At 40.6% G+C, this 72,089-nt stretch overlaps 4 protein-coding genes across 4 annotated transcripts; 3 read left to right on the top strand and 1 right to left on the bottom strand.

The window, feature by feature from the left end:
* Nucleotides 1-21,558: 21,558 nt before the first annotated feature.
* Nucleotides 21,559-27,448, bottom strand: pctp (phosphatidylcholine transfer protein). Its single transcript, XM_073494596.1, has 6 exons — nucleotides 27,261-27,448; nucleotides 26,257-26,374; nucleotides 24,980-25,059; nucleotides 24,698-24,869; nucleotides 23,751-23,818; nucleotides 21,559-22,359 (listed from the first exon to the last, which is right to left on the bottom strand). The coding sequence occupies exons 1-6, from the start codon at nucleotides 27,387-27,389 to the stop codon at nucleotides 22,285-22,287; spliced, it is 642 nt and encodes a 213-aa protein (XP_073350697.1). The 5' UTR covers nucleotides 27,390-27,448; the 3' UTR covers nucleotides 21,559-22,284.
* A 2,813-nt stretch (nucleotides 27,449-30,261) lies between these two features.
* tmem100a (transmembrane protein 100a) lies at nucleotides 30,262-34,783 on the top strand. Its single transcript, XM_073494873.1, has 2 exons — nucleotides 30,262-30,472; nucleotides 33,522-34,783. The coding sequence occupies exon 2, from the start codon at nucleotides 33,614-33,616 to the stop codon at nucleotides 34,019-34,021; it is 408 nt and encodes a 135-aa protein (XP_073350974.1). The 5' UTR covers nucleotides 30,262-30,472; nucleotides 33,522-33,613; the 3' UTR covers nucleotides 34,022-34,783.
* A 22,663-nt stretch (nucleotides 34,784-57,446) lies between these two features.
* Nucleotides 57,447-57,749, top strand: LOC141019033 (small integral membrane protein 36-like). Its single transcript, XM_073493794.1, has one exon. The coding sequence runs from the start codon at nucleotides 57,447-57,449 to the stop codon at nucleotides 57,747-57,749; it is 303 nt and encodes a 100-aa protein (XP_073349895.1).
* An 8,282-nt stretch (nucleotides 57,750-66,031) lies between these two features.
* Nucleotides 66,032-70,938, top strand: mmd (monocyte to macrophage differentiation-associated). Its single transcript, XM_073494255.1, is given in 8 exon segments — nucleotides 66,032-66,152; nucleotides 67,539-67,620; nucleotides 67,719-67,879; nucleotides 69,037-69,111; nucleotides 69,207-69,308; nucleotides 70,118-70,187; nucleotides 70,638-70,710; nucleotides 70,713-70,938. Coding segments are annotated over 8 exon segments (717 nt in total). The 5' UTR covers nucleotides 66,032-66,126; the 3' UTR covers nucleotides 70,841-70,938.
* Nucleotides 70,939-72,089: the final 1,151 nt, after the last annotated feature.

Here is a 72,089-nt window from a genome sequence, read left to right as displayed (position 1 = left end):
GAAACGCAGAACCAAGGACCGCAATGACTTTGCTGAATACTATGTGATGCATTTATGTGAAGAAACACGCCTTTTATTTATATAGTTGACCCTCGGTTGAAGTAAGACTGAGAAACACAATCAATCAAGCTTCAACAGGCCCGTTCTTGTGATATTAGATTTCCTTTCTTTATTAGACATAATGATATTCAATGTAAATCTTCTTTTAAGTAACATTTCATTTATTGCACGTGAGAAGAAAGACGATACCAGTGAGCATGTCCAACTACCAGGAGCCATCTGATGAAGTTAAACGATACCTGAGCCTCATATTTTAGGAAATTAAGTGCTACAAAGATAATCTCTATCATTAATCTGTAATTCAATATTCATGAATTGTGTTTTAGGATTAAAGACGCATTACAATTAGTCCTGCAGGGCCTTGAACGCCTCCTTGTGTTTGTAACGTTGGAATTAATGATTGTTTTTAATTGTTTATTAAGCAATAAGCGAAAAGATATTTAATTTACGCTCATAGAAAACAGAACATCTTCACGCTTGATTAATATCCTGTGAGTTGACTAATCAATTAATGGACTAATTGTTTCCACACTGGGTGAAAACCACAGAGGAAGGTGCTGCAGGGAGTCGTTCCCTGCGTCTCATCTCAGAGCAGATAAATGTCGTGTCTTTGAGGGGAAATCTAGATTGATAGATGGTCTGCCGTGTTGTGAGACGGCAATTTGGCGTGGAATGGCGGACTGTCGCCGAGGTCCAGTGATCAAAGCGGTCGCAGGGGTCAGCGGGACAGTTCACAGCCTTCACACTCAGACCAGCCCTCCTTCACAATCACTGCATGTTTCTCCATCTTCTCCCCCTGCCGTGTGAACTCTGCAGCTCTGACTTCTTCTGGCTGCGCACGAAACCTCTTTTTTCTGGAAACCATTTGGATTCGTCTGATCGAGCCGTTAAAAGCACTTCAGACACATTTAAACATTTATTTAATAACCCTCCATAACGCAGATGAACAGATGATGAAATCAAAGTCAAACGCAGGTGTAACAATATAAAATATGTCTTCAGAGGAGAGGTTATAATTGTTGCCATGTGCTGTACATTAATGTGCACTTAAAGGGTAATTCCACCAATTGTCCACATTAAAGTGTGTTGACATGTTTTGAGGAGTTCTGCTCAATGTGTGAAAAAAAAGTAGTATAAAGTTTTGTGGCTCCGGAGGAAGCTGCATGTAATCTGATAAATTGCCCTCCAGTGAGGTCACTCAGTGGCTAAGTTGCATTGTGGGTAATGTAGGCGGCAGGTTTAAAAAAAGGACGAAGAATGTGTGGGATAAAAAAAAGGTGATGTCTCTGTGTCGATTATTGTATTTAAACTTTCCGTAATGGGTCCACTGCCCAGAATTTCGACTGCTTGTCAGAACCTGGTGCCTACATTACCCACAATGCAACAGAGTGACATTTATCAGATTACATGCAGCTTCCTCTGGAGCTACAGAAGGCTTTAGACTACTTCTTCTCATATGCAGTCGTACTCCCTCAGACCTGTTACACTTTAATGTACTTGAGTACAACTTTGAGGTACTTCTACTTAACTTGAGTATTTCCATTTTCTGCTACTTTATACTTATGCTGTACTCTTCACTACATTTTTGAGGTAAACATTGTACTTTTCCCTTCACAACATTTATTTAATAACTTTAGTTACTAGTTCCTTTGCAGATCACATGCTGCATCAGAGCCAAAGTTGCACATTTTTAAATTTATTTATTTTATCAGCAATCTGATTAAAAAACAAATAATAATAATAAAAATAAAAAATAATCACAAAAATGCTAATGATGCTAACGACCTACCAAGTTGATAATTGGTCGACCCCGTATACATACATGTAAATATATGTATTATTACTTTTGCTTGTACTTTTGATACTTAAGTACATTTGATATCAGATACTTTAGGACTTTTAATTAATATTTTAACACAGTATCATTATTTTTACTTTTTGGGTACTTTATACAACACTAAAAATTGTCGGAGTCACCCTTTAAAATGTCCTCTTGTCTGCCTACAACTACATTATAGTGTGTAATATATTAAACACACATGCTAATTATTAGATGAAATAGTTGCAATTTTGTTTCCATCTTGGTGCTAAATAATCATTTCTGACATGTTTATTTACTTTCTTGAGCTCACCTGTTTATTTAACAGTCGGGTCAGCAACACTTTATAATAACATTCATTAATAAATGGTTAAATTTATAGTTAATTAAATGTAGTTAGTAGTTATTTGACTGGTAACAAATAATTATATTTTTTATAAATCATTTATAAAGCGACTGTAAAGGTTTATAAACATCAGCTGCAACTTTGTTCACAATGAAATGCTTTATAAACTATTTATATTTTACTTAATAAAGTTATTAACATGACTGAAATATTCTTAGGTAATCAGTTACAGTATATCACAGAGCATTTTCAACTTATTCAGTTTTACAGTGTTTGTTAACAGTCAAATAACTTCTAACTAAATTGAATTAACCATAAATCTGTGATTTAATAAAGGTGTTATTATTAAGTGTTACTGTCGGGTCACACAGTGTCATGAGTCTCTGCAGGCGGTGCTCTAATATCACTGCTCGGTCCAGAGTGTTTTTCCCAGAGAGACCTACCTCACACTTGGTATTTACAGCTACAATAAAAACTTTAATGAACTGGATGCTCATCAAATCACTACAGCAGCAGCAGGACAGATATTTTCCTCTTTTAAACTATCGATTATTCCCTTTTTTTTCTCCTTATTGTTAGTTAAGCCCTCGTCATTGACCTGGCAGAGGGAGGTTGTTCAGTAGCTCCGTCAGATACGAGCTCTTCGGGGGGATCAAAGAAATTCTCGGCCAGCATGGTGCTGTTTGACTGTGAAAACTCAACGCTGTGCCCCCGACGAGGAGGGATTCACTGTGAGATAGAGACGAGGAGAGGATCAGTGGCCTGCCCGGCTGAGGGAGGAGGGAGGTGGAGGGGGTTGAAAGCAAACAGCCTACTGCCAGTGTGATATATGTTTAAGCCCACTGGGTGCACAGCAGAGACACCCAGCTTAAGATCTTTAACTCGTCTCAGCAACCGGGATGGTCGATCCCTGCCGACTCCGTGACTCAGGCCGGTGCTTTATTAAAGAATAACACAAGCTGTGCTTAAATGCCCATATGAAGGCAAAGACCAGAGCATCGTCCTCTCTCTTTAAATATGTGTTTAAATTTATTTTAAAATAAACGCTCGAGACGTTTGAGACCCTCTGAATCAATAAGAAGAAACTTTACTCTCGCTGCATTCCTCACCGGCTCTGAAAGGGTTAAATTATGTAACTGCTGCTGAGGGCTTTTATTGCTAAAAATGTGCAAGTAATACTTCTAAAAAACTATTTTTAGACGGGAAGAGAATGTGCCCGCTGAGTTAACATTAGCATATTATTCAAGTGCAGCGAATGACAAATCATGTACAGAGATATTCGATTAGTTTGAGTTATTATTTTACTACATGTGAATACTTTCTGGTTTCTTTCCTCCTCCATGACAGAAAAGTGAATATATTTCGAGTTGTGGACAAAACAAGACATTTGAGGGCTTCATGTTGAGTTTTGGGAAACACTGATCGACTTTTTATGACATTTTATTGACCAACAACTAATCGATTAATCGCGAAACTAATCGACAATGGAATTCAGCTTCAGCCCTGGTAGTTTTATAATCACAAAATCTGTATATTTTCAAACTGTTTCTAGATGAAATAACAATGAATGTGTTTTTTTGTTTGTCTGAATTTAAAACTCAACCACTGACTTTATAAAAAACGCAGAAAAAAGCCTCCAGGTCTGAAAACTGAAGCCCAGCAGGGGGCGACTCCATTGTTTTCACAAGGAAGTCAGCTTGTATGTACGCTTACGACAAAATGACCCGACTTCTCACTTGATTTATGACCTCGGTAATCAGTTTCCTCGTGAGTTTATGGTCTTAATCTCTAGTTTCAATAAAGCAGGGTATGATTTGGGGCGTGGCTACCCTGGTGTGTCCTCAGTCTCAGTCAGATCTAATCATGATATCCTCCACAGCTCCACCCCTTTCGTCCTAATATCGTCACTTCTGGCTCCAAAAATCCAAGATGGCAGCGGCTGTGATGCCAAACTCGAGGCTTCAACCATGAGGTGACATCACACTGATGCTAAAAATCATGCTAAAATCCAATATTGGCCACATTATTTGCAGCATTGTACCCAGAAATATATCAGCTACCGCAGTACAGACAGTGTGGGGGGAACAAATAATGAGTACAAGGCAACACGCACACCACTTTCCTTTTTATGGTGCAAGGAATCAACGTCAACTTTCTTTAAATAAAATCAATGCCGAGGTAAAAATGTGCATGTCCTGCATGCGGAGTGATATTATTAACATTTTATGGCGTCGTAAGTAAGAAATAGCTTCTTCAGGAGGGATGAAAGGTAATTTAAAGAAGTCAATTTTCATTATTCCAGCGCTTCTCAAACTTTTTCACGTCAAGGATCCTTAAACTGACACGAATTAGACCACAGACACCCAAACTCATGACTAAAACAGTCACACATACAGTCAGTGTTAGCTTTTGGCTGGACCCCACTCTGAGAACCACTGCGACATATTACTGCTACGTCTAAGAAAACCATTAAAGTTAAACGGGCGTATTATTCAAATGCTTGTGGTGAAGTTCTGCTAAATGTAGAATTAGTGGGTTTTGCATGACATTGTGCATCTGTCGTGATCATACCAACTTTTTTTTATGGTGTCATAACTGAGAAATTGCCTTTTCCAGATAAAATACAAATTAAAAGCTCAGGAAAGTGAAAACAAAACGTCCGTGGAGGTTTCGGTAAATGTGTAATTTATGATTTATGTCTTCGTGCATACAAAGTGATATTTATTCGGATTGTTTCAGCTTGTTGCGATGCCATAAGAGATGAGGATGACCACACAAAAAAAAGGCTCATTCAGCTGTCAAGCAGGATTATTATCTTTTGGTCACTATTGGACTAAATTCCTCCAGAACTTCACAATAGTTCGATGTCATTTTAACGTCCTGCGGTCGCTCGTTGTGTAATCTGATGGAGAAACTGGAGAGTTTTAAATTGACTGGAACCACGATGATGCGTCTTTATGATCGATATGACATCAATCCACCATCATCAGCTCCATCTGGTTTTACGTTCAGCACCGACGTCGCTCCGCTCAATCCGGCCGCTCCGCCCCGATTCTCAACTGTGCCGTGAAATCCATCATACCGTCAATGAACATTTATTGCTCCAATTCAGCTTCCCAGACACTGAAGTATGAAAATAGTGGCTCGGAGACAGGAGGCCCGGTTCCCCTCGACCCTGAGACTGACTCACAGTTGCAATTTTTTTTCTCTTTTAAACATGAGTCAGACGCCAGCTGAGGTCTGCGAGTACAGACGGGGGCCACTGCTATTTGCCATGCTGTAACAATTAATTAGGAATCACTCGAATTACCTGAGCGGGTCCGGAGACGGTCAACCGAGAAGCTCCCGCAGAGAAAGAAGAGCAACTCAGACCACCCAGATCCCTTCACAGGAGGAGCACTGAGATCTTTAAAATAATAGGAAATAAAATTCAAGTATTGTGTAGATTAAGGCAAAGCATGCAGCTCAAAAAGCCTAAAATATTAAATAGAAAGAAATCAGATGATGGCATGAAATCTAAAGATAAAAAAGGTGCTTCGAGATGATTTTCTGAATAATTGGAGCAGTTGTCAGCGCTGACGGTGGCCTGATGGAGCAAAAAGGTTAAAAAAAAAAAAGATCATATATTTGAGACTTTATACAAACTTCCGTTCTTCCCTGTGGACTCGATCTTCAGGCCTTTAGGTGAACAGCAGCGATGTAGGCTGAGTTATGACGGACGAAGCTTGACAGACATCCTGTACTTCCTCCACACAGCTGATTTATTTAACATAATAGTAATAGTAATATATTTCACAGGATTCTCTGCAGCAACAAACAGGCTGATGTGGCGAGGACAGACGGGGAAGTGTTGAAGGTGAGAGCTGAGGAGTGTGTGGTCGGGTTTGTTTTTATTGCCTTTCTGATTCTGCTCGGCGGGGAGTCCGGTTCTGCTGCCTGATACCTCCTGCACTGTGCTTTCCTTTCTTTAACATGGGGAGGAAGAAGTCAGCACCACTGGTAGAGTTTAACACTCTGGTGGTCATTAAGATAAATAGAAAACGTATGTATGTATACGTCCGTAAATATTTAGCTACTTTCCAGTTATTTTGGAATGAATGTTAGAAAAAGTCGGACTATTGTGTTAGTCCAACTTACACCGGGCTAAATCGAATTTCTCAACGATCCCAGATAATGCGGTTGGAAGTCGATGTACTCAGTCGGACCTGAACTGGCCTCGGTGCCGGGCATCGACCCGGAAGTCGTCCGCGACATAAATCCGTAGCAGGAAGACGGGAAAACAAAAAGAAGACGACGACAACATGGCGAGTGCTAGAGCAAAGAAATACACATTTTTGGATAAATTGAAAAGTCATCCATGTTTCCACCGTTTGCTGTGCAGCCCGTTTGCCACTTCTGGTGCTTGAATACCGGGACAATGGCTTTTCTCCCTCTTTTTTACTACAATACTCGAGGGATGCCTCCAGAAACAACGCTACAGAGCTACCTACGGTATGGCGTCATAGCCTGAAGTACTGGGCCACTGACCCAGCTGCCGTAAGAGTGAGAATCGGTCGATTAAAAACAAATCTGAGGTGTTTTTACTCTTTGGTTTTCATGCCACTTTCTACTTTACCCTAATTTTGACGGCACAACTTTTCTTTCACATCTAAATATTTCTTTCAGCTGAAGTTCCTCTGACAGTGATGTCAGTCCGTGGCAGTGGATTATAGGAGGGTGGCTCTGGTGGAGGAGCTGAGGTGTTGGTGTTTTGGACGAGGCTGTGGGGAGCTGACAGTGAATGATGTGCTGCCGGTCATTCAGACACTCTGAGATTGGCGTCTCCAAAGGCTTACAGAGCAGAAGAGACACACTGGGGTCAGACTAAACAAAGCCTCTGTCCACCGCAGCCTCTCCGGGGACTACAAAGGGCAAAAGCTGCTCCTCTCAATCCACTTTGAGTCCAGAGCGACGCTCAGAGCGGAGCGGCAGGTAAACCACTTAAAGAGTTCAGATTATACGGTAACGCGTATAATCAGAGCCGTATATTCTACTGAGGAAATGACGAACGCCCCGTCACTTCAAAGATTTACTTATCTGTCACATCGGTGCTTGTTTTAAATCAACATTACAGCTCGTTACGGTAATAGAGGCATAAAAAAGATGGATAAATAGAATAACAAAAGGAAATGGGAAAGGAAATGGTTTCCTGACTCTGTTTTTGGGAAACATTCCTAAATATTGAGTCTTCTGACCGAACGTGAAAGGATTGAAGTTTGTCTCCATTTACTGCTTAAAACAAACTGATCGATCAGCTTCATCATTTAATTAACATGCTAACAGATTCTCTGGTTCCAGCGTCTCACATGTTGTCTCTGTTTTAATAATGTGGAGTTTTGGGACTGTTGTCGAACAAAACAGACGAGTTTTCACTTTTTTCCAGATGAGTTACTGTCGAATTAACAGATAAAAATCTAAGAAATTAATTCAACTGGCAATATGCAAGTTTTTTTTTGTTTGTTTTAATGTGTCATTATGAAGTAAATGTTGATTGCACAGTGTAATGGCGGAGGAATAACGGCACCATCTGTGTTTAGATTAGCTGTAAACGTCGCTTTCACGATGCAAATGGTCTGCTTCCGGGCACGACAAAACTCCCAGGAAACAAAAAAAAGAAAGCCGACTGGCGTTCCAGTACAAATGCTGGAAAATAAGACTCCAGATGACATCGAAAGACCAAAGACCAACTGGCCGGAAATGGACACCATCCAACGGTGCAGGACAGGAAGCTACGTCAGCCCTGAGACATAGAGACATCGTGGGGCATGTCCAGCAGGGAAGAGGAGGCTTTGGCCTGGTGGCAGGTGAACCGACTTGGCGCCACAGGCCACGGCATCAGAGCGCAGGAAGTTGGTGGTTGAGTGCAAGGGCAGTCTCTCTGGCTAAACAAGGGCATTGGATGCGGTGAAGAACGTGATAATTACTGTCTGGTCTGAGAGCCAGAAAGATAGCGGTAACTCAAAATCAACAGAGTGAAGAAATGTACGTGTGGAGATAAAGGGTCTGGTTTTGATACATCATGCAACAGTGATTATATCACTTCAGAAACTCAACTCTCCATCCAGATTTCCTTTAAAACAAGCTCATATTTTAGATTGAGTCATCCCGTGCTTCTTGTCCAGATCGGTATTCAAAAGGTCAAGCATTTTCCTCTCATAATATTTACACAGCTCAGCCTGCTAGCGAGTGTGTGTACATATCCTTAATTTTGAAGCGTGTGTGCGCCACTGACAGTTCAGAGCTGCGCAGCTAAAACAAACTACAACATGTGGACTCATCCCACGTAAGAACCGTGGCACCAGACTCATCCAGACGGGCCTGAATGTCAAGCTCTGTGAGAATCCCGAGTCTGCCTGCTCGGATTCCTGTCAGTGTTTGCGGGGACGGCTTAATAACCGTCGAATTAAACTCATTACAAACACAAAGTTAACGGCGGCAGAAGCTGAGAGACGTGCCAAGCGGAGGGAAGCAGCCCTGAGAGTCTGGACCTCGTCCTATCTCCTGATTCCCAAAACACGCTAACACAATAACCCCATTTTAATTGAGGTTGATTGAATAATTTATGTACACAAGCTTTACTTTGTGAACCCTGTTTTGTTTGTGGATGCAGGAGGGTTTCGGTGCGTCGCAGAGCCGACGTGAAGTCGATAAAGAAACGACATGTGCAGATAGGACTCAACTGTATCGCCGTGCAGCGTGCGGTGCAGTCGCTTACGATGCATTTTTCCAGGGAAAAAAGTCAAAAGAGAGGCAGAGTTTCTGTTGCCATGGCTGCAGCCGTGAAACACTTTCAATTCCTGCCGGTGTGTGCATGTGTGTGTGCGTGTGTGTGTGCGCGTGTGTGTGTGGATTCAAGGGCGAAGCCGTAATGAGCAGTGGCATTAATGATACTGCAAGATGTGCTCCACAGCCACGGCCCAGATTACTGCAGCTAACTGGGTTTTGTAATGGGGGCAGTTTTTCAGGCACGCGTCTGAAAAAAGAGCCGACGAAGATGCAGGATTCAATCAAATGTGAGTGCGTTACTGGAGAGCGAGGGGAGAGGATGAGCAGTCATTACTGCTCATTACTGCTGCTGGATGGAGAGACCAGGTCAAGGAGAGCTTCATATTTCACTTTTCTGTGAAACTGTTTTTTTTTAAAGCCAAGAAGAAGAAGAAGAAGTGAGCTCAGTTGGTCTTCCAGCAGGTTAAGAACATAAACACAGAGAGCTGGAACAATCCAGTTAATCACCAGCTGTTTTGATAATCCATCGATCTTTTCAGTTTGTGATGGATTTGCTGCTTTCCTTTGTCATTTAAGACGGCAAATGAAGAGCATACGGCCTCTTAGACTACGATCTTCATTCGAATCATCTGAAATTGATTGATAAAATCTTGAGATCGATCTTTCAGTAGATGCTTTTCCCTGTATCAGGCTGTCCTCAACACTGACGGTTAAATGTTCAATAAAAAACTATGCTGAGTCCCTCACACACGACACAGGGACAGGGACTTCCTGGTGCATTCAAGTGCAAATCATAAACTCAAAAACATGTGCTCAAATGACCACGAAGGTTGTTTAAAACGGGACCGTCACCTGGATACAATGTTAGCTGTTAACGTTTCTACAAAGCAAAGATGCATCCAGGATTTTAAATGTCATTGGCTACGTATCATATCGACATCCACGTTACATGTTTACTACCTGACTTTCACATCCAGAGGTTTTGGCGTTTGTAAGTGTGAACCTGCTGGATATTTTTAACGAGGGAACACAGCGTCTCGACGATTGTAAGCGTGACATTAGTGGATATTTTTGACGAGGGAACACGGCGTCTCAACGATTGTAAGCGTGACATTAGTGGATATTTTTGACGAGGGAACACGGCGTCTCGACGATTGTAAGCGTGACATTAGTGGATATTTTTGACGAGGGAACACGGCGTCTCGACGATTGTAAGCGTGACATTAGTGGATATTTTTATGGAGATCTCAGGACGGTTTCCAGCTGTTTGTGGCTACCCAAATCAGATATGTTTCACAGGAAATCGGGTAAACTTCAACTGTGTTTGTGGGAATAAAACCAGGTGTTTTTAAGGAGACCTCAGGACATTTTCAGCTGTGTTTTGCGTATTTTTGAGCCAAAACATGTTTCTCAATCGTAACAAAGTGTTTTTTATTCCTAAACCAAACCAGACCATAAAAGCCTAAAATGTCTGTGGCTTTGCAGAGAGGCCGACGACTCAGTCGCTTGAATAAATGTTAGCTGTCACTACTTTTCTAGTTCTTTCGTTGCATTGCAGTATTTCTCTCCGAATCTCCTTCACATCCAAGCAAAATGTGTACGGTAACTGAAATATCCGTAAATTAAATCAAGATTGTATCAAGTCAGAAATTGAATCTGTGCCTTGTGAATCTGGATGAAATCAATTTTGGGAAAAATCCGCTGGCTGGACAACAGAAGCAATTTTGGCTCCTGCAGATTGCGACGACCATTTTTCACTCGATCGAATAATCAATTTGAATCGTGGAGACAATCTGCAGATTAATCGATGGTGAAAAACAATAGTTTGTCGCAGCTGCACGGATCTGCAGCCTGAAATTCTGACATTTCACTTTCTGCTATTTATGGATGAAGCAGTGCATTGTGGGTTTTTCAGAAGCCAAAATTAAAAAGGGGAAAAGCACATGAATCATATCTATTACCAGTGATTAGACAGTGTGGAGCGAACAACAGTGGAATGATAATAACAGTAATATTGTCACAGCCATTGTGTGTCCTCCCCCGACTCCCACTCTGTTTGTGAAAGGCGACGGTATGAGGGTGAGCGGCCTTTGATTCTGGGAATCAGTAAATCAGTCTGCAGGCTACAATGAGACATCTCATTTGAGCTATTTGTGTATTTTGGGTTTATTGGTCCCAAAATGCCCCCTATCCATCTCTGACCAACACAGCATTGTTTTTACTAGGGAATACACTGTTGAGAAGTTTATAGAAGAGCACTTAAGTTCACAGACGGGTTTACTGCTGGCTCCGTGCGCTTGGTGTGAAATAACAAACATTTCTCTTAAAAACTGTTTCACTGCTCCCATAGAAAGTGCGAGGTTACTGGAGCGCCCAAACAGCCGAGGAGACACAGAGATTCGTATCTGCAACACATCTCGTCAAGGAGTTTTTTTCTTCACACGTAACTGCAGCTCGCTGTCATTCTTGCTTAATTTGATAATTAGGGTGTAAAATGCAGCATGCAACAAACCACAGACTGAACTGCTACCCGAGGCATTTAAAGAAAATTAGGCCGGAAAATTATGTTATCAACGCGGGATTATATGTGTGACGGTGAGAGGTACAGTAAGACTGTAGAAGATTTTAAAAAGGATGATGCTTCACTGAGCAGCTGTTTTATGAAAAAGCAAATGAGCTCAGAAGAAACAGTCCAAGTTATGGACCAAGCCACAGAAACTCCGGTTTTGTTGTCTTTTCCTGGTTTTAAAGGCTACTTTACAGTAAAGTGATTATATTTTCTGAACTTACCAGACTCTTTATATCCACATTACTGGTGATTATTGATCAGAAATCTCATTGTGTTAATATTTTGTGAGAGAACCAATGTGGTCTGAAAAATACCACGAGTAATACCGAGCCCCAGAACACTGATGAAGGATAATCCACATGCAGTGTTTCAGTGTTATGCCAGACATTTCTGAGACAATCTGGGGATCTCAACCCTGAATAACTTTACAGCAGCATTTCAACGGAAAGTGGACTGCAAAATCAAAAATACATGTTTTACTTAACATATGTAGGTTTGAGTTCCTGAACCTTCATCGTCACAGGTTGGATAGCGTTAGGAGAACATTGATGTTTGGGTCAAATTACATACGTTACCTCTGTGACTTCAGTTACAAACGTGCCTGCATTAGTCAAGTAAGGTAACAATGTTTTCTCGCTGACAGCCGCCTGCTAAATGAAAGTCCTGTGCTTGTTTGACCCAACCGTCCATCTGGACCTCCTCCCTACATTTCCTCACTTCCTCCTTTGCAGCTGTAATAATTAAGACAGGCACTAGAGGTCGCTGCCTAACAAGAAATATAAATATGGGTCATAACAAGCTGCTTTCAGAGTCAAAATATTTTTGCAGTTTTGTATGCAGAGTATGTTTTTGTATGTATTTCTGATTTAGGGTTGAACTGTCCCTTTAAATGAGACATATTACCCTCATTCTCAAGTTTGTAATTTTATTTTGGGTTACTTCTAGAATAGGTTTACATGCTTCAATGCTCAAAAAACACATCAGTTTTCTCATACTGTCCAGTGCAGCAGCACTTCTCTGTTTTAGCTCCTGTCTCTTTAAGGCCCCGCCCCCCTCCTCTGATTGGTCAGTTTGCACACGCCTGACCCAGAACCGCTTACAGAACATTAGCAGCTGCGCTAGATCAATTCTTACCTGCCAAATAAATGCAAATGTGTGACACGGTGATGTAGTGTGATGTCACAAAGTCAGAGAATTAAAGGCGGGACTACTGACGAGGCGTTTGAGGAGCAGTGTTTTCTGTGGGAGAGAGGAGCTTGACCTTCTTAACTTTCAAGATCTTCGACATGCACAAGAACAAATATAAAACACTGAAGGAAAGGAAAAAAAACGAAAAAGCATAACAGGTCTCCTTTAAGTTTAACTGCTCCTACCAACGTCTACTGCTGCTACCATGACGACGACGGGAAAGACACATCAATCACACAACTAATTGTTGGATAAACATAAGCAGCTACAAAGAGAAAACTGCTCATACGCCCACGATGTCTGACTGTATAATGACATAAAAACAAAATTACAATTTAGTGTGATTATTGGGCCATATTTTAAAGCCAGCCATCTTAAAGTTGTGGTTGTATTAAAAACAAGACACTGTGGCAGACAGCCAGACAGATTAAAACAGCTGAGCACCATTTGATCCACAAACAAAACCATACATCACTCATCAGAATCATTTGAGATGTTGTAAATTATAAAAAAAGATGTTGTATACAGTGGCATTAAATATGTAATTATCAGCAGAGCTCCGTGTGGACTCTGTGTTTACGTTATTGATGCTCCCACACAGTTTAAGTTAATGGGCGGTGTTTTCCTGATGTTCAACATTTAATGTGATTCACTGCATGATTATCCTGGCCAAAGGATATTTACGATAACATTATTGCGATATCTACGCGGACTAGTCGGTATAGTGTCTCGCTCTCATTCCGTCATCTCGTCGAACACGATTTTGTGCAGGACTAGTGTCGTAGAAGCTAGCTAGTTATTTCTTCTGCTTTATTTCCATTTTATGGCATCCAGCGCTATCCGAGAACAAAAAGAAACTGAGATTACTTAGGAGGCGCTGGATTACTTTAGACAATGATTAATAACATGATATTAATATTTCATTTTTAAATATCGCGGTTATTGTCAATATCATGGCGATAACATCTAACAATAGAACAATAACATTTCAACACCCTCTAGTGTTTACAGGTTTATGTATATATGTATATAAAAAACTGTATATATGTATGTTCTATGTTTGTTTTTCAAAACATTTTGTCATGCAACCCTGTGTTGTATAATGACAAATAAATCAACTTCATGTCTTGATATTGACGTTACATTGGTGATGTACGTAACTAACCTAAACCAACATCTTTTCCTAAACCTAACCAAGTAGTTTTATTGCCTAAACCCAAACAGACTGAGGCTGTACAATGAAGGTCCGGTAATTTTATGTAAAGGGTTTTACTTTGGTGTAAGAATTAAACCTGCCCACTAAACTTTTCTGATTATGCAAAAGCTGTTCTTATAAATCACAAAAAAAAAAAAAACGCTTGTCATGAGAAACACAACAGGAGTCACAGGTCATCTTCAAAGAGAAAACCCTCACGTTGTTTGACTGCAGGTCAAATACTCGGCTGCTGTTTCTCGAGGTGTATAACTTTGATTTAGTCTAATCTAAATAATCACTGAAGGTAAAGCTGCGCTCCAAGGAAAGCACTCAGATGGTGCCAGCGCAAATCATGCTATTTATCATTCCTCGCTAAACATGTCTCTGCATTACAAGCATTTCTAACCAACACCCTTATTTTCTGGATGCTTTACACCCTCTGTCATTTAACTATGACAATTAGCATATCAGCACGTACTTTGGTTTTATGTGTTTGGTCGGCAAAAAAAAAAAAAAATCATCTGCGAGAGAGGTAGTGATTTAATTTGAGGTGTGAGATGAATCGGCTCAGGAGACGATCAGAAGTCAGACACACATGAGGGAGAAAATACACAGAGTTTCTCATGATTGTGTTTGATGTTAAAACATATTTAGGACAAGTTTTGCTGCTCCAAGTTCCTCCTCTGGGGAGGAAATGATGCGTGCTGCTCTTTATCATCAGACGACAGCTCCTCTTCTTCATTTTTTAGTAAGTCAATGAGCGAAAAACTGACCAAGCTGAGAGAGAAAGCACAGATTCCTACTCTCAGCATCCAAAAAGAAATGCTTCACCTACTTTATGTTCAGCCGCTCATGCTGCTTTGTTTCAAGCTGCTTGGCTGACTGCAGGTCTGGCCTGCTGATTGCAGTGATAGACATGGAGGAATCTGGCGCTGGCTGCCAGAAACCACAGAAGAAAAAGGAGAGGACCCCGAGTCTGCCGTCGGTCTGTGCCGGTAGGGAGAGGTAAACACAAGTAGTCCCTCCTTGGTATGCGGGGCTTATGTTGGCCCGGAGAGGAGCTGCGACTCAGAGGAGGTGCCAGTCTGTGGTCTGCTCGGCAGAAAACACAATTATTTTTAATGAACGCAGGAAAACAAACAGCTGGCATTAACCGTGCAGCCCATGAGCATTACTGTTACGCAATCAAATCCATGCAAGCACAGACAGGCAGCAGAGTTCAGTCTTTTTTAAATTTAGACATGCATTCACTGTAAGTGTACTGTAAAGAGGTGCTCGTCTTAATTGCAGCGTATCTGCCACGCTATGTTTCGCTTTGCATTCTGCGTTTTTTTCTCAAAAACCTTCTATAAATACGACATAGCGTGAGGAACCAACAGCACAGACCAGGATGTGAATGTCAACAGTATTCAGATGGGATATTTTTTAGGATTATAGCAAAATTATTAAAAAATGCTGTAGTGAAAGAAGATGAAAGTAATCACAGATATGGAGCGATGTATTTCAATGAACGAAAATAGAAACTTTCATATTTTAAACAACATTTGTGTCCATTCATGTACAGATTTCAGAGTTTTCGAGGAGAACTTGAATGCGCGGTGAAGTTCCTGTGCTGTCTCACCTGGAAGATCATCTCAGCATAGTTTGGGTGCAAACATTTATCGATCAGGGTGGCAGACAGCCTTCAGAAATGTACTCACATCCATCAGAAGAGGCACATATTGAGATATCGATCTCAGGGTTTTTATAAATCGATACTGGATCATTACAAAGAAAACAGATTTTTAGCAAAAGAAAAATTTCTGTAGTCGTGCAAAATTGTTACAGGTGATCACAATGTCATACTTTGAGGAGAGACACCTCCCCCACCCTTTTCTAAAGTCATCGGCACAATTAATTTCAGTTTGTAAGAGTAACGTACGTCCTCATTTAGTCAGCTAATCTGAAAAGCCATCTTGGTTTCTCAGTTTTGGCCCCTCTGTCCACATCATGCAGATGTTTTACACATGCGAGAACTGAACTTTCTGAAAATGAGGAAAACTGAGATTTTAGAAAACAGTCAAAAACATCAGCTATTTGACAGCGTTTCTTGTTGTGGCTTTACGACCTGAGATCAAACCACTAACACACATAAAAGTATGTCAATGAGAACAACTAGACTGTGTTTGACTGTATTAAAGCACATTATAAAAGGTGAACAAAGAACAAGTAAGTTTTGTTATTCGCCATCCTAGAGAGAACAAAGAAGACGAGATTTAACCGTCTGACAGAGCCCATTTTGGCTCCATGTTATTTTTGCTCGTTCTCTAACAGTTAAAAAGTGAAAAGCGTACATTATCTTTAATTCCACTGTGATCTAAAAGTGTCCAGTATAAATAGCCTCAGTCTACCAGTGATTGCAGGTGAGTAGCTAAGACAATATTGTGTGCTCGTAAAAAGAGGCCATTCATTTGTCAGGTGCAAAATACTGGAAATGTGGGAGAGTCTCTGCCTGGAATGACGACGGAAAAAACCTCAGAGACAAAGATCTGATCTGAGAGGTTTGAGGTTTGTCTGTTTTCCAAGTGACTAAAGGCTTTGAGATGTACGTACAGGTGTAAACGACAGCTGGATATTTAGTAAAGTCATCAACTTCTTAGTTTTTTATGTTGGGAGAATGTAAAGAAGTTGTGTTTAAGTGGTTTCACCCTGTTGTCGTTTCCTAAGTGCACACATAGATCATATCTAAATTACACCGCCTGAAGACAACTCCCTGTTTTATAGGAAACCACTCATCTGAATAACCGCTCCGTACAGTTTGATGAATTCTCTTCGCCGAGGTTGAATTGCCTCCAAATGTTTCGGCGTTTTGATTCAGTCGACCGACGACCGGCGAGAGAAATACAGCTGTGCTGATGTGTGTTCGCCTGAAGATGAATGTTAAGACAGACACCAGAAACATTATCAACTGGTATCCATCCAAGTTTCAACACACAGGCGGAGTGTACTAATTGCTTTCTCCCCCTTTTTCTTTTAAAAGGCAGCAGTGGTGCTACAGAGTTACAATACTGAAGAAGTCAGACAAAATCAACAAAAAATAATGTAACATGAAGTACAGACGGACAGAAAGCAAGCGGGGTTGGTGGTAACACGGGTTAGACGATGGAGTGAAGTAGCTTATTTACAGTGAGGAAGAGAACTCAGGGGTTTTCCTGATTTATTGCAATGATGGAGGAGAAGTCGGTGTCTCTGCCATGTTCAGGGTGTCTTCATAAGTTTTATTATCTTTACAGGCTAAAGCGTGGACAGTCAAGACCGTCTTGGGACTTTATTTCCGAAAAACTCTGTATGGTAGTGAACGAAGAGACGTTTCTAATTGTGCCCTGAACTACACATATGATGTTTGTCAACTTAAAAGATCATTCTTCAAGTAAAGAAAGTCATAGATTGTGTTTTCATAAAATCTGTCTCACATACTAAAGAGCATGTTTGTAAGAGGTTTTGGATGCAGCCACTGGCATCAACCAAAGCTCCGGTTTTCTCCAACCAGCTGATTAATTACGTGAAGTTGTCGATGCCTCACTTAAAGTTTCATCATCCGTGAAGGGTTTAACTTCCAGGCTATTAAAACACGCCACATTTTTCAGCTTTTAGACATATGTTGTGTTTGACCTGGAGATTTCTCCGATTAGACGTGTTGCCAGTTTTGCAGTTTACAGCACAAATATTCAGCGAGTGTTGTACGTTATTCTGTCAGTACCCTTAAATGTACCCAACTATAGCGCTGTTAACCTGGTGTGAACAATCATCTCCCCCGTCTCTATGACCACAGGCTTTCCACCCAGCCTCCAAGTGCCGTTCTGAACAGCTTTTGCCTTCAGATGTGGTCTCAGGGACCGACAATAACAAAATATTACATTATCTGTGCAAAACAAATTGTACCTTACTGCTTGCCATGTGAACTGATGCACTTTTACACCCTGACAGTTGTGGTTTGGCTGCAGGAATGTCAGCCATTAGAGTGTCCTGACATTACAGGAAATAACTGCATTTTCTTTCATTCTGTGATGCAGGAAAAAAAAAAATGAAATTCAAGCCCTGAAATTGGTGCCTCCAGTTTCCCCTCTCTGTAAAAACCGACTCACATTAAATCTGCATGCATAATGGAGCAGAGGGCCCTCCACCAAAAAATGGAGCTGATTAGCGCAGCAGAGTGAACAAAAACAACACACACACGCCACATAAAAAACCTACTCCGGGTCAAGAAATCCCTCCACCAATATCTCTAATAGTAATCTATTAAAAATCACACACAAAAAAAAAAGCGAGTTGAAAAATCGGTTTCCAAGCAGAGCCATTATTTTGTTACCTCTGGCAGACAGCGAGGCACCTGGGAAATCTGAGCTGACGTTAAGGGGGGAGCAGCAGTCCAGCAGAAAAACTAGATCACTTTCTTAAGCTAATTAGCCCTGTATATTACCAATCAAAAGAGCCTCGCTCTGAAACACAACGGCCGGCCAAGAAATATATTTGTCTTCCATTTGTGAAAGACTGGCAGTGGAAAGACTCCAGCTCTGAATATTATTCACCCAAGACATTCCAGGAGGATAAAACGCTGCGTTAAAGTGGATCTGAGCGTCTGATTTTTGTCACTGCTGCCGCTGTTATTCCCAAACAAACGGAGATGAGAGCTTTGTTGAAACTACATCTCACTTTTTTTCAGATCAAATCAGTCACATGTAACATCACCACCGCCGGGAGTGAAACTTGTTTGTCGACATTTCTCTAAAAACTTTGCCAGACAATTTTTCTGTCGGTCTGTCAACTCGCTGTTCGACACATATTACATTTGAAATCAAACTTAAGATTTTCTGCTCGGGTTGCTGACAAAGTGAGTCCGAGCAATGTTTTTTTAGCTTTGTTTGCCATCATGGCGACATGGAAGAGGAAGCCTGTAATTTATGCACAGAGAGTATGTTATTTATACTCGAGTAAAAGTACTGATACCACGTAGTACTTCTTCCACCTCTGTTTCCAGTATATCAGTAGGCCTGTAAGTCAGTTAGAGCTGGCCTGCAGTTGTGATACCAGTGTTTTAACCCTTCAGAAAAATACATATTGAAATCTTAGGACAAACAAATATACCGTGATGAATACCGTCACCGTGCATGCTTCACATTTTAGGTCACACCACCCAGCCTGACGTTGAGGCTGATGTTGACAGTGCACTGAGGAGGTTGAGGTTGGTGCAGCTCTTCATACAGAGCAGTAGATTGTTCTCAGTCGATGCACAACTTCAACCAGCAGAGGGCGTAAAAACATCAGAGATCTGTCTGAGCTGTCAGCTGGTTACAGTTTAGAGTACTTTATTCAGAGTACTCTTGTATTATATTCCTATTTATATAAAGACAAATACTTCATTTGAGACAAACCTCACAGTAATACAGCCTGAGACAGATGTTCATACTCCCTAAAACTAAATGATCTCCCTCTAAATATCCAAATTAATCTGTTTGTATAATAAATGTGTGGGTTATATAAACAGTTTTAATAAAAACACACTGAAGGCTACAGCAGATCCCGACCGATATGTCGGTGGGCCGATATTATCAGGCGATGTTGGCCTATCAGAGACATATTGGTATCAGCGTTGTCGATATCGGCCAATATGTACGTAAAACACCCTGCCTCCATTACATATTTTGGTCACAAGTGATCATATTTGAGAGATCGCTGCAAAAAATGTGTGTATCTCTGCCGATAAACCGATAGCGACATTTTTTACTCGGTACCAGCCCCAGAAACTGTATCGGTCGTGGCTCTGTGCTGCAGCTCAGTACACAATGAAATATTATCATATTTTTAAGAAATCATATAGAATACAGATGTTTCACAATGTGACATGTTAGTTTTTCATGTGCAGTAAAATACTTGGCCTTGTCTTCATCACCCTCATTATTCTGGACCATGTACCGACATCGATCTTCATCTCTAACTGGGTGTTATAATCCATCGTCAAGCTTTTTACATCCTCACGAAACACGCTAACCATAAAACTGCAAATGAAGCTCGCTGAACAGCTGCCGTTCATCTGTTCTGCTTGTCCTGCCTGGAAATGTTCTTCATCTTTAACAATAATGCCACTGAAGGGCTTTTCTGCTTTCCATTTTCTTGTTCCTGTGCTCTTAAGTCGGGAATTGGAAAAAGACAAAGTTTCTTTCCTTTTCACTTTCAACTTCATAAACAAATCACGAAGTTACCACAAAACTGTTTAATCTGGAAATAAGCAATAAGTAATCAAGGACACAGTAACAGATATTTGGTCCAGATGAACATTTGCAGGCAAAATTATTGTATTTCTATTTTCTGCTACTTTATACTTTCAATCCAATATATTCTGGAGGCATATATTCTGCTTTTTAGGGGGAATAATACATAACAGCCCACCAAAACCATCACTACACCAGCAGCTGAGTGACCTCACAGGAAACTACGACCATCTTCTTCCCTCAGGAAACATCTGGGCCAACACTTCAGTCCCACGACTGATCAGCAGAGAGAGGAAAAAAAGAAACGGGGAAGTGGTGGAGGGTGTGTCACAGGGTGGAGGTGGAGGAGGTGGTGTCGGCGGGGACAAAGGTTCCTGTCCTGGTTTCACTTTGAACTCTGTGGTCGAGGAGTAATCAGGAGGATTATAGGGCCGACGAGGAAGTGACCCTGTAATTCATTGTTTCCACTGAGGACTCCTCTGAGGCAGAACGACGTCGGATACAGTGTTTTATTCAAAATCATCCAATCATCATCATGATTTTAGTTTTACATTCTCATCTACTGCAAGTAGTCAATTAATTGATCATCAGCATTGTTGTAAGGCCCCCACACAGCAGATAAATAATAAAGATGTTTTCTGCATCCATTTACATTCAAGTGTTTCAGTAAAATGTTCACGTTGAATATTCAGTGTTTCTATAAGATGTGTTTTGTGCTGAAGAAGTTATTTTGATGTCAATAAATATGTTGTTGTCTATTAAAGGTCCTATTTGTAAGAAAAGTTTATTTTTGAGTCTAATTCCCAACACGTGAGTTCTTACAAAAAGGACCCTTAATGCTAGTAAGCATTCATTATTGTTTCTAATAATGTGTCGGTCCCGTTTTCATCAGTGAGGTCAGGACTAAAAACAAACATCTCCTTCTTTAATGCAACAGCATCCAGCTGCAGCCTCCAAAATCATCACCAACACGTCTCTGAAATGGTTTTAATTATAATTTTCATGAAGGATTTACTGGAACACAAGTCAGTCCCTCCAGGATTTTGCAAGCGTATTGTTTTTGGATTGTTTGGGCCTTAAATGCCAAATTTCATCACGTTGCAACATTTTTAGGCATTTATTTTGAAGTGAAATTGCAGGAGCAAGAACAAATTGCAAAAGAATAGTTGCAACAGTCTTCAGCTGTAATGTTTGTTGGAAAATGTGAGACGTTCATGTCATGTCCACATCTTCACAACCTGGAAGTACGACTCAACTTTTATTGATTGGTTGAAGATGCGTTAATTTAACTTCCTGAAGGGATTGACTAACAAACTGGCAACTAAGTGTGTCATAGATGTGAGAAAACAGTCAGTTTAACGTACCAAATTTCAAATAATACTTTATTCATTTCAATAACACAGCAGTATTACACAGTAATAGGCTTTTCATGACCAGATAAAACCACATTCACTTGTATGGACTGGAGCACTGTACAGTATTAGTTCAGTTACTGTACCTTTGATCATATGCACCCACAATAAATCAGCATAGAGCGTCATAACACTACGATTGCATAAGTAATGACATCATGGGGGGAAAAAAATCAGGCAACATTCATTTAACAGAAAAGATTTGTCATTTTCACTTCATTATAACAAATGAGTGAAGTCCCGTGAATTAAAAGAGACAATGAGAAGAGTCCAGTGTGACCAAACAGAATAAATCAGTTTATAAAGTATAAATAAAGTGATGAAATCCTTTGCCCCGAAGTAGCGACACAGCACATCTGAGAATCATGTTTAAACTCTAAACAAATCTTTAGAAAATATTCTATGAAAGCTCCTGAATCCTGGAGGAGGTGGAGCGTACAGTGATTGCACAGAAAACACAACACAGTATTTAGTTAATACAGTACAATGGAACAGGATTGATTCAACACCAGCCGATTATTGAGGGATGGCTGGTCATGCACGTCATGCCTGAGTAAACAGCATGCTACAGCGACGGGTAGCAGCCCCCCACCAGAACAGAAAAGTCTAATTTGATCGTCAGAAAACCTCCCAAAACTAAAACCGAGCCCTTGTGCGCGAGCCGTCGTCCCGTCAGTCGCGTTCACTTCTTCTGGCAGTAGCTGCTGTAGTTGCTGCAGGCCTTCTGCATGTCTGTCAAGAACCCTGGGACGCCACTCTGCACAGGAAAAAACACACAAAGAGCGTCTATCAGCAAAGCGTCATGAACACATGTGCCCTGGAAGACCCACCCAGGAGGGGCAAGGCGAGGAGAGCAGCCGCTGACATCACCCCGCAACACATCTGCTAACAATAATGATGAAAAACCATGAAACAGGCGAGGGGACGGAGCCGAGGCCCGAGAGTGAACCCTTTAAACGCTCTCTTTAAAGACCTCATCACAGATCCGTTTAAGTAGGTTAACAGTGAACATGTGCACATTTCGAAGACGGATTCTTCTTGACTTTCACTTGTGAATGAAAGTTAAGTAAATATAAATCTTACTGACGTTTCACTTTCTCTTTTTAGGCTTTGTTGAATGTACAGTTTCCATTAAAAGGCTTTTTTGTTGTTTTTTGTTTGTGCAACTTTACATTTCTTTGGGTTCAATTTTAAATTGTTCGAAAACGTTGTAAAAATGCCGTGTTTATGGTCTTATGGCTTAAAAATAACAGATATTTTTGGCACAAACAAGGCTGGAAAATGTTCTGACATCTCATCTAAAACATCCAGTTTTGTTGCCACAGACCCGGCTGAAAATGTTGCCACATCTCGTCAACAGCATCTTGTTTTGTAGCCACTAACATGGCTGGAAATGCCCCAAGGTCTTATCAAAGTAGCCAGTTTTGTCACCACAAACATGATTGGAAAACGTCCCGACGTCTCAACAAAAATTCAGTCTTTTCGTCACCAATACAGTTGGGAATTTCCCCGACGTCTGGTTAAAAACATCTGGTTTGGTTGCCAGGAACATGGCTGCAAGTTTCCCAGCATCTCGTCAAAATGGAGCTGAGACGCAGGTGATGCACCGTTTTTGTTGAAAGAACAAGGAAGAAGAAATGTTAGTGTTTTCATGTGGTTTGTGGATACAGTATAAGACTCACATATGTCATGTATCAATACAAAACCACCTCCTCAATGTTTTTCACCCCTGTGCTGTTTTTTTTTTTTTTTTTCTTTTCCTTGTGCAGCTGAGGAAGTGTAATCCCCACAGGCAGCCATTCAAATCACATAAATCCCCTTCTTTGTTGGGAAATGTCTCCAGATGAAGCTGCTTTACAGAAACTAAAACCGTTTCTTTCCACTGTACATCGTGCACAAGTTACAAGGGAGATTTGCTGCTAACTATATTATTCATTTAAGTCCAAAACATGAGAATAAAATAGTCTTACATCTGCTTCTTTTATGTTTAAATGAAACCTCGATTCAATGCAGTCATGTTACTATCCTTCACATGTGACCCAGGTGTAGCTGTTAAGTGAGGCCACTGCCCCTTAATCTACTTAATGGATTATTATTCAGGTTTAAGAGGGTAAATATTTGATGCTGTTATTGTTTTCACGCACTCACCTTAGCTGCCCAGTTCACCAGCCAGGTAGGAATCATGCCACCAGGGTTGTCAAAGTAATTCAGGAAAACTGAAACAAAGCACACGTTCATGCCTGATATTAGGGCTTCATCTAATGAGCTTGTCTTTAATTAATCAGTTGATAGTTTGACCAAAGAAATGATAAAAAGAAAAGGTCTGAAATGTATTTTTTACAGGTTTCCAGAGCTCAAGATGACATTTGAAAACTGTGTCAATTGTCCAAAACAGCAGTCCAGACCAGAACAGAGGTCTGGACGATGACGACAATATGATTACGATTTCAAGAAAATTTTAATGAGGCTTTGTTGGATTTGATTTGAAAATGCAGAGAAACAGGTCTGAGGATGCTTCTCTCACACTTAAATGGTAATAAACGTGACAAACTGCATTTCTAGTCATTGATATATCTACCTGAAGCGAAAGTTCAGATGATACAAGTACAAGATGAAAGTCACACCAAACTCCATTCATAAAAACATTAGTTTAAGGGCCTTGTTTTCCTTTGGCAGTGGACTGCAAACCAAAATAATCACCTTTCAATTAAAATGAATTAAAAACTACTGCCTTGACGTGTGGGATGTAAAGTATGCCGAGTTAAAGAATGGATCATTCAGATTTCATAAATGTTTTCAACCAGGTTTAAAGAGGTATATAGCTGTGCCCAAGGGAGAGGCAAAATTAAATCGCCCGATTTGTAAATGGAGTTTGGAATTTGGAGCTCTCGTTCATTTTCCAGATATTTCCCAATGTTAGCTGCCAGGACATGACTGCTGATGTGTGTAACACTAAAGATAACAATTTCACATACTTTCTGTAAATGTTAGGAAATCTGCAATGATTGATTTTCTGCCGAGCTCATAATTTCAGCACTGCTTGACATTCACTCAGATTGGAGATGGTATCATAATCTCCCCTCATCATGTGCTACCTCTGGTTCCACAGGCTCCGTCGCTCTCCAAGGCGACGCTCTGCTTGTAGTCTTTGACCCGCAGCACGCCGCTCTTCTCTGCACACGCCGTCTCCGGAGAGCTTCTGGCGAGGATCACCCAGATCTTCCTGCCGTCCACGTCCAGGTCTTTCCGCTCCCTCACGTACACGTACTGAGAGTTGAGCTGTTAGGGAAAAATATGCTCTCCGATACACCCTGAAGGGAAAAACTCTGACTGTTCACGTGCTTGACTAGTTGTATTTGTGCCGGCCAGAAGGATACGTCTCTGTTTGACAGAGGAAAAGGGTATTTTACTTCCCAGTAGATCGCATTCTGTCCGTCGAAGTCCTTCTCATAGAGCTCTGAATAAAACAAATAACTTAAAACATTAAAGAGAAAAACATCAGCTGCAGGTGGACGGATACACGATACACAATGCACTTAACATGATAGTGGTTTCTATTAGGGCTGGGCAACACATGGATATATGGTCATTGTGATATTTTAAATGTCTTTTCCTGGTTTTAAAGGCTAAATTACAGTTAAGCGATGTCATTTTCTTTACTTAACAAACTGTCCTACTTGTTCTCATCATGTCTTTACCCACTCAGTCATTACATCCACATTACTGATGATAATTTATCATATTTCTCATTGTGTTAACATTTTGTAAGAGTACCACACAATATTGTGGCAACATTTATATCAACGTATATGGTCATAAAAACTGTGATATTAAGATATTTTCAAAATATCAAGACATATATACATGTTATATGGTGTGAAAAATAGTCATATCACCCAGTCCTTGTTTCTATGGTAAGGAAAGGTGGTAAGGAAAGGAAAGGTAAGGAAATGGTGAGGACATTGAAATTGTCTTTAATAAAGACAATTGATAAAGTTTGACTAAAGAAATAATAAAAAAAAAAAGATCTAAAATGTATTTTCAAAGGTTTCCAGAGCTCAAGCTTGCAAACTGCATCAATTGTCCAACCAATACTCCAAAACCAGAACAGTGAAATTGTCTTCAACAAAAACAATTAATAAAGTTTGACCAAAGAAATGTGTGAAATAACTGTGGCCTCCCATTAGGCTAATGCTTTTTCAACAAATACTAATAAATACTAATACTAATAAAGTTTCTCTTGATCCAAACAGATTTAAGAAACTGTATTCCACCTAATGTCTACCATTTAAAACACAACTTAAACACTTACCATCACATACAACACTGCATGTTACCATCACAGACAATAAGACTGCACCAAAAACACACACACTACTTGAACTATGAGTAAAACCACACATGCTGCATCTAAAATGTATGTGATTCAAGCTGGACTTTTGTTTTAAAAACTAGACGAGGCAGCTACAATACAACATGTGGCTACAGACTAGAGAAACAGCATGTTACCTGCAGGTTACTGTAGAGGTGCATGAAGATAAGGATGACATTTCAAAAAGGTTAATGTGAATATGAAGATGTGTTCTTGATCAGGAGAGACGAGAGAAAAATGATTTTGGATGGCAACTACGTTGACAGTGTGAACCTCCTTTACCTTTTGCATATGAATCCCAGTGTTTCCGATACTTCAAGTCCATGTAGACATCTGCGCACAGCTCTGCAGTGCAGGTGTCGAGCACACCAAAGACTTTGTACTCATAAAGTCCAGTTTCCTGAAAAAACAGCACATGAAAGTTCTCTCGTCCAAATGCAGACTTCACGCCACACCCACAGTGTGTAACTAATCCCAAACCACACAACTCTGATTAGAGCCAGTCTGCGTACGACCACAATGAGGAAGTGTGTTGGATTTTATTCAAGAGTGCAGAAACATGTGTAAAGACTCTAATCTCACACTGAAATGTAAATAAACGAGGCACACTGCATTCATAATAACTGATTTTGTGGCTGAATGTGTGCCTAAATGAGGAGAAAGTACAGCCACACCAAACTCCATTCACAAAAACATACATTTAAGGTTGCCTTGTTTTCCATATAGCAGTGAACAGCAAACCTAAATAATTCGAGAGAATTCATGCATTCACTTTGTTTTATCTTGCATACATGAAGTTATGGATTACAATTTAATTTTATGTAGTTTGACTTGCTTAATTTCTGCTCACCTTTCGTTCTAAATGAATTACAAAGTACTTAATAAATGTGTGAGATGTACGCCGAATTTAAGAGTGGATCATTCTGATTTCATTAATGTATTCATCTTGGTTGGACGAGGTGTATAGCTGGGCCCAAAGCATAAGCGAAATAAAAATGACAGATTTATAAATGGAGTTTGGCGGCAGGTTTCTGTGCCAACAGCTCTCGCTTGATTTCCGGATATTCCCCATGTTGGCCGCTAGGACAACACTGCCGATGCATCTACTAATGTTTATAATACGTTAATTACATTAAATATAATAATCTCACGTCAGTTCTGTAAAGATAATCGATGATGATACCGACGCTACAGGCGTCAAACGGATCCTGACTGATTAATTCAGCCAGTCAGGCAGCAGCCGTGTTTCCGGCGGTGAAATCACTAGTTTGATTTATTTTTTGTACCTGATCTAAGAGCCGGTAGATTTTGACTCCCATCGTCTCGGTGAAGAGCTCCCATCCTCCCTCCAGCTGCGGCTCGTCCAGCTCCCTCCACGCGTCCTGAAACTCCTCATCCGTGAACTGCAGCGACATGACGGCTCCTCTGCTGCAGCTGTCGCACACACCGGGCTTCCGCTCTCACCTTTCACAATAAAAGGGTTAATGGGCGAGGCGTGCACACGTTGCTGTATTTCTTTACAGAAAACAGTCCGAGAAGGGAAGTAGTATTATATTTAGTCAAGTAGTTTAGGTTACAGTACAGTTTGGAGTATGGCTGCCTTACTTCAGAAATCAGATATACTTTATTATTATATGTTATTATGTGCTAATATAGTATATATGTTATGTTATTATATTATGTTATATATACTTGAGTATTTCTTTAGCTCCACTACATTTATATTTGTGTAGTTATTACTACTTCTTTTTGACATTTTGAATGTTTTAGAAAGAAATATTACATTATTTTATTAAAAACGTGATACATTGTTACAAATAAAACTACCTAAAAATGAATAAAGTTGTTCAAACAGGCTCCACATCAACAAAATACTACAATGTAATGATGCTAACATATTTATTTATAATAATATTCCAATAATATAATTATTAGACTAGTATTTTAAAATGTTTTTTTAACACTCACATGGGCCTGTTTTACTTTTATTGTATTGTATTTTATATTGTATTGTATTTAAGTGAAGGTTTCAATGAATGACTTGTGTTGGAGTACTTTTACAGGCTGGTATTGTTACTTTAATTAAGTACAGGGTCGACATACATAGATGTTATTCTTTAAAGACTTTTTTAGATTTCTCTCTACTTCAGGCTTTTAAAATAAGATAGTCTTAGTTGCAGGTGATTCAGACCTGAGGAGCTCAAACTGTGGCAATGAATCATATTTTACAATTGTGTCATCATATGTTTTGTATTTGTTAATATGTTTTTATGACTGTTTTAATTAATTAATTGGAGAGAGGTGATATAATTTACTTTAAACTGAATACCCAACATCACACCGGGGAAGAAAAATAGAAGAAACATGTTTAACATTTTAGAGAAAATGACTTTCCGTCAAACTTTTTCCACGACTGATTTTCTGGCTTCAGTCTGGATTTAAACGCTGACCTAACACTGTGTGAGACTCTCTCAGGGATCACTGTTGTTGTCATGATTACGTAAATGTCCCACAGCAGCCATCAATTCATGGTGTAACATGCACACACCTGTTGTACACACTGTAAAAACATTTACACAGCAGGTATCCCTCCCTTCTGCTCAGGGATTTTCTCTCTGTTACATAACACTGATTATCTCACACTAACAAATGTGAGCTGGGATTTCTGGTCGTCGTCTCCTTTTCAAATCACCGTGAAACATTTTTTAATATTCAGGATAATAACATGTTCAGCTGTCAGCTGGAGTCTGAACCCTGCCCTCTATAAACAGTCACAGAGTAGCACCAGACACCTGCAGGACGAGTTCATCATTTTATCAACAAGTCATAAACATCACGAACCAAAGACTTAATGTCAAAGGATTTATTTATCTAATCTTAAGTGGATCAGTAAGAAATGATGGATGTGGCTGTGTTAGGTGGTGTATTTTGTGTTTCTGCACTTCTTGCCACACAGTGTTTATATCACTTATAGGTTACAGCACAAATCACTGTTGGCTATATATTAGATTAAATATGGGTTTAAATTATTTACATCCTTAGATAAATTGTCTTTACCTAAGGTACTTTTTTTCTCATCATAATAGAGCTCAACAAAACATAACATAACATAACAAAACACAACATAACCCAATATAACACAACATAACATAACATAACAAAAAACAGAACAGAACAACATAACACAATATAACATAACACAATATAACACAACATAACAAAACACAACATAACACATATAACACAATATAACATAACATAACATAACATAACAAAACACAGCATAACACAATATAACACAATATAACATAACATAACATAACAAAAAACATAACAGAACAACATAACACAATATAACACAACATAACAAAACACAACATAACACATATAACATAACATAACAAAACACAACATAACATAATTTAACACAACATAACATAACACAATATAACACAACATAACATAACAAAACACAAAACAATATAACATAACATAATATAACAAAACATAACATAGAACAACATAATACAACGTAACATAACATAACATAACATAATTTAATACAACACAACACAACATAATTTGAAACAACACAACATAACATAACAAAAAAACATAACATAGAACAACATAACATAACACAACACAACATAACATAACATAATTAAACACAACACAACACAACATAACAAAAAACATAACATAGAACAACATAACATAACACAACACAACATAACATAACATAATTAAACACAACACAACACAACATAACAAAAAACATAACATAGAACAACATAACATAACACAACCGAACATAACATAATTTAACACAACGTAACATAACATAATTTAACACAACGTAATGTAACATAACATTATGTTATGTTGCGTTGTGTTAAATTATGTTATTAACATAACATAATTTAACACAACACAATATAACATAACATAACTGAATATAATATAAAATACAATAACACTCTGAAGTGATTTCTATGACGTAAACAGGTCCCTCTCCACTCATCATGATTACAGTTTGTTCTTTTACATTTTGAGCTCCAGTGTCAACCCATCCAACCGGAAACAAACTGACTGATTACAAAATAAAAGCACGGTGGAACAAACCCTGGTACTGAAGCGAGATTTCTTTTGAAATACACCGGAAATCGCATGTTTCCCGACGGTTTGGAGCCTCACGGTCCCGTCATCGATACTTGAAATAGTTGCAGTGAATGGGGATGGCAGTCAGACAGCAGCTCTGAACCTGAGGACTTTACAGGGGGGACGTTCCTCATGAATGGGAGTCAGATTCCAGGCCGGAGAGAGACGCTGCCTGCCTGTCTGTCTGTCTGTCTGTCTGTCTGTTTGTTTGTTTGTTTGTTTGTTGTCGGAGGAAAAACAACACTGCAACTTTACATCAGATGAACGTGAGTGAATATTTCATGAGACGAGTTTGAGCGCACGGAGGCTGTGGAGCGACATGGAAAACTGCTGTGAGGTAACTGAACTCTCTTGTGTCTGCACGGAGCTTTGTCCTGCAGATCCACCAACATCAAGTTTACACTCATTTAGACAGGCTCCACATAGAGTTAAATATATGGAGATGGTGCAGATTAATTTGTATTTTTATTAACTTGTGCCTGATCTACAATTACAGCAGCTTAAACAAAGACTGTATGTGCAGCCTGCCTGTTAAAGAGTGTATACAACACATTATTGTTTCTATTGTTGACTGTAAGAGCTGGATAAACCTTCACCTAATGCCTCCTTTTCTTTAAGTGTTCACAGACACAAATGCCACTTAACTTCCAAGTGAAGGCAATAAGTTTAGTTGTTTATTTCGCTGATATCAAAGGAAAGTTTGTTGAGTTCAGTCTTGAATAAAAGTGACCGCCAACTGTTTAACTTCTTCCACACTTAAAAACAGAAAACAAAGATCTTCTCATGAGCATGACAAACCTTTTAAATCTGTCCTCGAGAGCACACGGCCAATGTTTTTGGGGTTTTAAATCCTTTTCAAGCTGCAACAATGAGTCCATTAACTGATTTGGCATTTGATAGAAAATTAGTTGCCAAACATTTTAATAATCTTTTTATCCTTTCAAGCGTCAAATGTTACCGATTCAAGCGTCTTAAATGTGAGGATTTGCTGTTTTTTCTTTCTCATTTATGAAGTTTAATGAAGAGTTTTGGAGCGTTGTTTGGCTTAAAATAATCTATTTGAAGGTGGCATTTTGGGCTCTGGACAATTTTTTCACTAAACAATTTAATCATTAATCAGTACATTGATTTTTCATGTGTCTGTGATGGATTGTGACAGTGTTTTTGCTGAGAGTCTAAAGAGACAAAATTCTCATTATTTTATTTTATTATATTTAAGATTCTTCTTCTTCTACTGTCTGCGTTCAGGCAAAACAAATATTTTCATTATCGATTAATCTGTAAATTTTCGTTTGATTCGTTTTGTCAATAAAATCTAGTAAAATACACCGTTTAAACTCCCCACAGCAAAAGAAGATGTCTTGTTTTATTCGAGATTCACTTTGCAATCTTTAACGACAAAAGAAAAGCAGCAAACCTTCACATGCGATGGGCTGGAAACAGCGAGGTGTGCTGCAACTAACGATTATTATCGAAATGTCGAACAGGGTTTCCCAAAGGCCGAAGATATTCAGCTTACTGTCTCTGAGGGGGAACGAAACCATAAATATTCACATTTTAAGAAGCTGAAATCAGAGAATTTAGACCTTTTTGTTGTCTTGAAAAATCACACACACCGATTAATCGATGATCAAAATACAGTTAATTGTTGCGGCTCTCAGAAAATGTCAACCAGTTAATTATTTCACTCTGTCAGGAATAAAATCCTGGTGTGGAAACTGTTATCAGCCACTTAAAAACCCAACATGTGTCATTTATAAAGCTGCTCAAAGTCCCAAATGTTCCCTAAAATACAGACAAAACCTCAGTTGAAGCCACTGGGAAATGCTGGTCAGACTCACAGTCCCACAGACAAAAGAAATGCTTTTAATGCGAAGAAAACAACTGAGCGACACGTGTTTGAAACCCCGACACTGATGCAGAGTGTAAGTGACGCTGTCCTGCTCATTTATTGTCTGAATCACAGCTTTCCTCTCTGCAGACGTGAGGTTTGGGGTGGTGGTGGTGGTGCAGGGGGGGGGGGGGGGGGGGGGGATGAGTGCTTGTGAAATTGCTGGTGATTTCGAAGCTCCTCGCATTTCACGGAGCAGTTTGTAATGTCATATCCTGCGCTCTCCAGGGAATGTCTCAGCTCGTGCTGGGCTGAGTGGTCCTGCGTCATTCAGGCAACCTCCCCTGACTGGGTCAGGAGGCGGCGGGGGATTGTGCAAAAGAGGTTACTTTAAAGCAGCAGCAGGGTGGCGCTCAGAAGGACTCGGGTTGAGTTGTGAAATGTGGTGTTGAATTCTAAGAAAAAGCATCTGTGGGGTCTCTTTGTCTTTGTCTGTCCAGTGTTGAGCAACAAGTTTTGCTCTTTCACTGCTTTCTTTTTCACTTAAAGGGACAGTTTACTTAGAAAAGGAAAACTCATTATCTCCTCCCCCCATGCTGATGGAAAGTCAGGTGAAGTTTCGTAGTCTAGAAAAACATTTTTATGGAGCTTCACAGCAAAAATGAAAAAATAAAAGAAAGTGAGAAAAAAAATCTTTGATCCTTTTTATCTGGATCAACACCAAAAGTTAATGGGGTCTATTCTGGACCGAGACCAGTCCTCCATCCAAGTTTCATGGAAATCTGTTTGGCAGTTTTTGTGTAATCCCGGCGACAAACCAACAAACGAACCAAAAGACATTAAAATCAACCAAAGACATTAAAAAGTAAATACAAAATGGCTCTATACATACATCATCTGGCGTAATCCAAGTCTCCGTAAGACCCAAGATCCCACAAGCAGCTACAGTGAAGATTTCTGCTTTAAAAAGGTGTAAATAACATCTTTTTTTAATCAATTTGGGATCTCAGGGGCATCCGGAGACTTGGATTACACCTGATGAACTGTACGGAGCCAACACTGTTTTGCTGCAAAGCTCCACAAATATTTTGTGGACTACGAAACTTCACCTGACTTTTCGATTGGAGCGGGGTGTGAATTAATGAGGCTGTTCACATTTGGTATCAACATGTGTCCTGAGTGATCCGATCACAAGTGGACAGCTCGAGCCCGCCAATTCACACACATGCTCAAACAGATGTGATGGTTTTTCCACAAAGAAAGAAATAATCTTCATGCATAATATTTGCTGAATTAACAAGAAGGCCTGGTTAGTTGAGAATTTGTTGTAGACAGCATTTCACCAAGTTTCTAAAGTTTCTCCTTTTTACACAACTCTCAAAAATGAGCGATTTTCTAAGGGAGTCTGGGGAAGTTGTTGCAAGTTGTTGTAGCAGAGTTTCTTCAGGTGCTTAGAGCTGTCCACTTGTGATCACAATGCGAAACAGCCTCATTGACTGAATTTTCATTTTTGGGTGAACTGTTCCTTTAATGAATGGTTTCTTTCTCCACACAGGCTGGGAGACCCTAGCGAGGAAACCTGGTAAAAGGGCGACAGCGAGGAGGAACCATCTGTGGTTGGTTACCAGAAGGCTCCTTGATCCTGCAATGCCAGAAGAAGCTAATAAGGACGCCATGAGAACGCCAGCGACCTCGGAGAAGGTCAACAACAACAACGAGCGTCCCGCAACACCCGTGACGACCGTGAACATCCCCCTGGTCAATGAAATCCAGCTGACCGCAGCCACCGGCGGGGCCGAGCTGTCCTGCTACCGCTGCACCATCCCGTTTGGCGTGGTGGTCCTCATCGCCGGCATCGTGGTCACCGCCGTCGCTTACAGCTTCAACTCACACGGCTCCACCATCTCTTACTTCGGCCTGGTGCTCCTCTCGGCCGGACTGGTGCTCCTAGCGTCCAGCGCCGTCTGCTGGAAGATGAGGCTGGAGAGGAAGAAGGAGAGGCGACGGGAGAGCCAAACCGCCCTGGTCGCAAACCAGAGGAGTATTTTCACATGAACAAGTCGGACGATACATATCCTGGTTCTCTGAGTCGGAGAACCAGCTGTGGACAGATGTTGTCCAGCATTGCGTTGGGATTTCCGACCTGTAAAAGCTTCGACCGCAGACCCAGAACTGAAAGCTTTGAAGACATTGTCAGGGATTTATTTGTCAAACAGACGTCGAGCATCTGGCGAGCTGGGAACGCGGCCAACAGGAATGTATCACAATTAAGATGAATTACCACTGTGCGAAGCGATGTAGAGGAAGTCTCCCATTAATCCGCCGTTGGATGTGGCGGCTTTGATTGTGATGGGAGGGATTGTGGTATGAACAGCGCAGGAAAGGAGAGGGAAAATCCAGGACAATGATTCATGCCTCATTTACTATGTTTTAACTCGGACACATGTGTTTATAAAGTCTCGGTGTTCATCTCACAGGGAGGGATTATGGATCGCCTGTTATGGATGGTACTTGATGAGGACTGTGTTTAAAATCTGACACTATATCCTGTTCAGATGAGAAGGCACATGATATTATACACAGAGAGAATATTTAACTGTACATATATTTTCTCTTAAAGCACTTTGATCCTTCATAATCATCATATTCAGTATTAAACGACATCTATTAACAAATTCAATAAGTGACACGTTCAGAATTCAGTCAGTAATTTGGGACATCAAATAATCAATACTGTAAATCGATATTAAACGTAGCATATGTTTTGTTTTGTTGTAATCATTTGCATGTATCAACTGTCAACAGGACGTCGTGAGGTTTAATAAACTCATTAATACAAAAGTTATAATCTGGGAAGAAGTTTCAGTGTTTATTAAACCAGATTGATCCTGGATTGTTGGGACGGATGTTGACAAGGTTAGCCTAGCTTAGCATAAGAAACAGGGGGAGGCAGCTAGCTTAGAAGTTCAAAAACACACCTAGCATCACCTCCGAAGCTAACTAAATTAACACATTTCATCTCATTTGTTTAATCTACACACTCATTGGTTTATGGAGGACGCGCCGTGGTAGCGACTTGTCAATCACAAGGAAGCCACGCCCCTAAATCATACTCTGCTTAAACGTCTATTTCGCTCTAAATGGGACCAAAATTCACAAAATGAACATCATGCTGTGTTGAAGAAGGCTTGAAACTAGAGATGGAGACAATAAACTCATTAGGAAATTGTATAGTGAGGAAATGAATCAAGTGAGAAGTAGGGTCATTTTCTCATAAGCTTACATACAGTCGGACTTCTGTTTGAAACCAGTGGAGTCGCCTCCTGCTGGACAACGGAAAGAGTGCAGCTCCAACACACTTTTCAGACCCAGATAGCTCAGGTTGCCAGAAAAAGTCGTTGAGCAAGTTTTGGTTTCCATCCAGACACAATGGTAACAAACCTGGCAACCCCACTGACACAGCGAGACTTAACGTCACATGACTTTTGTCTGAAATAGTTCCAATACATAACTATCCATGTGATTTCCACTTTTTCTTTTGTATACGTCAGACAAAACTCTAGCTCAACTAACATTTGGCTTTTGTCTTCAGTGGTGAAAGGCTATAATCTGCATTTATTCCTTTGTGATAATGATTCTGTGGTAGTTACAGCTATTTATCAGCTCCAGCTCCAATTGGCAGAAATGGAAAGATGGCATCGGTATCGACACACTAAACTTCCCTTTGGTATTAGTGAGCTCTGTAGAGGTATTGGTGGGAGTGTTTTGGCCCAGATTTGAACAGATCCAGGCTAGCTGTTTCATCTTGCTTCCAGTATTTTTGCTATGCTAAGCTAAGCTAAGCTAAGCATGTCCTGGCTCTTTACACAACAGATTGATATCAGTGTTGTGATTTTGCTTTGGGAAATAAAAGCAAATAAGCTAATTTCCCAAAATATTAAACTGTTCCTTTTAAAAAAAAGTGATAATAATACAGTTAACCTGCAAAACTGACATAACCATTTTTGAACATATGCACATAAAGAAAGTAAATAAAGAAAACTCTCTTAAAATAAACTCATCAGGTGGACAAACAGCACTGTTTTTAAATGAGCACCAGCACTGACGACCTACATATTCACTGATGCTGATTATGAACAGGTCAGGATTTTAATTTTTGGAGGAACTCTTGATTAGTTGACGTCACTGTTTCTGTTTCTTTGAAACAGTTTATGAGTCAGACAAGTGATGAGTAATTACATTAACGTTCAGCTCTTTGCTTTTCCGTGCTGAATTGAAGGAAATGTTTTTTTCTCCCTCGCTCTCCTGACGTACATGGGTGTGCCGGAGTCTTCACACACAAATAAACAGACTGTCTGCTGTTGATTACCTCAAATAATCAAACTGAGTATGGTAGGAAAAAAAAAAAGCTTTGGATTGTTATGTCAGTTAAATTAATAAGCTTTAGAAATATCAAAACATATCATGACTAATTAAAAAGGTCAGCTCACAAGAGTTTTAGAGATCTGTCTGTGAGATTTCTGCATCCATCCCGACACAATGCAGGTAAATTTAATGTTTACACTTAAAAATAACATTTTAAAAAAGTCTACACAAACATCTGGTGCCAGAACCATTGTTCCCATAATGCTCCAGTTGAACTATGTGGTGTATTTGGCTTTTTAAATGGTCAATCTGTCAGATCAGGTCATCAGAGTCATGTCACGTTCTTGGTTCTTTGGTTCACAGCCGACCAAAAATGTCATTTTGACCTGTTAAAACGAGAATTTTAAATATTTTTTAGATATTTTCACATGTGGAAATGACATTTCGACAAGTCAAAACTGATTTACAGATATATTTAATTATTTATAGACATCAGTAATATCTTTTTCAATCACAATTACAGATCAAAATTGAATTATAGCAATCTGTAACTGTGTTTCAATAGAAGTCAGTGGTCAAAGTTGACGAGTAAAAAGTTATAGAAGTTGTCAAACTAGAGAGAAGAAGACACGTTCATCTGTTTGTCGGGACATTGCGAGGCATCCCCAGATGCTTTGGTTGTCTTCCACTGTGACACACAACATGGAATAAAATTCAAAGGGTCATTCAGGTATTTTTAAACCTGGGCCCTCTGTTTACGTGCTCATGTTTGTTTTGGAAACTGGTCCATCTGATCGCCTCAGCCAGCAGCCTGCAACGTAATCCTCGAGGGCAACTTCGCCTCTCAAAACACGTCCACTAAAAGTGCCTCTTTTTGGCCCGTACAGGCTCAGATTGTTTTGTCTCTGAGTATAATCCTTTTGGTTTTAACCATAAACAGCCGTTATGTTGCTCTCACCAAATCCACCAGACTCCTTTTACAGAAACATTTTATCATCGTAAAACACATTTCCTTCAAGCTCGACGGAAATGAAAATAAACCCACCAAAGCCGTCTCGGTTCATCTTTCCAGTGTTCCAGCAAACACTGGTTGGTCGACGTAAACCCTGAATTCACAGAGTTGGATGTGAAAAAAATCTGGAGAGGAGCGAGAAAGAGGAGGAAGAGGGGGCAGTCTTTACAGCTACAAAGAAATCAGTGTATTGTGCAGAGTAACTAGAGGGTTGCTTCTGCAAAAATGTTTCTGTTGAATTTATTTATTTATTTTTTATAAATCTGTTAATGCCGTTGGCAGTACAATACATATGAAGTTCCTACTTCAGATGGAGATGACCATCCAAAAACCTGAGTGGAGATGGTTTAGTTGTTGTCATGTGATCTAAGTACCAGCAAGACAAAGTAAGAGGAGTTTGAGTCAAGATTTTTTTTGTCTAATTGTCAAGAATCAACCCCTAAAATTTAATTTAAGTGCATCGCTAAACACCACTAGACATAAGTGAGAAAACATGTTTTTTTCATCTTGTTTTAGTGAATTGACCCTTTAATCATCTATTTCTAGTCCGTTCATTTTTCCAATCTGGCCTCATCATATCATGTTGTGACTGTGTAATTTAAGTTAATATACTGTATCATCTAAATAACCATCAGCTCATTTCCCTGCCGGCTTCTCCAGACATCTCGGGATATAAATTCCCTGCGGTAAAAGGAAGTTGAACTCTCCTGTTTGACCCTGTCGGGTTTAAAATAGCCTGGACGTGGAAGTGTATTTATAGGCAGCATTTGCGTTGCTATGCGTCCCCGTGACACCAGACACTACAACTAAATGGTTTTCTTGCGTCAGAGGAGAACCTCCAACACACTTTGTCACTTTTGGGAGATCACCGCCACACACGCTACCAGCGCTGTACGGACTCTGAGATCAGATCGGTGACACATTTATGGGACACATGACACAGCGAGGCGTCCCCTGCCCTGCTCGACAGGTTAGAGGAAGGCAGACTGGGGCTGGAAAAACGGGTGACTTGATATGAAGTTTGACAGGTGCTGTCCACCGGCGTCTATAGCCTCTTTACACACTGCTGGCACCTCATGCAGGGACTGTGTGTGTCTCTTTGTGCCTCGCGTGGTTGTCATTCCACTCTGCGCCACGCTGCCGGGTTAGTTTATCAATAAACAGGAAAGACTCGAAAGTAAAATAGTCTTTTAGTATCTTGGTATCAATTTATTTTCTGGGTTTACAAATCTGATAAGGGAGGGAGATTAGGAAGAAACTTAAATAGGACAAAAGAAGGAAGTTAAAGCGAGGGTTGGTCAGCTATTCTTGAAGCCTTTTTTGTGATATTTTTAGAAAATCTCTTAACAACCAGACAGCAATCAATAAATCAAATGCTCCAACAAATAAAAGATAAAAAAAAACAGTATTTATGGCTGGCGACACAAAAAAGGCAGAGAAAGTGCAGCCGAAAACACTTACATGTTAGCTTGACAGTGGTAGCCATGTTTACGTTCTTTATGATGATTTTAGATGTTTTCTTTCTTTTGGTTAGCAATGCTAACAACGTGCTGTGTTCAAACTGACCCTGAGCCAAAGAACAGACTCATTTAGCAGCTAACGTTAGCACAAAGCACACAGCCCCTGAGCCAAAGAACAGGACCACGGATTAGATAACAGACTCGTTCAGCGGCTAACATTAGCACAAAGCACACAGCAAACTGGGTGCAGTGGGATGTTTTTGGTTGGATACTTTTAATTCAGCTACAATCTTACCAACCAGAGCTTTAAAAAAATAAATTAGGGGCCAGCAGAGAGGGAGGGGCAAAACAAAGCAATCAAGAAAGACAGAAAGGAAATAAATGAGGAAAGAAGAGGTCAGAATGAAAAAAGGAAACAAAGACAGAAGGAAATAAATCAAGGAAGAGGAGGAATAAAGAAGGAAAAGGATAATGAATACATGAATAATGAATGAAGAGGCCAGAGGGAGGAAAGAAAAGACTAGAGCTTTAGAAAAGAAATGAAGAAATGAAAGTGGCCAGAAGGAAGGAAGTATAAAATCTGACTCAGATTTAATTAAACTACACCCTTCAGTTGAACGTAGTGGATTAGTCCAATAATTCCCTCTGAAACACAGAGGAGGAAATGGAAAGTGCCAGAACCTCGATTCTGTTCTCACCGGTAAGTACAGCACTTCAGTAACGACACATTTACTTTCCACCTCCTTAAACAAAAGAAAAGCCAAACACAGAACAAGCTGAAGTCTCAAATTCCAAGACTTCAACCCCACCGATTGCACATTGTTCAAATCCAACAAAATTAAACATAATGAGGTGAGCGTTACGGGGATCCTGGTCCGGTTTAATAAAACAGCTGTGCAGACGGAGCATGAACAATTTGACCTGACAGCTCCCTCCCCGACCAGCTGACCGGACTGAAGTGACATTCGGTCATTTTCTGGAACAACCTGGAACAAAAGGACAGGAGGAGATGAATGTTTTCAGAGACTTGTTGTATTTGACCCGGTTCAGGTCGTCTGATTGTTAACATTACTCTGCAGGGCTCTGTGGCTGGAGCAGGAACAAATACTGTGTTGATAAGATCTGTTCCAAGAAAAAGGCCAAAACTGAGTTCATGCTCTGTATTCTGAGAGCAAAGATAAACCTTCTGGGTGTCAGGAGAAGAAGACGGCAGACTGAAACTAAACTCAGGAGATTTTAGGCAGACTGTACGAGTCTCTTTTTATTAGTTATTCCTCCATTGTTTCACTGCAATTCTTCAAAACGAATGAATATATCATTTACAAAACAACATGTATGATCTTTGAAGACATCACCTACTGTATATGACCTTTGGAGAGTACCAGCGACAGGTGTAATGAACCGTAGAGGTCCCTGAACTCAACGTTGTGAAATGGTTTCAGTTTGGTTTAGTTCAGGGCACCAAAACTACTTGGTTAGGTTTTGGAAAAGATCTTGCTTTGGGTTAAAATAACTACGATATGTAACTTAAGTTACGTCACGTACACGATGTAAGTTAAGTACGTTACTTAAGTTAAAGTCTGGCTGCGTTTCCATCCACACCACCCTCCTCCATACGCAGACTTTGTCGCTCTTCATTCAATTTTTTGGTATTTGGTCATAAAGCTTTTGTCCCGATGATGGTCCTCGATGGGGGATCTTAACAATCATGGCAATACTTCAATATCTGTAGAGACATTTAGTTTAAAACCATACGGTGGCGCTAGAGGAGAAGTCATCAGGATTCATCCTCTGCGGACCAGGAATGAGACATTTCAGTCCGGACCAGATTTGGTGGACAGACGGTGGACAACAGCCGTGGTGTTGTGGGTGTCTTCTGCTGCTGGAGAGGACACCGCCCCGCTGGAAGGAAGTTGAACTTCAGAGTCAGATGTGGGCATAAAGGTGAGCCAAGCTTCATCTATGAAACACCTCTCGGTCTCACGCAGCAGCTCAGCTCCTTCCTGCCCCAGTGAGGTGTGTCTGCTCCGTGATCACACACAGCGTCAGATACTGTGGGGAGTGAAGATATTTCAGTTTTTCATCCAACGTAGTTTGTTTGAAGCGTACTGAAGCCTTTAGCCAACAAATAGACAAAGAAATCATCCTCCATCATCAGCAGACCTGATCTTCCTCAGGTCTCAAAGTCCATTGTGGATCTTTGGCTTTTTTCGACACACCTTTTCCACAGGGCGTTCATGTAAGAGTGCCAAACCTCTCCGTTGAACATAATCAGAGCCAGCAATATATTACAGTGTGACAGTGGCGGTCACTGACTGCACGATATGCTCTCTCTTGGACTCTTTCATGTGCTGCCAGTGGTTCTTGGAGTGTCTGAAGTGTTGGCTGCCCACAGTCCCAAGAGGTGCTGCCGGCTCGGTTCGCCCTCATTCCACCACATAATAAAGAGAAAGCTCTTCCTGAACAGTTCCTCCCTGTTTTACTGTAAAATCCCGCTGCAGCAGAGCGGCGGTGTCATCTCCAGTACGAGACTATGTAAAACTTTCTCCCTCAGAGCTTAACATGGACTCAATACTCAAAAAACTCAAGACGCTAACTAGCCATAAAAGCTTTTGTGTCCTGATTTAGGTAAGTAACCAAATATCATCCTGATAAACCAACACTGTAGAGCCCTTTTAGCCTAATTTAGCTCATTGTTTTACTTTTACAGCTCTCATCACCATGTTTTCTTGCAAACAAGCTCTAAAAAACCCAAACATCTAGCTCGCATTTCCCTCAGGAGTTGGTTAAATAAAGTTGAAACCAAATCAACTTTGGAGAAACGCAACGTGATGTCATGTCGCTCAACTGGGCCTCGTGCACCAGTTTAAACGCAACATAATGACGTGCCTCCAATCCTGACTGTTTATTTCCAGTACATGTTGTTAGTTTTCTTTATTTTAAATCAGTTGATGTGTACAACCGGCATGCTAGCAACATAGTAGCTTCGCCTTTGTTGTGTAATGTCAACTGGCAAACTGCTTTCAGTTGCGTTACTGCCTCCCTGTGGATCGGGGCGGGGACAGGGTCAAACAAATGGGCCACTGAGTGACACTCCCACACTGCAACACGACCCTGAGGATAATCAGTTTTTTTTTACCCTCCAGTGGCCAAAAAATTACGCAATGCAACTTTAAAGTGTTACGTGCAACAGTAGTTTTTACGGTGGGAACAAAAAATACTTTAATTTTCGCAGCAAACACTTTTTATTGAACTGATTTTAAAGTTTGAGTTTCCTTTTGATTAAATAAGAACAACTGACTTTTGTTTCATATGACATCATCAGTTTATTTAACTGATTAGAAAAGTTTTTTAGGAGCTCACGCCCTCGATCTACGTGCTCATAAACTGCTGAGACATCACATCGACTTTCCAATAAATTGCTTTGGCGCAGGGGCTTTTATTCTTTGTTACTTTCTTGTCCCTTTCCTATTGTTTCTACAGTGACCTGTCACTTCCTAATTAAACCCAGGGGTGTGATACCGACGAAAATAAAATTTCCTCCTCAAGAGCAGGGATTAAGAGAAGTGTTTGAGGCCACCATGAAGCTCATTTGTCTGAACACAAAAAGATGTTTTGCATGTAGCTTTTCGGATAGAAAACCAGCTGTCGGAGGTCGTGCTGCGGTTTGATTTGATCCTTTAATTTACTGCTACGCCACATCTGAATCCTCTCTCTACAATTTGAAGTTTGTGGTCGACAGCAGAAGAAGAGGAGGAATAAAAGAGGCAGGACGCAATAACAAACAGAACAAAAGGAAAAGTTAACACCCTGCTGTCGATCCCATTGTGCATCAAGAATGATTACGTCCATATGTGTGTGAAGGGGGGAAAAAAATCACCACCAGTTGTTTGGCTTTACTCTGCACTGTGATGCCACTCTGACGCACAAAACATTGCAAAAGACGGGGAAATTGCATGAATGGCCAATGTGTCAGCGTCTTGTTCATCCTCCCACTGTGTGATTAGATGCTGTAGCTGGCTCAGAGGCTCATCTGTGAATACCCGGTAAAAATGTTTTTTTATAAAGAAATCTGGGTGGATGTTAAATTCTGGGAAAAAGCTGTTCCTAATCTGTGTTTGTTCATCAAAGATTTTGCTCCTACTGTGCTGATGTTGATCGCCTCTGTTACATAAATGTCTGACGAGAGCACGTTAAGCAACTGGAAACTGTGTCAGCGGTCACATATGTTTTTTAGGACGGTTTGAAATGTTTTTAAGCTCCAGAGGATGAAAATGCTCCTATTAGCATACAACCAGAGATTTAACATTTCAAGACATCTAGAGAGAATATTAAAAGGTCGTCACTGCAAGAGAGGAGAGAGAAAATCAACTTTTCATCCATTAAACTTCAGCATGGACCCAATCTGATGACACAAAGGCTGCAGCAGCACAGACGTCGTCGAGCAGTAATGAACATCACATGCCGCCGTGAGAAGCAGAATGGGAGGCTCCGTATTCTCCAGAAATCTCGTGCGATGTTCGGCCACAGGAGGACGAGAAATCGAATCGAAGGCCAAACAGCTGGATGCACCTGTGAAATGATCCTCCGCACAGTCAAAACAGAGACACCTGTGACTTACTGCGATGCTTTGCTTGGCGAAAATTTGGTGAAAAGCTCAAAAATCACAATCAAACACATCAACGGGAGCTTCTTTTTGTTGTTGGTGCAGAATCCAAGCAGCGATGAGACGCACAAAATCATCTTTTACTTTAAAAATGAGCGATACTGCTCTTTAAAAAAAAATACACAGTGAAGTCCCAAATACAAGCATAATGTACTTAAAGTAATAAAGTGAAAGTAGTTGTTGTGCAGAGCGGTCGTTTCCAGACAGTTGCATCATTTCATCGGTGTTGTCAAAAGTACCCGAAAGTCATACTGGAGTAAAAGTTAAGATATGTTAAAATATTACTTTGGTCACAAATATATGAATAGTAGTTGAGTAAATGTCTCAAAGTAACTGATATTAAATGTACTTAAGCATCAAAAGTACAAGTAAAAGTAAATTATTTACATCTATACTTCCTCTTGATCCATTAACCTTCTGGTCGATTATCAGATCTGATTGACTGAGAAATGAACTACTTTGGCTGCAAAGTAACTAGTTACAACATCAAAAAATACAATATTTGCCTGTTAAATATAGCGTAGTAAAAGTATGAAGCAGGTATGCATTTTATAGTCTGTTGGATAGTCTAAGAAGTATTTGTACAGTTTTATATTTTAATAGATTGATCCCATGTTTTGTTTGTAATATCTTAATCTGTGAAGTAACTACAGCTCATAGATAAACTGTAGTGGAGTAAAAAAAGTACAATATCTTTCCCTCTGAAATGTGGTGGATTAGGAGTGTAAATGTAATTAGTTACTTTTCAGTTCATTCTCTCACTAAACCATCAAACACACCATGTTCCTTCCTCCTGAGCTGATTCATTATGTGGCTTAAGAAGAAGAATAAAACAAAAGGAGCTCTTCGAGGTCGTCATTTTTAATTTCTAACACGTGTCCGTGAACACATCCTGCCTCCGGAGGGAAACATCCAACATCAGCAGCCTCTCACTTAATCCTCACGTCAGCCTGGAGGACACGTCAGGACACGAGGCTTAAATGAATGTATTATAATATAAAGTGAAAGAATAAAACAAAACAGAAAGAGATGATAGAGATAAAGTGTTCAGAGCAGGGTTTTATTAAGTGTGATTTTCTGTGTTTCATTAAACAAAAACATCATAAAGTCAAGAATATAAAGTGGAGGATCAGTTCATAGTCTGGATTAACTATATTCACATTGAGCTTGCTTTTCAGTTGGTAAGGTAAAAGTATTTAAACATTTAAGTTATAGATTTCTTTTCTTTCTTTTTCTTGAATTGAGCTGTATGGATGAGTCAATTAGTTGAGTAGGTAACGACAGGATCTCAAAGAAGGACTTTCTTTAAATCCAAAGACTTGTTGCTTTAAATATCTTTGAGTTTGAGAGAAATTTGAAGGTGTCACATCGGGTTTTAGATGTTTGTCTCTTTGCTCTGACATTTTATGAACCAAACAAGAAGTTGATTAATTGAGAAAAACAATATGCAGATTTACTGATAATGAAAATAATGTTGTAATGAAATCTGTTTTACGTCGAGAAGAAGAAAACTATTGTATATTAAACCAAGAGAGGAGAAAGATCCTAGAAAACAGTTTAAAACTTTCCATAAATCTCTTAAAGCCTTAATTAATTAAGTCACTTTTGAATCATTCTGTGATTAAAAACTTTTTCCAGTATTAAGTTTTTCTTTTCAGTATCTTCTCTGGAGTTTCAGGGACAGTCTTGGCAGCCACAAACTGTTTTTCCCCTCAGTCTGTAAATCAAGTAAATAATTTGAATGGCTCAGGGAGGAAATGAGAAGGTGTGCCCGACGTGCCCGCCGAGGTCATTTAACAAACACAATGATGTCATGGGAAGTAGCTTCTTCACAGCACTTGGTTTCCTTTTCATCCGAACAGCTGAGCTTCTCTGTGGAGCTGAAACTTCCCATAAAACCCTCCGACTAACTGTGTCCTCGGTCGCAGTTTATCTGCAGCGCGCTCACTCTTGAGTTTGAAGACTGGGAGAGTCTGAAGCGTTCGTTCTAGCTGCTCGACAGTTTATACGCCCTCATCAGATAAAGAGCAAACACTCCCACATCTGTTTCCAACAAGTTTCAGTTACAGCATGAAGCTTTGGTCTGATAATTGGGTTTAAAGGGCCTCTCCCTGCACACAAATCAAGTCAGCTGTGGTTTGTTTTTATTCTGTTCTGGTGGTTTTCTGGAGGAGACAGTAGAGTCTGGAGTTTCGGGAGGAACACAGAGTTTTGGGATTTAAAATGTGGATTTAACTTCACTGTCGCTTCTCAACCTCAGCAGCAGCTGCAGAGCGGCCAAAGTCCAAAGTATCGTACTGTAATCGCCTCGTATTTGTTTGCTAAATGAAAAAGAAAAGACACTGGAGGATAAGAGAAGGAACTCTGGTGAGTGCTGACTTCAGTCAGAGGCTGAATCGAACACAATCACGCTCGGACACAAACACTTTAAGACTTTAACTCAACCACTAGTCCTATGGGTGACTTTTATTTTTCACTAAAATAATATTTTAACATGATATTATTACTTTTACTCAAGTATGACCAGCAAAGTGTGCATGTTTCAGTGTTTCAGGCTTCATTCAGTTCGCCTCGGCTCCACCCACGCTCCGACTCTTTGACTCAGTCGGGTTCAGACAAAAGTGGCTCTGTCTATTTCTTATTTCTCTCAGTGATGTATAGACACAACAACGTCTTGGTTAGGGTTAGGAAAAGATGGATCCCAGAGGGGTTTCACCCTTACAAATGTTGAAACACCATCTCAAACAGTTGTTTCTCGCTTGGCAGCCATCTTGTTTGAAAAGTGAGACTCAAATAAAGTCTTCTTGTTCCTTCCCTCCCTGGCTTCATGTCGCGGTGATGAGAAAACATCATATCTGAGTCTCATGACAGTAAAAACTGATTAAGCGTGAACATAGTTTACGTCTCGCGACGCCTTCTCGGTTCGTTTCTCAACGTGGGGCCCATAAAGCAGCAGGTCGCCTCTCTGGATCCCCGTCAACAGGGGAACCGGAGCCAACGACGGCGCCCCCCTCTTCATCCCCCTGAGGGAGTGTAAACAGCGTCAGTGTTAACCCTGGTGGGGGAGGCCATGTTTTGATGAGATCTGTGGTTTTTATCAGCCGTGGACATTCCTCTGAGCGCTGCCTGGGGAAGGAGCGAACAAGCTGTTGTGATGACGTACGTGAGACAATGGCGAGGAGTCAGTTTTACAGCTCCCTGCTGATTTAAACTGGGTGTGAATGAATGTGGGCTGCAGCACAAAGACTTTTAAACCGAGAGAGAGAAAAGCCGCGAGAAAAACACCAACGTGTGTCGGCAATCAGGGAAATATCTGGAATTCACTGGAGAAACGAGAATAATCTGCTCTGAATAACAATCTTCTTTAACTTTATGTTGAGTTTGGAAGCTTTTCATCTATGTATCCAATGACAAAAATGAGATATCATGTTGGGTTTTTATTCCTCACCATGACTCGTTCAATACAACCCGACCACCTCACTCCACATTTATTTATTCATTCGAATCAGCAAGTATCAGAATCACCTTCAAACCGTTTCTCTGTGTAATCGTCTCATGTAAACTCCTTCTATAATATATCAAATCCACACATCCCCTGGTTATAAGCAACATGTGTGCATGAGGCCCGGCTGCGTCCCATTCGCCTCACTCCACATTTTTCATTGCGTATTGCAGATAGATGCATGTTATTTATCAGTGTGTTGCATATTTGATCTCTCTGAAGTCAGAAAAATAAAAGTTCTGTTAGTGTGATAGTCGTCAGAATAAAATGTTTTCATTTTATGTTTCTGCAAACAGATTTCTACAAAATACATCATATAACATTTACAGTACGTGTATATTAGCTGACTTTCATGTTGGGACAACTGTTCAAGACAGCGTTTCAACATTTGTAGAAGAATTTCAGACGTGTTTGTGGCGACAGAAGCAAAAACGCGATCTTTTCTTCAAACTTACCGAATGTTTTTTGTGCCTGAACTATAAACTCAGCGCAGTCAGAACATAAATAAAAACTGAAATTAAAGTTATTCATGAGTTGATACCACAAATTATGAAATCAGATGTAAAATCTTATTAAATGGGAAACTTTAAGAGAATGAAAGTACAAACAGAGTATAAAGTACAAATATCCAGAATCAGTTTTAGTAGTGAAAGATATACAGGAGGGAATAAGTCACAGTTAGAGTAATAAAACTGTCTCAACCAGCCATATTTAGATTATTTTATCCTTATTTTGTTAACTTGACAAACATAAATCCTTCACATATATCAAACCACAGTGATGTAATGTAACTAAGTACATTTACTAGTACTATAATCAAGTATAATTTGGAGGTAACCCTACTTGAGAAGTCCAAAAATGTTACTTTTTACTCCGTTACGTTTATTTATTTTATCACTTAAGTTACTAGTTACTTTGCAGATCTGATCCTCTACATTTTTTAAGTGACTAACTCTGCAGATTGCATTAATTTCCAACATCTTTGTATATGTATATATATATATATGTATTTATGTATAATTTACTTTTTACTGGTACTTTCAATACTTAAATACAGTTAACATCACATACACAGACTTTTACTCAGGTACTATTATTATGGGTGACTTCTACTTCTACCAAAGTAACATTTTAACATTATATCTTAACTTTTACTCAAGTATGACTTGAGATAAATCTTTAATGTCACTATTAACACTAAATACATCTTCATTCTACATGTTATTGTCAGTAAGATAGCTGATACAAAACTTACAAAAACTCAACTTACAGTATATTTCCTTTTTTTTCCCAAACAATTAACAATTTTAAAGCAGCTTCATGAATGCACGACATACAAAGTCAAATAAATTGTTCAGTTGAAAGCTTTTACATGAGTCAGTATCTCAGGATGTGTAATATAACTTTTATAACAGACAGAAGTAAACACTGGATATAGAGTAGAGGCCTGTTCATTCTGGAGATGACACACACATGCAGGCTGCTGCTGCTGGTGGAGGTGGTGGTGGTGGTGGTGGTGGAGGTGGAGGGTCCTTGACGAGAGGAAACCATGAACTCTGGGAGGAGCAGGTTCCCACACCCAGAAGAAGAGACGCACAACGCTCTAACACAAACAGTCCGCCACTCAGGAAGGAAAGGGCTCTCTTTGGGCCTTTATCAGATCTGCGAGATCCTCGGCCCCGTCCGTCACCCGCTGCTCTCCGAGAGGTGACACCCCACCCGACCTCCTCCACTCGTCTTCTTCTTCTTCTTCTTCTTCTTCTTCTTCTTCTTCTTCTTCTTCTTCTTCTTCTTCATGTCGGCGGTGAGGTCACTCGATGCATGTCATCGTCACACTCGGGGGGGGGGGAAAGGAGAGTTGATCTGTGACTCTTTTATATGTAGTTTTATTACGATGAGAGGCTCAGTGACATTAAGATCATTTGGTTATCCGTCTTTTTTTGTCTATTATGACTTTCACAAAGATGATATTTGACTCGCAGCTTCCTTTTAAAAGGTTTTTGTGTTTACTTTTAACTTCCACTCGACTACATTTACTCAAACTACATTACTTGACATATTTAGTGACTAGTTTCTTTACACAATAAGACTTTTGCGAACAAAATTTATGAAAAGTTGATCAAATATCATGTTTTATTAGAGATTAAATACCCTAAAGTACAGGTGAGACAATTACTCAATTAATTATACCAAATCGATTGACACAAAATGAATCGGCAACTATTTTGATAATCTTTTAAGGTGTCATTTTGGACGACATAACCGCCACAAGGGACATTTTACAACACCGAGTACTCTTACTTTTAAATTCTCTGTCTCAACAGGGCTTTATTAGCGCGGGATACAGACATTTACATTGCCAAAACAAGTATGAAATAAAAGAAAAGCAACAAAAACGTGCATAAACCTAAGAAAAGTGATTTTAATGTGAAAGACATATATAAAGAAAAGCAACAAAAACTATTTATGTACATTTTTACTGATTATACTCCCCTAACCCTTACATAAAGTATAATTTTCTTATTATATTTCACACTTTTAGTTTGACATATTATGTAAAATATAAATGTGGGTCTGTTCCCTGTCCTCTTCTGCCTGCAGCTCAGCAGGAGCCTCCCTCAGCTGTCTCCCGGTTGTGTAACAGCACCTCCTTGCTGACCTCATGGAACGTCTCCGGAGACACGACGGAGACAGAGGATCACGTTCACCGCATCGCCTCCCTCCTCTCTCCGTGCCCTCCGACCTACAGACTCAGCTCAGGCCGAGCTCAATATTCCCCCTTCGTAAACCAGTCAAGGAGACTGAATCAAGATTATTAACGTACGCAACCAGAACGGTGACCGAGAAGTTATGTTCAACTTTTTCTTTGTCAGTTTTCTGCTCTTAGATCTGTGATCTCAGCTTCTCCTCCAGTGTGACTTCACATTTCTTTTCCATGACAGAAGAAACCTTTTCACACATTTAGTATCCGAATTAACCAGATTCAGTTTCTGTTGTGGGATCTCCTGTAACAAGAAATATCTGGGAACATATCAAGACTTCTACTTCAACATACCACTTCTCAAGATGGAGGACATTTAGCAGCCATTTTAACATTTGTTTCAAAGCGTGGACCCACTGGATATCTTTTCACGAGACATCAGGACACTTTCCAAGCCGTGTTTGGATCTTTTCCCAACCCTGACTAAACATGAACCTAAAGATAGAAAAGTTTCAACATGTTTTTGGTTTGTAGAAATGTACGTTGGGTTGTGCTATAATGATGATTTATATAAAGAATATTACTTCATTTATTTAAGTGATATGCAGACTATAGAAGAAAAAGGGAATCAGTGTCATTCAATATTTCTCTTTTGAGTTTGTATTTTAGACTTTATATTCCACAACCAGCGATAAACTGTAACATTTAAAGGTCCAGTGTTCAGGTTTTAGAGGCATCTAATGAGGAGGTATCAGATCGCAAAACCAAATGAACACCCCTCGTCTCACCCTCCCCTACAGAGGCCACCAGCGCCGAGGGAAAATATGAAAGGTCCTCTATGGAGCCGGTGTTTGGTTTGTCCGTTCTGGGCTCCTGTAGAAACATGGCAGTGCAACACAGTGGACTCTCCCTCAGGTGATTATAGACAAATGAAGTTGGGAGAACATGGCTCGTTTCTTGCTGTTTTCTGGATGGTTGATGGCGGGAGAGGTCACGATGTGTCCGATCGCTGCTGGAGACTCAGCTTCACACTGTGAAAATGAACAAACAACCTGTTGAGGCTTCAGAGCCGGAGGAGGTATATAAAGCAGAGATTTGTCAACACATCCTCTCCCATCTCTCCCCGCTGTCTGTCTCCAGGTCCCGGCGAGGCGGCCGGACTCCCTGGCACCAGCGTCTGGCGCTGGGGAAGATCTATCTCCAAGATATGAGCAGGAGCAACTCCACCCAGGAGGCCTGGTATACACTCAGACAAAACCGATTACATCCTCTGAGCTAATCATTCCCCCGAGTCCCCCGACAACACAAACATCCCCAGGACAGAAACACCACTCTTCCTCTGACTCCAGGCTGTTTTTAGAGCTCTAAATCTCAGTGACAATCCACATACACAAAAACTACAAACTGCTTTTCTTTGTCTTGAAGCGAGCTGCTTTTTCTTTCAAGTCTAACAAGATTTATTTCACAACAAATACATCTTAAACTTTCTTTTCTGCTACATCTAATTTTAGCCATCTAAAGAAAAGCAGACATAACAAAGATTTACTCAAACATCTGTTGTATCAAGATTTTTTTTGTTATTTAAGGTAATTTTATTGCTTTTTATTGCTTTTTGTAGCGCCCCCTTTTGACAAAAGCGGTACGACACCAGCGTCTGCTGTTGTAAAGATCTTTGCTAGCGAGTATTTGTTTTGTAAGTTAGTGACAGAGAGAGAATGTTTTATACGTGATTTTATATGTGATATATGTAATCGGGCCTGAGCACAATCATTAATAACAACTGTATAAAAATAGAAGTATGCAGCCCGTACATCCGGTGAGTCAGTAATCTGACTTCACTTGACCGGACCTGGCGTTCAATAGATTTGGTACATTTTGTGGCAATTTGGGGGGTAAATCAAAGAAAATTCAACCAAAGATGTTGGACACCAACATACCATCACATTTGCAGACCTGTAAAATGAAATGTTTCCCATCTTTCTGTTCTTGCAACAACCAGGATGAGTGGCCTTTCAGTATACTCACTTACAATAAAAGATACGTGCATGTGTACGTTTGGACAATCTGCTTGGCCTTACGATGCTTCTGGGAGATGAGGTCCAGGTCTACAACTAGATCATCATGGAGACTCTGAAGACTGTTTAAAACCCAGCTCCTGATTAAACCTTTATTCTCTGTGAGACACATTAGACTCATTTTCTTGCACAAGTCTCATATGATCTGTGTGTACATGAACACACACACGCTTTGATCATATCTGCAAAATCACAGAGAAGTGGTCCTTTTCTTGATGTTGCTGGTTAGGTGAAGGCTCAAAGACCTCTCAGAAACGTGAATGCAGAAGGTGTGTGATTGTATTTTTTTTTTGTTTGTTTATTTTATGTTCAGTGAGGAAAATAGGCGTAAAAAGATTTTTCCTCTGGAATGTTGCTGACATGATCAATGACATCATTTATGACATCATACATGACAGAATGCTGCTATGATGACATCATTTATGACATCATACACGACAGAATGCTGCTGAATGCAGTCTTGCACAAACAGCTTTGATCTAAAACATCAAAGCTGTTTGTGGCTTTGATCTCAAAGATCAACGCTGTTTGAGAGTATATAACATTTCATTTACACAGGAACGCTTTCACTGACCGACTTCAACAGACGCGAAGATATGAACAGGCGGAAAAACAGCCAGGAGGCGAACCTGTCACAACAATATAGTGACTCACACCAAGGAGGTGATACACAGAGCATGGATCTAGAATTCAAGGAGTTATTGGACTCAAGGCTAACGTCATTCAGAAAGGAGCTAGAAGCGATAATGGACTCCTTCTACGATATGGATGGGCTGAAGGACATACTAAGTGAGTCCTGGGAGTACTTCCAGGAAAACAACCAGGTGCCCAGCCAAGCTAGAAGCAGCCAGGGCCAAACCAGCCAGGAGGAGAACCTCTCAGAACAATACAGTGACTCGGACCAAGAGAGCGACACGCAGAGCACGGATTCAGAAATCCAGTCCTGGAGTTGGGACACAACTTCAGAGTCATCGAGCTCGAGCATGTCATCGACAGAGCATCAAGAATGGCTGAAGGTGGATCTGAAGGATCGAAAGGTGAGATTTGCAAAACAAGTCCAGCACTTACGGAAGCATCTGAACAATCGCAAGGGCATACAGGCTCCGGAGTCAGCGATGAAGATTAAAAAAATGGGATCATTATGGAAAAGATCCACTCAGTGGTTCAAGAGGAAAATTAACAAATGATCCTTGGACGTCCCAACGGAGTCATGCCTCTGACTGGGTCACCTGAGTGGAGTGACCATGCTCTCTGGGTTTCTGTACGGGTTTTCGCCGGGAGCTCTGGTTCGCCCACTAGCATTCATTAGCTGAAGAAAATAACAATCTGCAGAATTAAACCCACTTGATAATAAAGTCCATTACGATTAATCAATTACAATTATATGCACATGGCCAACTATGCATATTAGGTGATCATTTAGCGACTTATGATCACAATCACCTCCGTATAAAAAAAATCAAACAGAATGCTGCTGAATGCTCTTTGAAATCAACGCCTCAAACAGCGTTGATGTTTTAGCATCAAAGCTGTTAGGAAGTGAGACACAGAGCACGGGTTCAGAATTCAAGGGTTAGGCATCAAGACATGTGACACCGGGCAAAACCAGTGCTTCAAATGAATGAATGAATAATACGCATTACAAAATCACAATAAATAAAGCCAATAACATTTCAAAAATAAAAATAAAAATACTTGTCTGGGTGAAGTTCTCATGTGTACTTCAGTAGTACACTCCACACAGATAGCAGAGAGTCGTCAAAACATCTGAAATGTTTTACTGTGACTTGTTGTAGGCTCCTGAGTGGACCGTAAGGTTAAAAACCAAACCAAACTTAAGAAAACTAAACCATGAATGTGGGAAACACAGAATGCACCTGACAGTCCCTATAAATAATCGCTTGCCACCCACCACATAAGCTTCCCATCACCCACCAAACCTTTTTTTTACATAGCAACAGTCCTGTGTTGTCTCTGACAGAATCAATAACATTTTCATGCCCCATAAAGACATTTAGATGTAACTTTATGTCCTGTAAACACAGAGATGATAGAACTGTCCTTTCTCTAGGCCAGCTACTCCGAGGTGTACAACAAAAAGCCCAGCAAGTAGAGCTTGCACACACTACTGTCAAAATGCATAGAAAAAATAACGAGAATGTGAAACTATGTAAATTACTCTGAAAGTGACATATTGCTTAGAATAGGTAAATATGAAATAACTGTAAATGGCACAATTCTGATGTAACAGAGGGTATTTCTCAAGTTGTGGTGTTATAATAAATTGAAAGTAATTTCAAGGTCCTTGAAAAGCTGCATTTACTGTCAGATAAATAATTGTGCTATTCTTTCTGCGGGACAATCACTGTCAAACCAGCAGAGGATTGAGACAGCACCGACATCAGCAAAACAAGGAGCGAATGCAGAACGACTAATAAACAGGTGTCAGGCAGAGTCCAGCACTTGATGTGACTGCTCCAAACGTAGTCCTTGAACTCTGGCCTGTAAAGCAACAGATGAGCAACATGATTAGATATTTTTATGGAGAGCTTGACTGTCCTCAGCATAGATCTTCTACTCGACGTATGAACATCTGCTCCTTGACCTGTCCACGGCCTCCACTTCCTCGGACACTGCTGGTTGCCCTCCTGTCGTCCTCTCTGACGGGATGATGTGCTTCGCTCTGGCGTGTCTTCGTCATCGGAGTCAACGATGCTCTCATCGTCGAAGCTCTAACGTTTAACAGACAGGAGCTAAAACAGAGCGTTTCAGACAGAGGGGGAATACAGAGCTGCAGGACTGGACAGTATGAGAAATTGTTGAGCATTAAAGCATTTAACCCTATCTAGTAGTCACCTAAAATAAAATTATGAACCTGCAAATGAGCAGAATATAACAACTTTAATTTAATCAGGCCTAATCCAAAATCAAATAAACAGATTTAAAGCATATTCTGCTGGATCCAGATTTTTATTTGGATCTGCATCAAACTGTACGCACTCACAGATACCAGATACCATCCATGATTCTCTGAGAAATTAACAAAAATGTTGAAAAACAAACACAAAGAAGAGATTCCTGTATCCGTCCCTTTAGTCTACCCTGGGCCGAGACCCATTTTCCCCAGTCCACCTCCTCAGCAGAGGTAATAATGTTATTTTATATTGTCAATTCTCAACTATCCTGTCATTTGGCTCCTAACAAGCAAATCTGAGACTATAAAGATAATCATAGCGCATGCTCCAGGATAAAATATCAAATGAGAAGGTCACAAGACTAAAAGACATGGAAGAAAGAGAGAATACAAAGATTTAATGTCTCATTATTGATGTATCCTCTTTGGAGAGTGAAGTATTCTCTGTATCATTTCACAAAATCATAAAAGGAAGTGACTTAAGTTGTAAATTAGATCAACTTTTATGAATTTGAGACAGAAATATGTTTCCCTGGAGTCAGTTAATCCAGATTTATGTGTTGTGAAGCCTCCTTTTATAATCCCCGTTGTAACATGAAACACGATGAATCACCATGAGCGAACTGTGACTGTGTGTTTTATGAGAATAATTCAAAAGTGGAAATGATGCAGTCATCGGTGACTCTGCAGAGCGCACTTCCAGATGCTGAGTCCTGGTGACGCACAGAGGGTCATCGCGTTTCACTGACGGATGATTCGTCAGTGAGGTCGGAGGTCACCGAGCTCCCTCCCCATCGCCAGAGGAGCTGTGTGGTGGTGGTGGGGAGGTCAGGCAGGATCGGGGGTCAAGCCTTTGGCTGCTAACACCAGTTTCCTGAACGTACAGAGGGATTACAGTGACAACATCAAGAGAGGAGTGAGGTCACTGTGAGCTCTGCAGATGTAATGTGTGCATCTGCTGCCCAGCCTCACTGTTATATAGCAGGAGACATTATGTTCTGCAGGAGATTAGTGTCTGATTTCATGCTCGCCCTGTTTATGTTAGGGGGAGAAAAAAATCCACTGAGCTGTGCCTTTCATACTGTTTCTCTTCTAGTGTAGACGATGAAGATTTGGTCTTTTACAGTTTCTGTTTTATGGAGTAAAGATTTCGGATTGCATTTCAGCCCCTGAATGAAGATATTATATCGGGTAACACATTGGAAATGACATCTGCAGCAAAAGTTCAAACCTTTGGGCCTTTTTAAATTGTAGTTAAGACGCTGTAGTTTCCAAAAGTAGTGAATAAATCTACAAATTACTTTGTAAATGTGGATAAAATGGTGCAACATGACAACTACAGAAGGTCGGACCTGATTGAATGATGATTATTTCACTTCATGTGTGAAACCGAGTGAAAAAACATTTTTCTTACAGGTGAATTTTCTTTTCTCACTTGGTTTCACACATGGGAACAAACAATGATGGACCTTCAGATCAGACTTAGAAAACGTATCATCCTAAAAACAAAATTCTCACTTGCCCCCTGAGGGCCTCCGTAGTTTAACTTTCATCCACTACATTTTTTTTATATTCTGTTTTATGGATCCAAGTCAACACTTTCTTTGCAGAACAACACTGTCATTGGACACATTATGCAAACGGTGCTTAAAATGTACACATGCACACAAAACACTGTATTTATTGTGAATGTCAGTGTGAGTTATTGCTTTATTTGTTTCCTGTGTGTTCCCCCACTCCTCCGTCTTGTCTGGGCCAAAGTTCAGCCTCCACCTCTGCTTTCTTCTGCATCTCCTCCGGCCGCTAACGTTGCTAATTGCTGCCCTCTGCTGTCTCACAGTAACCTCTGACGACTGCACCACAGCAACAGGCGCAGACGACCTGTTGAAACACACAGGTTTCAAACTTAAAGTGTCGTCTTTTCTGACACAAACACACATTTTGTTCTATGCTCCTGCACCTGCACATATGGTGAGTATTGTCATGCATCAACAGAGATTTAAAAAAGCCGAGGAGTTTGCTTGATAATCCCGTCTCTGATTCCCTGGTAGCCTACAACAAGGAGTGAGACACACACACACACAGGAAGAAGGTTGCTGTAATCTGTCCAGATTACATGTTCAACAAAAATAATATGAGGTCAGAGATTTTAGATTTTAGAGAGGAAAAACGTCCTTCACCTTTAAGTCCTCTGCTAGCATGTTAGCATGTTCTGAGTGGCTTTTTAGTCGCGGCCTCTATTTAGCCAGATGGCTTCCTCTGTCAATCCCCACTCACAATCAAGATTAAGATTACACTGGACACACACACACACACACACACACACACACACATGAACATGCACTCAAATACGTCACATACACAGTAATTAATGTTCATTTGCTCGCAGATGATATAACACAGAGTCTGTCACAGTTGCTGAGTTGCAGCTGAGGCTTAAGTTATTAAAGGGAGCCATCGATCGCTGGAATTTCGAGGCTGGAGGAGTGGTGGTGGTGCGGATTAAAGTATTTTTACCACAAAGCCACGTATCCGCGGCGCTCATCTGAAACGGAGAGGTGAGAGACAGAAGCTGAGGCAGAGAGGATGGAGGGAGGGAGCGGGGGAGGACAGTAGGGAGACAGATTGAAGAGGATAGAGAGGGAGAAAGCCCTGCTGTCGCCAGGCTCCTTTTAGTGTTTCTCCGTCTGTAGCAGCAGTCGATACCAACCATCTACCGTCCTCCGAGGCCTCCGAGGTGCTGGTTCTTCGAGGCCTCAGGGCCGCCCAGCATGAAGCAGGCACCATGGGCTTTCTGGAGAACTACCAGGAGATCGACCCCGTCACTTTGAACCTTTGCATCCTCATCGCCAGCTACGTTATCTTGCTCCTGGTCTTCCTGATATCGTGTATCATGTACGACTGCCGGGGCAAAGATCCCACTAAGGAGTACGCCCCGGACCCGCAGCCCACTCAGTCGCCCATCAGGCTGGTGGTGATGCAGAGCTCTCCAGCTCCGGTGGGACGGTGGGACACGGCCAACATGATCACGACCTACCACGAGCCGACGCACGCGGACTTCAGGGAGAAGAAGAGCACGATGGTCTGAGCGAGACTCGGCGGACTTTGTAAATACATGACTCTTTTTTTCTTTCTTTTGTACGTTTGTTTCTATTTCCTTTTGGACAATGTTTGGATTTGACCTGCACAGGACCAGACTTGCACGGTAAGGGAGAGTGACATGTGTTGTGTGTATATGCATGTGAAATCCCTCTTTATCTCAAAGGATCTCAAGCCAAAGCCTCGCAGCAGTCTGCTGCGGCGAGGAAGTGTCACAACTGATAAAGCGCAAGGAATAAAGAGGGCATTTCTGTTGTGTTGTGTTGACGGAACGAGCGGGGGAGAGGTTTAGGATTAAGGTTAAGGTTGGGAAAACACACGGAGGAGTGTAGTAGAGCAGAAACTTCACTTCGTTTCTGAATTGTGGCCTTTTTTAAGATTTTAAATGAACAAACAAGAGTCTCGTAGCGAAGGGAGCGCTCGTCCAACTCTTCAGACTTTGCTCCGTGCAGATAAAACTATTATCTCGACTTTAACTACTCTATCGAAATAAAAAGCTAAATTGCTCCTGATTGGCTCTCATTCAGGGATTAGTGTTCAACAATTTGGTTAAGTCTGGACGGACGCTGACCTCTTGCATAACTCGAGGAAGTGTGATGTGCGATGGAAGGTGTTTGTGAAAGCGGCAGACAGCTGGGTGAGATCTCGCCCCATCAAGGTCCTGACCTCCAACGTCTACGTTCTTATTTTGAGACGTGTAATCACGGCAGGAGGATGTTAACCCCTTTGATCCATTCAGGGCTAAACCTACCTGGCACTCCACGAGCAAGAACACAGCTGAAACATTTCGCCAGCGTGAAGAAAAAAAGCTTTTCTCTTTGTCTTTCATATCGCTCGTATCACTCAAGTGCAGATAAGGCGTATCAACATGCAAACAAGGCTTTGTGTAAACGAGAGTGAACACAATAACTGTGTTTAATCAGTAAGCTGAGTACAGTTGATATGACTCGACGCGGCCGTTTCCTCAGTTCAGGATGAATAAACTGACCAATAAATCCTGATGAGAACTTGTTACGATCGATTTCTCCTCTAATGCACTGGATATTTATTCTTCAAGTGGCCTCTGCCTCGACTTAACTCGTCGATTACATTTGGCTCCTGGTTTTTTATGCTCCTTCCTGGACAGTTTCACAGGTCGCTCGTTGTAGAGGATCTTGCGTGCAGCAGCCATGTTGTAATCTGTATGGCGATGTGGCGAGTCACACTGATTAGCCGGCCTGTCAGAGGGTCTCAAATCAAAGCAGAGGCTTTTGACCAAGGATCAGATTTACTGAGTTATCTGGATAACTTTACTGAGAGAAAACAAAAGCGTGTCAGATAAGAAATACGGACTAAAAGACTAAACCTTTGGCAGGATTTCCTCAACAAACACACAGAGATGAACCAACCTCTTGAAAAAGACCCATTATTGGAGTTTTATGATCCGATTTCCCGAGTTGTGAAGTCACTCGATGTCGGACTGTGGGAGCAACATGGACGCAAAAAAAAGATGCTGTTTCCAGTGACAAAGGAAACGATACCACGACTGTACGACACATGACTTTGGTTAATGTTTCTTACCGTCAGCCACATGTTTACTTTCGTCCGCCATGTTTCAGCATCATATGACGTCAAATCAGCAACTCGTCAGACTTTTCGAGTTGTTGTTCCAACTTCAGAGGGCGTTCACGAGAATTTTCCCAGATGGAAAAAAACGTTCTTCCGATAATTCTGAGAGTGCAAACGTTTCCTAGAAGATACAATAATCCTGTCGGTTAAGTCTAAACTCAGCGCAGTGATGATCTACACCGAAATGAAAGTAGTAGAGTGTGTCTCTGAGAGAGAGAGAAAATAGATAAAAGATCGAAATTAGCACAGATATAATACAAAATGTAACGCCTCCTGTGAAAGAGGCTAAGAGCCGATGAGGCGTTGTCCTGTAACTTTGTGCAACAAAATGTTTTAGATACTCAGATTACTGGTCAAAGTCAAATTTAGTAATAAAGCACATTTCAAAACAACTCAGGCTTACACCACATTCATGTCAGGTTGGAGTTAGCTCAGTTAGCTGTGCAGTTAGCGGTCCAGACTGGGAGTTTGGAGCGCTATAATGAGACAGGATGGGTCGGGGCTAGAAGGTTAGCATGCCATGTGTCTACATAAAGACACAACTCTTATTTATACTTATTCTGTTGATAATTTAAATTAATTTGTAGTTAGTTCTTGAATTAAACACTTACTTAATGAATATATTGATATATTGTTAACCCAACAATTACACAATTTACATGAATACTCTCAAGTTGCTGCAGAACCTGGTTCTTTGAGTCATGTCTGAGGATCCATCAGCAATGTTTTAGCCTGCAGAGCCTGAATTTGTCTTCCAGGGGAAAAAAAAGTATAGATAAAACTCGAGTCTCTCAGAATAAGAGATGTGGAGGATACACAGGCAGAGGAAGAGGTGTTGAATCCAGCTTCCAGGTTGTGCTGCCAACATCCCACAGAAATAGATCTCGCAGCTCTGAGAGCTCTTAACAGTAAACATGGAGAGAAACCTGGACGGAGCTCAGAGTAATCCTGCTACTTCTGAGAAATGTGCACTTACTGGAGCTCATTCATAATATAGGTCAGCGGATAAGATAAGCCAAAAACCAGAGGGATTCAGACAGTACCATATTTATTTCAACACCATGTGAAGACAAAGACCTTGAAAACTGGGTGTTTTTAAATAGATATTACAGTAAACAAGGTATGGAAACACCAGGAGTGGTAGAAGTATTCAGTAGAAGCGCAGTCTTATAGAAATACCCTGCTACAAGTAAAGTATTAGCATTAAAATATAACCTGCTTAAAGCTAACACAAGGATATTTCATATTTTGTTGAATTTGGAGGCCCCTGTGGACAAAAGTGGTCGTGTTTCCAGCATTGAAACCACAAAATATAATGTCAAAAATAAAATGATCTAAAGAAGAAAAATCCCCCTGCTTCTTCTACTGGCAAACACAGCACTCACCTGGGAAAATGGAAATGCTAATCTTCTCGCTGATCGTCATAATTTATGAGTCGGTGGTTGTTGAATATTTCTCAGACTGCAGTTTGTGTTCGTCAGAATCTGTAAAACTTTATTTTCTGCAATCCTGCACGCAATGAAATGCAACATGACAACGTGACACTATTTTGGGAAACAGCCTCATTACTCAGAAATACCTGAATTGCAGCGTTACAGGCGGCTTTAAGTTGTTGACTTATTCTCAGAATTTGCAGACAAACAAGAGAAGACACACTTCCTCTTCCTCTGGAGCCAGAGCGAACAATTTCACCGGTACTAGTTAATCTGTGAAAGCCTTTCCAGGATTTGTTTTGCAGCGCTAAAACAAAGACGTTCATTCGTCAGTAGCACAGACAAAATCTTCAGCACAAGGTCGACTAATCTCAAACTTCATCAAATTATTCTGGTCATGTCAAAAAACTACTTCATCTGTTCCCTGGATGGTCAACAGGGCTGTGACTGTATGTGTTCAATCAGATATCAGACGAACATCAAGTCAAAATCAGAGCGTTTACTGTTTGCTCAGTTAAAGAAACATATTCACTGTGCAATGAAATGCTTCCTCTGACCTCCACTGTGACGCTGTTTTACCATAAAATACTCAAAAGTACAAAATATAAGAAGAAGATGATTGATAATAAAATGTACAATGTGCAACGTGAAATGTGCAGTAAGTGAAACGATGTGCTTATTCCATGAATGTCTAAAAATGACACATGAGAAAAATAATTTAAAAGACACAGGATGTTTGGGGGGAAGATCTTAACACACAGTCGTGCAAGTATGAATACATTTGATTGGCTTTATTACTGTATTTATATGATAATCATCATTATCATGGCTCATACGTGTAATATATTAAATCTCATAATATTAAAATATGAGTATCAGCAGCTTCACCTGAAAACAAAATGGTTTTATTGTCTTAACAGCCAGATGTATGACTCCACGCTGAGACGTAACAGAGACGAGATAATTCAGACTGAACGTCCGTCGAGCTTCGAGGTGAAGGTGAAGTTGTGTCTGTGACACTGAGGTGTAAAGTGAGTCGAGGAGGGCGGCCACGCTTCAGCGCACTCTGTTACCCTCAGCCAGACGCGCCGGGTGTGTTTTCCACTACAAAGCAACGCCAGGCTCAGGTTGTTAACTGAAAGATTGATTAACTCAGATACGACGAAACAGTGCAGAGCAAAGCTGCTGAGCTAAATATACTGTTTTCTTTAAATAGTCAGAAATATAAAATGTCTTGATAGAAATTTAACTGGCAAACGTATACATGTTGGAATGTTGTTATATTTTTTGCACACTTTTAAAATAGCACCTTTAAAATCAGAGTTTACAAAGCAGGAAACTCAGGAAGACGGTATTACAGAATAAACACTCAGCAGTCGAGCCGAACACAAGGAAGCCTCGTCTGAGGAGTTAAAAAAGACAATATGAGTTAAAGTCTCCCATGAAGTCTTTACTGTTTGATTCCCTCTGAATTTATTTCCACACTGGAGCTAAACTATGGGCACTGCATTCTAGCATGAAACAGTAAACCAATTACAAAGCTGTTTAACCCGCGGGTCACATGTGTACATAAAGCCTCTTTTATTCTAAAGGCACTCCCACCGATACACTGTGTCTGTCCTAGTTGTTGTTCGAGCCTACATTTGCTTGACAGTTTGAACGTGTCACCTGTGGACGGTTCTGAAGCATTCATTATTATTATCCTTTTATTTTATTCATCAAAGACAACAATCAGTGTAACGTCGTCGATGACACGAAGAGAAGAGGGTCAGGGACAAAAGGCAGCTGACAAACATGAGCGAGCAAGTGTCAGATATTTATTCCCTGAGGCCAGATGAGGTAACGAGTGTGCAGGAGGATCAGGAGACCGGTGAACAGGTGGGTTCTGGAGGCCCGGTGCCAAGTTGGATGTAAGGAAGGGATGGGAGAGGATATTTACAACTTGACCTTACAGCAACTGTTCACGTCACTGGAAAAAACTCGAGGTCGTTTGTATGATCAGAGTCGGTTTTGTGTCACAACATGTATTAAATATTCATCAGAGCGGCGTTTGAAGACTCTTCACACCCACACAGGTGTTTTCTGCCTGATCGGACCTACTGTGTGTTCACGCAGAGGTCGGGTGGAGCTTGTCACTGAGTTACGTGATGGGTCATGGAGGCAGAAACACCGATAAAGAGACAGTCACATTACCAAAAACTGACGGACAGTCAGAGTGACGCTGCAGTTTGTAGTCTGGTACAAAACAAAGTGCACGAAAACCGGTTTACAGGTTGAGCACGCTTGAACTCGTCCCTCATACGGGCCTCAATCGATGTGAATGGGGGCAGAGTAAATACATGCAGGAGTGTAATGTGACCGGGCCTTCAGGGTGAGGGTGTGATTTAGTCCTGCTGTAAGAAGCTCTGTTCAACCGGCAGAACAGAACCGATAGCGACACCAGTTAAAGGGGAACTTGTTCTAGTCTGTAGACAAAGTTTGAGCACATTGTGCAGCAAAAATCAAGTGTTTTTAACGAGACATCAGGATATTTTCTAGCCGAATTTCTTCTTAAAAGTGTTTTTTGTGCCTAAACGTAACGAGTATTTATTCCTGAGGCTAAAGGCTACTAGCATTAACACACCCGAATCTCTGGCGGAGGTGTCGTTGGTCAAATTGCATTGTGGGTGATTATAGGGTCAAGGTTTTGGACAAGCAGAGGAGACGTATGTAAAACATCCTGAGGGAAGCTTTTAAAGTAATCCACTGTAACCCCCAACCTGACGACAAGCAGTCAAAGTAAAAAACAACTTCCCATAAATCCCGGTTCGTTCACACGTGCAGGTGTAAGCTGATACAGCTGCGTGTGATGTGAGAGTGCAGGTTAAACACCAGAGGAACACGGACTGTATCCTGACCTGCTGTGACGCTGCTGCCGAACCTGCAGCTCTCAGGTCTGCATCACATTAGAGGTGTTAATGAAGCAGCACGGGGGGGAAAAGCAGACTGACGCCAGAAACAAGGAGACACTGTCCTCTGACATGTGGCCTCCCTTTGTCGGTGCTAACGTCTGTTTTTTTTTTTTTTTTTGAAACACGGACAATGAGCTCTCTCTTTGTCTGGATCAATCCCATTCTCTGCAACCACAAAGAAATTCATTTAATCAGCTTGTGCGCCGTTCTTCTATGAATCAGTACAGGATCAGTACTTGTAATTTAAGGGAAAAAGTGGTCATGTTCTTCTAGAAGAGAACATTTGTCAGAGATCAGCGGGTTCAGCTGGTTTTCTCTCTCGCTCTCGTTCGCTGGCAGCAACATTCACAGCATGAACTTCATTAAGCCTGAGGAGGATTGCACTTTGGTCTTACATAAAGGCCTCTGTTATATCTCAGAGCACTGATCAAGTTACAGTGCTATTATGTAACTGAGCTGTGACAGCGTGACACTGACTGTGTGTGCAGTTCACTGTCCGCCTCTGTCACTGTGTCTCCTGCCATGAATCACTGATTTTCTCCTCATTCACCAACCAGATTTACACATTTCCGTGTCCGTGATGTCGTTCCAGGAAACAAAAAAATATCTGTGGTGTCTTTCTCTCCAGAGCAAAAGTTTTTCCGAGTAGTTAAGTTGTAAATACAAGTAAAAAAGATAAATTGAATTTGAGTGGAAGCATCAGTTAGTTTCGGTTCATAGAGGAGGAGGAAAAATCTTATGTAACGTGTGTTTTACAAGAACAGGTTTGTTTGACAGAACACGCAGTATGAGACTGTGTCAGTACTGGAGATGTAAAGTACATTTTACTCAAGTATTAAAAGGAAATATTCGACTTTTTACTTCACTACATTCATCTGACAGCTTTAGTTACACTACAAAATATATGAAGAGCTTATAAAATGATAATGATGATAATACAGTGTCAATAATCCAGTGCCAAAAAAGTAAAAATTTTGAACATTTTCTACAGATATTTCAATAATATTATTACGGTGAATTTGGTAACCATATTGATAATCGTTTAAGTAATTTTTTCCTTTTATTTCTTATAATTTTAAGGACTTTTTGCACTGTTGATAGGACTAAACAAACATTATGAAGGTGTCACTTTGTGCTCTGGGTGTTTGTGACGGCATTTATCACTAACAAAATAATTGATTGATCTCTATATTGAAAATAATCATTAGTTGCAGTCCTATACAAAATAGTCATCAATAACAGAAGCTTTTGGCTGCGAGAGATCCCTGTTGTTTTTCCTCCTCATTAACAAAGGCTAATGGATCCAACTTTTTAATAAATAATGAATTCTGCAGGTTCACGTGTTAAATAATTCATTAAAAGGGGTTATTTTTAGTTTTTGACTCTCTGGAAAACCATCAAGTGCAGTTGTATTGATGGAATAGGCCTAATTGATTAATTAACTCATTGTTTTTACAACAATCAATCAACTCTGCTGCTGTAAATGTAGAAACAATGCAGACATCATTAAAAGACCTCACTGTATCTGATGATTTTTTAACCATTATTAGAGCCATTAGTCACAACTTGGACCATAATGTGAAAAGGCAGCAGGCTGGAGGTTATTTTTGTTAGTTTTGTACACATGACAACATTTAAAGTTAGTGTTTAAAAAAAAAGAAAAAATCAGAAACCACTTCCTTCAACACAGAGAGGAGAAAAAGTTCAAGGAAACGACAGAAAACTGAAGAAATAATCTAATATTCACAAAATTAAATGTTATTTATTTTTTGTTTCTCGTGAACGCCGACATCCTAAATCTGCAGTTTTAAGCACAACCAGAATGTGACTGTTGCTCCTCTTACACGTCACCGCCCACCTAACACCCGATTGGCCAGTTTGCCGCGTATCTCGCTGCTCATTGGCCCACACCGCCGTCGCTCGACGTCTCACCACTGTTTGGGCGGTAGGGCACAAAAACAGAACTCACATTTGAGCGGCGCAGCGGGGAGCAGCCTGTCACTGACCGGCGGAGCTGCGAGGGTCTTTTTTTTTTCGGTTTGTCCTGGCTGCAGCTGCCGCTTATGGATATTTCAAGCTTAAAGACGAGGCAGTGAAGCCGGTATTTGCCACAGAATGGTATTAAGAAAAAGGCTAAAATGGTGCCTTTGTAGTAGGAGTGTTAATGCTGCCGGTGCCTTGTAGCGTTAGCCGTAGTGAAAGTTAGCTAGCTCATGAGCAGCATCACGTTAGCTCATGCTAGGCCTTTCCGTTTCCTTTTGGCTGTCAGGACACTTTATTGTTTTTATTCTTCCCCCTTTTGTAAAGCGGCGTTTTGTAGCTCCTTTGTTTGCTGATCCTTTTCTTTGCTCCCCGTGGTGAACAAGGCTCTGACATGAAGAGAGTAAACAGCTTTCAGAGGTGGGTGAAACACACAAGTCTCTGGCAGAAATCACGTTTGGGGTTTGTTAGACGACGACCTGACAAGATAATGACGGTGAGTCAGGTGTGTCCGTTAGCACTCACCTGTTTGTCTTTCAGGTTGAGTCACAGGAACGGCTGAAGTTTCTGTTTAGAGGTGGCATGTTAGCTAAAGACGTTCAAAAATGTTGCAGAGTTAAATGTAGAACTTTTTGAATGAGGTTTGGTGCACAAGACTTTTTTGAATGCAACTTAACTAGGTCTTACACGTTTCTCATCCTTAGTTGAGTAACTGTGATTTTTCTGCTCAGAAAAAAAACAAAACACTTAAATATGTAATTTAATAAATTGACTAAATCACTAAAGGACAGAATAAGATAATATACAACAGCTCTAGATACCCGAGAGAAGTACATGAACCTGTTGACTTGAACAAAGCAGTAATTTAATTTAGATTGTGATGTGCAGGAAAACTGTCAGGAAGCCACGATCAACAAGTTACAGGTCAGTGTAATGGTGCAGAGGGCTGCTGCTGCCAGGAGACTCTTCATTTACTTTCAAAAATAAAGATAAAATGATTTTACAGAATGGTAGGATGATCAAAATAGTAAGTGTTCATTTCCTGACGATAGACTCGTCATTTGATCGAATAATTGTTGCAGCTCTGATGGTGTATAATTAGAGCTGGAGCATGTTTTTTTACTGAAGGTAAAGATTATAGTTTATATTCGGTACCTCTCATCTGTTGTAATGTTGTTTTGTTTTGTCATTAATGTGACTTGGTTGCCGTAACATCTGTCTGTCTTGTGTTAATATCTAAGACTTGATGCGTAAAATTAACAAAAATCTTTGGATTATTTTGGCACAATTTTACACCTTTTTTCCATTCTTGACTTGACATACTAGGTTTTTCTTTTGTCTTACTGTGTTTGTTGTGATCATTATGCACCAAAAATACCAAGACAAATTCCTTCTGTGTGAAAACCTACTTGTCAATAAGCCTGATACAAAACAGTACTGTAATTTCTAGCTTCGATACAGTACCTTAAAATGTTGATATTTGATAAATCAAAAATGGCACACCATTGAAGGCTTAAACGACCATAAGATAGGACTTTTCTTGGCTAGTTGCAGAGAACAACAGCAGAAAGACTAAAGCAACCATTAAATATCACACTTTTTTTCTCTGTTAATTTGGCCTTTTAAAGATAATATTTGTCTGTCGGCTCTCTGTCTGAAAGAACGAAAAATTGCAGTTGGTGCTGGTGTATCTATACTGCAGAGAAGATATATAAAACTTCCTTTAAAGACTGTCGAAGCTGCACACTTGTGATTCATCCTTCCACAGTTGTTTATTTGTTTGTTTTGTGTGTTTGTGTGTTTCAGGTTCATGAACAGACGAGCCGCTGCTAACTGCCGCTACCAGCCCACCTGCTACGAGCATGCTGCAAACTGCTACACTCATGCGGTGAGCGGCGTGAATGTATTTTTTTTAAGGCACACAACACACAGTAATCTGAGATACGTGGTTTTAATGGTTGCGTGATTTCTTTTGCGTCCCTGCAGCTCCTCATCATGCCGGCCTTCGTGGGCATGGCGCTGCTGCATCGTCTGTCTGACACCGGCTGGGAGAGGATCACTGCCTGGGTGTACGGCATGGGCCTGTGTGCCCTCTTCCTGGTCTCCACTGTGTTTCATATCATCACCTGGAAGAAGAGTCACATGAGGTGAGTGCTAGCTGACATTACAACCATGCACACAGAACGTACTCACACTATACATAATACATGAGGACAAAGATGAACGCGAGAGAGAGCGACGCGGACAGATTTTCCTTTTTTAATATTTAGAGTAAAATCAATAATTTACTGGGAGCCGGTCTGTGATTTAGAGTTGTGGAATATCAGAGTCCCTGTGGGGGAATAACAACACTACACCGATACCTCACTGTTGTCAGGTTTCCAGTTTCCAGTTGAATGGATGAAGTGTTCACGTCACGATTTGTCAAAATATTTGGTGTTTCCTGGAGTAGAAACCCTGAGAGATGTCAAACATGTTTTACCTGTTTCGGCTGATTCCTACAGTTATTGTTACGTATATTCACTTTGGTTCAAATGTTGTGACAGGCAGTGACATTATGACACATGCATGTGGCCGAGCTCTGTATGAATGCTTGTTTGCAATAATGCTGATACCAAAACAGTGCTTTATTTCAGTACCTTATTTTGAAACAAATTTAAGCAGAAATGGACAACGTTTCAACTCCTCATCCAAGCGTTTCCCTTTGGTATTACTGTTTGTGTCACTGTCGCAAAGATATAGTGTTAGCAGCACAGCTACATCTATCAACCTGGCTAATGTCCAAAGCAAAAAACAACCATAAGAATCCCAGTTTGACCTAGAAACACCGATCTCAGTGCTCTGAAAAGGCAGAGTAAAACACCCAGTTGTATGAATAAGAAGCAGGTTTTGTTACTTTCTGATCTCGTAGAAAGAATGCTGTTTTTTATCCAACACCGGAGCGCTCTCCATCGAGGTGAACGCCCGTCTGCTCACTCTTGTTTTACCTCGGTTTCTATCACTCTGCCTCTTCACCTTCTCTGCCTCCTCCATCAGCTCTCAGTTAAAGTTAATCTGTCGTTCGAGGATTTGAGCCTTGCACTGTGAAGTTTTGTGAGCTGAAATCTGTCACGTCGGTCGTGTTTCTGTGCTGTTTAACATAATCTTCAACATGTTATGAATAACAGTGAACGTCTGTTGAAACCTGACATCTCTTCCTGTGTAGCAGATGTGTTTTTCCCTGTTCAAATATGCAAATAATGTTTTTGCTTTGCACTTCCCTGAGGCAACAACAACTAACCTGTTCACCTGTTTGTTGTTTCAGGTCTATGGAACATTGTTTCCACATGTGTGACAGAGTGGTCATCTATTTCTTCATCGCTGCCTCCTACACACCTTGGTGAGTGTCTCACAGAGGACAGTACATACTCAGAAGGACTGATGTAATAAATAGATGACTAATGTTGATTCATATGTTTTTTTTGTTGTTCTCAGGTTGAACCTGCGTGAACTGGGCCCTCTAGCAGCACACATGCGCTGGTTTGTGTGGCTAATGGCTGCTGCTGGAACCATTTATGTCTTCAACTATCATGAAAAGTGAGTTCATTTTACAGCTGGATCAACAAGTGGTTGTTTATTTGTGATAATTACATTTAATAGTCAGGATCATAGAGAAAGTCTGTGACCTAACTGTGCAGCAGCTCTCTGTTAGATGTCTCGTTTGACTATCCAATGTTGTGCCTCCGGCCTCGGCTGTCGCCGGCTCAGAGGTATTATGTTTGCGGATTGTCCGTCCCTTTCTTGTGAACACGATATCTCAGGAACGCATTGAGGGAATTTCTTCCAATTTGGCTCAATTGTCCACTCGGACTGAAGGATGAACTTCACTGTGACCTCACAAAACACATGTTTGAAGAAGAGATAAACATTTATATACCTTCCCCTTTCTGACTTCAATCTCTAAAGATGATCACAGTCATGAATCAGCTGTTTGAAAATGTGATCTGACTCACCTCACTGTCTCTCTGGTGTTCTGTTTTGATTCTGTAGATTAGGGGAGGTTTTAAGGCAGGTTTGGCAAGTTTTTATTAATTCATTGTTCGTGCTCAGTCCCAGTAATGGGCTCTGACCGAGTGTGAACACCTGCTACGCCCTGAGTGTTGCCCCATGCGTGAGGTTGTCACAACAACCTGCCAGGGTCCTCGTGACCTGCCAAGAAAAGCTCTTAAAACACAGAAGGACTTTTTTTTTCAAAGCAGATGAAGTGCAACCTCCAGAACATTTTGTTTCACTGAATTGACGTCACCTACGTTGTTATCGTCAATAAAGTCTGCTTTTGCTTTACGCGACAGTCTTTGAACATGCATCACGTTGTTCTCATCAGTGTTGTGTGTTTGTCTTCACAGATACAAACTTGTCGAGCTGGCCTTCTACTTGACGATGGGATTTTTCCCCGCATCAGTCATGGCGTCAATGGTAATATTCTGATGTATTTATATTGTTTACAGTCGCATTCAGTGTATTTGCATGTTCTGAATCATCACATATCACTTCTTCCACCCAGCAGGGTGGAGGTGCGATGAGTGTTTTACTTCCTCTTCTTGCTGAAGTTGTCTGAAGTGTTTATCCGCTAAAAAACTATTATTTTAACAGCAGTTTTATTAATGAATATATCGTGATCCATATCAGAAAGTGCTCTCCACGTACATGCTGTTGCTGTGTAACAAACTTCAACATGTCAAATCTGTGTTGTAATTCATGCTGCCCTCTAGTGGTTCCAGTGAAAACAGCAGCCCAATATCCCATTGATGCTGTGACTTGTGGACAACAATATGTTCTAAAGTTAACACTGAAGTCATTTGGCGTTTAATTTACACATAAACTGACATTTCTCCTGTATGTTTTCTCGTTTTGTTCATTCTGCAGAGCAACACCGAGGGGCTTCATGAGCTGGCCTGCGGCGGACTGATCTACTGCCTCGGTGTGTTCTTCTTCAAGAGCGCAGCATCATCCCCTTCGCCCACGCCATCTGGCACGTGTTCGTGGCGCTGGCTGCGGCCGTGCACTACTACGCCATCTGGAAATACCTCTACAAGGCCCCCAGCGCCGACACCCTCCTCCAGTCGTGACCACAGCCGGGGCTGGACGCCGGTTCTCCACCTCCCCCCCATCCTCCTCCTCGTGTGCGCCTGAGCGGAGGCGCCCCGCACACCGACTCCCTCAACTGCCCGCTGAAGCTGCGACGACAGCCAAAAAGTTTACGAAAATACTGACCGTGAATTGTTTACTGTTTTCTAACGAGGAGAACAGATTTTTCTGACCAACAAAAGCTACTTTCAAAAAGCTGTTTTGTACAACTTCAGTGAGGGAGGGAGTTTTTCTAATGAACCCTGGCACATTAATGAGTGTTTGAGAAATTTGATAACAGTCTTTTGTATCACTTGAAGCGAGTCACATTCCACATTGGGATCATTTGTGTTTCAAAACCTGGAGATTTCATCCATTTCAGCTGGTGATTTGATCACTGGGGACGTCGAATGAGGTGCTTAAAAATCAGCTTGTATCGGTAGCAGGGCTGGGTATCATCAGAAAGGTTTACGTACCAATACCCAGAATTATATTTTTTTGATACTATAAACATGTTTCTCTACATTAAAAAAGACACCAAAGATCCCACAAGTAGCTGTACAGGAACTTTGAAAGAGTAAAAAAGTTTAAAAATTGGCAAAATTCGCTTTAAATCCAATCAAAATGTAAGTACAGTAGAGTCTGATGCCAACTTTTGTATCTAAAAGTATTGCGGTTTGATTCCCAGCCTTTGTCGGTAGTTTAACAAAGATTTGACGTGTTTGAAGGAAAAAACAAGCATTGATTATTTGTTTTCCCATTCTCTTTATTCTGTTTTCACAGTGTTTAACATCGTCGACCCATCTTCTCTTTTTACTTTTTTCCAATGCGTGTTTTGTTTCTAAATGCAGTCCTCAGTTTTCAGAGAACCAGTTTCTTCTGTGAGTATTTAGCGCCCTCTGCTGGTGGGCGGCTGTAAGAAAGCGACTGACGGCATTTCAAGGTGAAGTTGTTGTTTTTTTTTTTATTAATGAGCCAAACGATGAGAGAAAATCAGTTCAGGAAACAGAACTTTTCCACCTTGTTATTTAATGTGAACAGTGTGCATTAGAGTGTGTGTGTGCGTGTGTGTGCACAACCTTTGTACTGTAGCTCAGTATTAACATTTCCACTGATTTTTGACTCACACCACTAGAATGAAGTGTTTCCTGTTTGTACTCCGAAGCAGGTGGAGAAACCTCACGTTCATGTTTTTCGTCTCATGGTTTTTGTAAATGTGCTCGGTGGCTCATAAAAACGACCTTTCCTCGT

This window comes from Pagrus major, chromosome 23 (genome assembly GCF_040436345.1).
Source record: "Pagrus major chromosome 23, Pma_NU_1.0".
In the NCBI taxonomy this organism is placed as follows: domain Eukaryota; kingdom Metazoa; phylum Chordata; class Actinopteri; order Spariformes; family Sparidae; genus Pagrus; species Pagrus major.
The sequence above is the reverse complement of the archived record's forward strand: the minus strand, read 5'-3'. Positions and strand labels throughout refer to the sequence as shown.

Excerpts from the sequence above, each read along its gene's own strand:
- pctp (XM_073494596.1), bottom strand. The coding sequence starts at position 27,389 with ATGTCGCTGCAGTTCACGGATGAGGAGTTTCAGGACGCGTGGAGGGAG. Across the intron at positions 26,375-27,260 it reads TCTACCGGCTCTTAGATCAG|GAAACTGGACTTTATGAGTA; the intron begins GTACAAAAAATA and ends CTGTTTTTTCAG. Across the intron at positions 23,819-24,697 it reads CGGAGCCTGTGGAACCAGAG|TTTTCCTGAATTACTTTGAC; the intron begins GTAGCACATGAT and ends GCTTTGTTTCAG.
- tmem100a (XM_073494873.1), top strand. The coding sequence starts at position 33,614 with ATGCCAGAAGAAGCTAATAAGGACGCCATGAGAACGCCAGCGACCTCG.
- LOC141019033 (XM_073493794.1), top strand. The coding sequence starts at position 57,447 with ATGGGCTTTCTGGAGAACTACCAGGAGATCGACCCCGTCACTTTGAAC.